The sequence below is a fragment of the Gossypium hirsutum genome, chromosome A12 (assembly GCF_007990345.1).
Source record: "Gossypium hirsutum isolate 1008001.06 chromosome A12, Gossypium_hirsutum_v2.1, whole genome shotgun sequence".
Lineage (NCBI taxonomy): Eukaryota > Viridiplantae > Streptophyta > Magnoliopsida > Malvales > Malvaceae > Gossypium > Gossypium hirsutum.
The window spans coordinates 24,812,229-24,884,317 of NC_053435.1; the positions used below are offsets into that span (position 1 = coordinate 24,812,229).

At 38.1% G+C, this 72,089-nt stretch overlaps 3 non-coding genes across 3 annotated transcripts; 2 read left to right on the top strand and 1 right to left on the bottom strand.

The window, feature by feature from the left end:
• Window positions 1-19,303: 19,303 nt before the first annotated feature.
• LOC121212025 (small nucleolar RNA R71) lies at window positions 19,304-19,410 on the top strand. The gene has a single exon (XR_005907237.1). It is a non-coding gene; the product is annotated as a small nucleolar RNA R71 (small nucleolar RNA).
• A 3,759-nt stretch (window positions 19,411-23,169) lies between these two features.
• LOC121212015 (small nucleolar RNA R71) lies at window positions 23,170-23,276 on the bottom strand. Its single transcript, XR_005907227.1, has one exon. It is a non-coding gene; the product is annotated as a small nucleolar RNA R71 (small nucleolar RNA).
• Window positions 23,277-32,975: 9,699 nt separating this feature from the next.
• Window positions 32,976-33,079, top strand: LOC121211542 (small nucleolar RNA R71). The gene has a single exon (XR_005906766.1). It is a non-coding gene; the product is annotated as a small nucleolar RNA R71 (small nucleolar RNA).
• The last annotated feature ends 39,010 nt before the right edge of the window (window positions 33,080-72,089 follow it).

Consider the following 72,089-nt stretch of genomic DNA (forward strand, 5'->3'; position numbering starts at 1 on the left):
TAGGTGATATTCTAATTTTTGTGAGATAGTGTCAGAATGAATTCGAGATCCCCTATTCTGACTTGGAAAAATCATTAAAAATTGTAGAAAAATAATTATTGGTTATAATTTATATTATTAGAATATTTTATGAGTATAATTTTAATAGAAACAAGTGAGAACAGTATCCGAGTCTCGTATTATGAGATAAATAAATTTTAGTGAAGAAAGGCGAAGCTATCAAATAGCAAAATAGGGGAGACTTTGAATAATAAAATTTACTTATTTGTTGGACCAAAAATTCTGAAAACTTTATAGTGGAAATATATATTAGTCTAGATTCTGGTAAAATTTACGGATCTTAATTTGGAGTTCCGTAACTCTAGATATAAATGATTTAGTGGCTATGACTCAAGAAAGCAGCTTAACCAGAACATGTGTAAATATACAACTGGGTTAGTTTTACTATGGAAAGCATGTTAGTAAATTGCTTATTCTTATTTCACGTGAGCTTACTAAGCCTAAAGCTTACTCGCTCCTTTCCATTTCTTTTAGTGTTGTCAGGCTAGCTTAGGGTTGGAGATCGTTGGAGGCAGCATCACACTATCAAGCCAACACCTTAACAGTATAAACACATATGCTAGAATTATCAAGTGAGTGGCATGTATAGGGACCTAGTTTTATAGCATGTGTTATTATAATTTGGCCAAATATATTGGTCTTTAGTGAGCTAATGATTCTGACTTATAAATCTAGCTATTTATGTTATGTTTGATATTGGTGATGTGCATATGCTTGTTTGCCATCCATGATTGGTAATATGTTATGTGTTGTTGCGAAAGTTTAAATCCGTTAACGCCTCGAACCCTATCCTGACGTTGGATACGGATGAGGGGCGTTACATGTCAACTTTCTTATGTTGAATAAACACCATGTTTTTCTCTATGATAAACCGTAATTTATACATATTTTTACCCCATGCCTCACGCATTTATGGATGGTTTCTCCTTAGATTTGGTGAATTCGATGCTCCTAATCCTTTAATTTCATGTTTTATACTTAAGAGAGCATAAGAGAGAAAAAAGAGCAAGAAACAGACCGAAAACGGAAAAAATAGGCCCATATAGGAAAACAACATGGCCTGGACTTCCTCACACGGGCGTGTCACACGACCGTGCCCATTTGGCAGGATCGAAGCACGACTTACACGGGTGGATCACTGATCACGTGATTTCTTGATAGGTTTTAAATATTTATAATTAATCATTCTTGAAACTAACTGTAATGCCCCAAATTTCCGGGAATTCTGTAAAAGTTGTAAAATTTAAAATTCTGTTTTTCTGTTTGTTATGTGTAGGATTAATTATGTTGGTGGGCCTCTAGAAGGCCCAAGCTTAGGATAAAACCCGGTAGTTTTAAGTAATTTTAAATCTGTAGGGGAAAGGGGTTCTGATAAATTAGGCTTTTTAGGAATTATTTGTGAAAAATGGATCACAAGGAAGCAAGTGGTAAAGTGGCATGTGACGCCACTGGGAAGGATGTTAGTGGCGTGTGGAAGCTTGGGGAGGACCCAGGTTCAAGTCACAATGACTGCAAATTAAGTGATTAATTTTTATGTACAGGAAAGGGAAGTAATGGAACTGAAATAAAAGTCTGTCAAGAAGAGTTTAAGAGGGTAAGGGGATTGAATAAGGAAAGAGATAGGGGAGGAAATCTAGGAGCTGATTGGGGTGAGCTGTGTTGGCTGAATTTTGGACTCTTGAGAAGCAAGAGGTGGCCGGCCAAGGGTTTCTTTAGGGGGTAAATTCGGCTAAGTTAAAGTGCCAGTATAAATTCGACAATAGGGAGGGAGTTGTGCCGTTTGTTGCTTTTCTCACCTTCTCCCTTTAGCCATTTTTGCTTTCTTCTTATTCTCTTTCTCCATAGCCAAACCTTTCAAACCTCTTGTCCATCTCCACCCTACTCTACATCACTTTCCTCCATTAATTTTCTTAGACTAAAGCCGAACCTTAAATCTCAAAATCCGGCAAGCTTTATTCTTGTGCCGTTTTTCCAAAGCCATATTCTTCAATATGTTTTCCTTTTTGACCAACATTCCTCTCCTCTAAACCCCTAGCATCTGTCGACAACATTACCCAGGGTTATAGCCTCAAATCATTATTTTCTATATCACCTAGAAAAGCTGAAAGTACTATAGAGTTAGGGACTTGTAGCCGAAACATCAAAGCTTCTAGATTCAAGTTTTACCGTCGTTTAAAGGTTGAAACTGCATCAGATCTACGTGGAAAGCAGGAAGGAATAAGTGGTAAGTGCTCATCACTCCAAATCTAATCTTATTTTTCAAGTTAGGAAAAAGCCGAAGTCCCTAAAATCTAGAGATGCTATCGATTTGGGCATAGGGCATAAAGGGTCTTTAACCGATGATTTATTTTGATGGTTAGTGTCTTCTCAAGAGTTGGATCGAAGGCTTGGATCTTTAGAGCGATCAGACTTGGATCTAGCCATCGGATTTCGGCAAGAAGGTAAAGTTTTAAAGGCTTTTAGGGACAGAGTCGAATATGGGTAAGTAAGTATGGAGATTAGTGTTGTGTTTTGCAATCTAAGAATTGTAGCAACGTAATTGTAGGCAGTTCGTGCGTGGATCTTGTCAGCAAGTCGTCACAAATCAGGTGTGTAACTGACACCCTCTCATAGGCTAGATCGGCAAAAGTTGAAAAGCCGAAATACCGAAAAGCCGGTATTTTGGGCACTTGCGAGTGTGCGAATGCTCGTAAGACGTATGGGTAATTATTACTGGTAATTGAAAGTGATAAAACTGCAGTACGCGCGATTTCGTGCGTTTTGATATTTTGGGCTTAATGGGCCAAAACTGGGTTAATGGGCCAACGGGCCCAATTCGGTAAGAACACTCGGTAAGTGTTTCTGGCTAAACATAATGGCTACGATATGCATGAGAACCTTAGAAATATTTAGATGTACTAGAATACCCCTATGTATGCAAAATTACCATTATACCCCTATGTATGCAAAATGACCTCTATACCCCTAGGGTTAATTTTGTCTCAAAAGCATGATGAATTAAATCTGTATGATGTATGCCATAAATGTATATCTGTTGCATGGGGACATGGGTTATATTATGGAGGAAGCGTCCTGGTGGCTATGCCACAAATTATCTGTTCTGGTGGCCCTACCACAAATTATCTGTTCTGGTGGCGCTGCCACAAAATATCTGTATCTGGTGACTCTGTCACATTTTCTGTATCTGGCAGCCATGCTGCATATTTCTGTGGCGTGTAACGGTTGGGTGGGTTGAGTAGTCTCCCCACATGGTGAAAGGATGGTACTGGGGTGTATGTGGTTGGATATGGTTGGGTTTCTGCATAAGCATGATATATCTGTTTTGGTCTGTTCTGGGCCTATGGGCTTTATTCTGAAATCTGTTCTTGGCTAAGGCCAACTTATTCTATATCTGTGGTTTGAACTGATTTAGGCCATGGTTTGGTTGAATTACACACTAAGTTTCCCAAAACTCACCCCTTATTTTCATCCTCACAAGTAATCCTCAACCATAGTGGGCTTGGAGCTGTGAGGGATTCGGACTGGCCACATGCTTCTACGAACCTGGTTTCTTTCTGGTGAACTAGACGTCCTTTTAATTTCATTTATGGTTTTGGGTTTTAAGTGTAATAAGGCCGCTTAATTATTTTTATGGTTTTGTTTTACTTTTATTATTTATTTTATTATGATGAAAAAGACTATGATAACTAAGGAAAATGGGTTAGCTTTAGGACGCGTTTCCAAAAACATTAAGTGATTTCAAAATAACTCGATTACAAGTAAGACTTCCGCTAAGCAAACGTTTTCAAACTTAATCACGTTATTAAGATGGACTTAACCAAATGGTTTTCTCACAATTACACGAGATGTTAGAGTGTGGCAATGGCGGTGTGCATGTCTAGGATTGGATCCGAAGGGAGCTTGGTACTTAAGCAGTCCGACAGACTCACCTGCTCTGTTTCTGGTTTCCTACCTGGTGCACAGCTCCCATTCACTTTAACCTATATTAAAAGTATCTTTTACATCACCAATAAGGTTTTCCAAACTTAGTAATACGGAATATTTTGTACACATGAATGTGGCGCACTGGATCCGGTCATAACGTCTAGGCCAGGTTTGGGGTGTTACATTTAGTGGTATCAGAGCCAAGTTGCAACAACTCAGATGTAGAATGGGTTTACAAAAACGAAGATTTTCAAAAAAAAAATTGATTTTTAAATTTGGACTTCTGAAGGTGGCATTCCGAATCTCTAGCCCAAGCCTGTAAATATTCTGAATTTTTCTAAATATATTCTTAATTATCTATCTGTACTGAAACTTTACTAGAATACTCTAGATAGGATGCTACTGAAACCCTAGAAAAGCTTGCTAAAATACTGAAACTGTAGCTAGACGTCGATTCTACGAAAACCATCTCTGAATTACTGTTTGAATCATAAAACATCTGTAATAATCACTGGAATGCTAAAATTAATGCATAAAATTCATAATCAGATAATACGATATGAGTACGCGAGCAGCTCGAGGTAGAGGCCGTGGACGAGGCCGAGGAAGAGCTCGAGCGGGATCTTCGTCTTCAGGACATATGCCAGTTGCAGAAGCACCGGTACCTTCGGCAACGGAAGTGGAATCTCATGATCATGGTGCCGGGGATGACGCCCTGTCGCAGGCAATGCTCCGTGTTTTGGAAAGGGTTGCCGGGGCAAGTTCGGGCAACGAAATTCGAGGGTCGATTTCGGAACGACTCTGGGCTAATGGATCGGAGATCTTTAGGGGCGTATCTAGTGTAGCCCCGAATGTGGCGAAATATTGGTTGGAGGCCACGGAACGAATTATGGATGACTTGGACTGTTCTGTGGAGCAGAAGCTGGAGGGGGTCGTATCGTTGCTACGAGATGAGGCTTATTAGTGGTGGCTCACTGTGAGGGATGGAACCCCAGCTGATAGGGTTACTTGGGAGCTGTTTAAGACAACCTTTAAAGGAAAGTACGTCGGGGCAAGTTATGTGGACGCCCGTAGGAAAGAATTCCTGAATCTGGTCCAATGAGGCAAAACTGTTGCTGAGTACGAGGCTGAATTCCTGAGGCTTAGTAGGTATGCTGTGGGAATAGTTGCTACGGAGTATGAGCGTAGCGTTCGCTTTGAGGATGGACTCAGAGATGACTTTAAGGTGCTGATTGCCCCACAGAGGGAGCGTGACTTCGCGGTTCTGGTGGAAAAAGCTAAGATCACTGAGGAGGTAAAGCATACTGAGAGGTAGAACCGTGAGAAAGATCAGAACCGTTTGCGGAGGGATTCTGGACCTTCGGGTGGAGCAAACAAGAATACCAAAAGGGTGAGAGTGGAGGAGCCAGTTCGAGCCGTTCCGATGAATGTTGTTAGACCGCCAATCTGTGGGGACTGTGGTAAGGTACACCTGGGTGAGTGTAGGAAATGCTCTGGTGCTTGTTTTCGATGCGTATCTATGGAGCATAGAGTGAAGGACTGTCCACAGAGAGCTGATCAGGCTCAGGTTGCTGTACAGAGGGTTGTTCAACCCATGAGAGGTGGACCACAACCACCGAGAGGACGTGGACAAGGTAGGGGCGGAAATGGGAATGGAAATGGTCGAGGTTGAGGAGCGCCTGGCAGGGGAGCCAGAAATGCTGAGGCTCGACAGCCAGCGTTGGTGTATGCAGCTCGTCGTCGAGAGGAGGGTGACGCACCTGATGTCATAATTGGTACATTCTTAGTTTCTAATATGTCGTATACTGCCTTGGTGGATATTGGATCTACTCATTCTTATGTTGCGTGTGCCATATCTGGGTCTTTGGGAGTGCATTCTGAGAAGATAGTGAGTGGGGTATCTGTACTAAGTCCCTTGGGTCACTCGGTTGGGGTAGACAAGCTGTATAAGGATGTACCCTTAGAAACTCAAGGTAGGATCTTTCCTGGCGATCTAATGGAGCTGCCGTTTGGAGAGTTTGATCTCATTCTGGGAATGGACTGGCTTGTTAAGCATAAGGCGACTCTGGACTGTGCTGCTAAGTGAATGGTGCTAAGGACCATGGAAGGGGATGAGGTTATGGTGATAGGTGAACGAAGGGACTATTTGTCTAATGTGATATCGGCATTGAGGGCTGAAAAGTGGATTCGGAAAGGTTGTGAGGCCTATTTGGCATTTGTAAGTCAAACAGATGTAGAGGGGTTGGCTGTGGATAAGGTTAGAACTGTAAAAGAATTCCAAGATGTCTTTCCGGAGGAGCTTCCGGGATTGCCTCCAAATCGGGAAGTCGAATTTGGAATCAACCTGTTGCCTGGGACCGCACCAGTGTCCATTGCACCATATAGGATGGCACCGAAGGAGTTAGTGGAGTTAAAGGCACAAATTCAAGAATTGTTGGATAGGGGCTTTATTAGGCCAAGTGTGTCTCCATGGGGAGCACCGGTGCTATTCGTGAAGAAGAAGGATGGGACGATGCGCATGTGCATTGATTATCGCGAGTTGAACAAACTGACGATTAAGAATAAGTACCCTCTGCCAAGGATTGACGATCTGTTCGACCAGCTTAAAGGAGCTTCTGTATTTTCCAAGCTCGATCTTCGATCTGGATATCATCAGCTAAGGGTCAAGGAGGCAGATATTCATAAGACAACATTCAGGACTCGTTATGGTCATTATGAGTTTCTGGTTATGCCATTTGGACTAACAAACGCTCCTGCAGCGTTTATGGATTTGATGAATCGTATGTTCCAACCATTTCTGGACCGGTTCGTGGTTGTCTTTATTGACGATATTCTGGTATATTCTGAGACCGAAGCAAAACATGATGTGCATCTCCGCACTGTGTTACAAGTGTTAAGGGAGAAGGAACTATATGCGAAGTTCAGCAAGTGTGAGTTCTGGTTGAGGGAGGTAACCTTTTTGGGGCATGTGGTCTCTGCAGAGGGATTAGAGTGGATCCTCGAAAGATTGAAGCAATTTTGGAATGGAAGCCACCTAGGTCGGTTTTAGAAATTTGAAGTTTCCTAGGATTGGCAGGTTACTACAGAAGGTTTGTGGAAGGTTTTTCTGTGATGGCAGCACCTCTCACAAAACTCATAAGGAAAGGAGTATCGTTTGTTTGGACGGAGAAGCAGCAAGAATCTTTTGAGAGGTTGAAGAAAGTTCTGACTGAAGCACCTGTGTTAATTCAACCAGAGTCTGGGAAAGATTTTACTGTGTACAGTGATGCATCACACGTAGGTTTGGGTTATGTGTTAATGCCAGAGGGTAAGGTGGTTGCTTATGCGTCTCGACAACTTAAGCCTCATGAAGGGAACTATCCTACTCATGATTTGGAGTTAGCAGCAGTGATCTTTGCGCTTAAAATCTGGAGACATTACTTGTATAGAGAAAGGTGTATTATATACACAAATCATAAGAGTCTCAAGTATTTTCTGACTCAGAAGGAACTGAACCTTAGGCAAAGGAGATGGATCGAGTTGCTTAAGGATTATGATTGTTCAATCGAATATCACCCAGGCAAGGCTAATGTGGTGGCCGATGCTCTAAGTCGTAGAGCTGTATCTGATCTGAGAGCAATGTTTGCTCGTCTAAGTCTGTTTGACGATGGAAGTCTGTTGGCTGAATTGCAAGTAAGGCCAACCTGGGTAGATCAGATTAAAGAGAAGCAGTTGAAAGATGAGTCTTTGGTCCCTCGTTTTCAACAAGTTAAGGAAGGGGAAACTTCTGAGTTTGGGTTAAATGATGATGGGGTTCTGTGTTTTCGAGGTAGAATTTGTGTTCCGAAGGACTCTGACTTGAGACAGTCAATTTTGAAGGAAGCTCATGGGGGACTTTGTGCCATGCATCCTAGAGGGAATAAGTTGTACCATGAATTGCGAGAACTGTATTGGTGGCCTGGACTTAAGCGAGAGGTAACTGAATTTGTTGGGAATTGTCTGACATGCCAGCAGGTGAAAGCTGAGCATCAGTTACCTTCTGGATTATTGCAGCCAGTAAAAATACCACTTTGGAAGTGGGAGAGGGTAACCATGGACTTTGTGAGTGGGCTACCCTTGTCACCATCGAAGAAAGACTCGATATGGGTGATTGTGGATAGGTTGACCAAGTCGGCTCATTTTATACCTGTTTGCACAGACTTTTCTCTTCAGAAGTTAGCCAAGTTGTATGTGGCGGAAATTGTGCGATTGCATGGAGTTCCGGTTTCGATTATCTTTGATCAGGATCCTAGATTCACATCTCGGTTTTGGCAAAAGTTGCATGAGGCGTTGGGAACATGATTGAACTTTAGTACGGCTTTCCATCCCCAAACTGATGGCCAGTCGGAAAGAGTTATTCAGATTCTGGAAGACATGTTGAGGGGATGTGTTATCGATTTCTGAGGTAGTTGGGAGGATTACTTGCATTTGGCAGAGTTTGCATACAACAATAGTTATCAGTCGAGTATTCGAATGGCACCTTATGAAGCACTGTATGGGCGAAGGTGTCGAACACCTAGTTGTTGGACTGAACTGGGGGAGCGACAAGTTCTTGGACCTGAGTTGGTGGCAGATACTGAGGATAAGGTCAAGTTAATTAGAGATCGGTTAAAGGAAGCGTCTGATAGGCAAAATTCGAATGCAGATCTGAAGCGCAAGGAGATTGAATACTCAGTGGGCGATATGGTCTTCTTGAAGGTTTCACCTTGGAAGAAGATACTAAGGTTTGGCAAGAAGGGCAAGTTGAGTCCGCGGTTCATTGAGCCTTATCGGGTTTTGAAGCGAGTAGGCCCAGTGGCTTATCAGTTGGAATTGCCTCCAGAGCTAGACAGGATTCACGATGTTTTTCACGTCTCCATGTTAAGGCGATATCATTCTGACCCTACTCATGTCGTGCCGGTTGCAGAAATTGAGGTGCGTACTGATTTGACCTTTGAGGAGCAGCCTGTACAAATATTGGATCGAGACGTTAAGGTTCTGAGGAGGAAATCTGTACCATTAGTGAAAGTGCTTTGGCGTAACCATGGCAAAGAAGAAGCTACTTGGGAGCCAGAGGAGACAATGCAACAACAATACCCTCATCTGTTCGGATCAGGTAAATTTTGAGGACGAAATTTCTTTAGGGAGGGTAGAGTTGTAACGCCCCAAATTTCTGGGAATTCTGTAAAAGTTGTAAAATTTAAAATTCTGTGTTCTGTTTGTTATGTGTAGGATTAATTGTGTTGGTGGGCCTCTAGAAGGCCCAAGCTTAGGATAAAACCCGGTAGTTTTAATTAATTTTAAATCTGTAGGGGAAAGGGGTTCTGATAAATTGGGCTTTTTAGGAATTATTTGTGAAAAATGGATCACAAGGAAGCAAGTGGTAAAGTGGCATGTGACGCCACTGGGAAGGATGTTAGTGGCATGTGGAAGCTTGGGGAGGACCCAGGTTCAAGTCACAATGACAGCAAATTAAGTGATTAATTTTTATGTACAGGAAAGGGAAGTAATGGAACTGAAATAAAAGTCTGTCAGGAAGAGTTTAAGAGGGTAAGGGGATTGAATAATGATAGAGATAAGGTAGGAAATCTAGGAGCTGATTGGGGTGAGCTGTGTTGGCCGAATTTTGGACTCTTGAGAAGTAAGAGGTGGCCGGCCAAGGGTTTCTTTAAGGGGTAAATTCGGCTAGGTTAAAGTGCCAGTATAAATTCGGCAATAGGGAGGGAGTTGTGCCGTTTGCTGCTTTTCTCACCTTCTCCCTTTAGCTATTTTTGCTTTCTTCTTATTCTCTTTCTCCATAGCCGAACCTTTCAAACCTCTTGTCCATCTCCACCCTACTTTACATCACTTTCTTCCATTAATTTTCTTAGACTAAAGCCGAACCTTAAATCTCAAAATCCCGCAAGTTATATTCTTGTGTCGTTTTTCCAAAGCCATATTCTTCAATATGTTTTTCTTTTTGACCAACATTCCTCTCCTCTAAACCCCTAGCATCTGTCGACAACATTACCTAGGGTTATAGCCTCAAATCATTAATTTCTATATCACCTAGAAAAGTCAAAACTACTATAGGGTTAGGGACTTGTAGCCGAAACATCAAAGCTTCTAGATTCAAGTTTTACCGTCATTTAAAGGTTGAATCTGCATCAGATCTACGTGGAAAGCAGGAAGGAATAAGTGGTAAGTGCTCATCACTCCAAATCTAATCTTATTTTTCAAGTTAGGAAAAAGCCGAAGTCCCTAAAATCTAGGGAGGCTATCGATTTGGGCATAGGGCATAAAGGGTCTTTAACCGATGATTTATTTTGATGGTTAGTGTCTTCTCAAGAGTTGGATCGAAGGCTTGGATCTTTGGAGAGATCAGACTTGGATCTAGCCATCGGATTTCGGCAAGAAGGTAAAGTTTTAAAGGCTTTTAGGGACAGAGTCGAATATGGGTAAGTAAGTATGGAGATTAGTGTTGTGTTTTGCAATCTAAGAATTGTAGCAACGTAATTGTAGGCAGTCGTGCGTGGATCTTGTCAGCAAGTCGTCACAAATCAGGTGTGTAACTGACACCCTCTCATAGGCTAGATCGGCAAAAGCCGAAAAGCTGAAATGCCGAAAAGCCGGTATTTTGGGCACTTGCGAGTGTGCGAATGCTCGTAAGACGTATGGGTAATTATTACTGGTAATCGAAAGTGATAAAATTGCAGTACGTGCGATTTCGTGCGTTTTGATATTTTGGGCTTAATGGGCCAAAACTAGGTTAATGGGCCAACAGGCCCAATTCGGTAAGAACACTCGGTAAGTGTTTTTGGCTAAATGTAATGGCTACGATATGCATGAAAACCTTAGAAATAGTTAGATGTACTAGAATACCCCTATGTATGCAAAATTACCATTATACCCCTATGTATGCAAAATGACCTCTATACCCCTAGGGTTAATTTTGTCTAAAAAGCATGATGAATTAAATCTGTATGATGTATTCCATGAATGTATATCTCTTGCATGGGGGCATGGGTTATATTATGGAGGAAGCGTCCTGGTGGCTATGCCACAAATTATCTGTTCTGGTGGCCCTGCTACAAATTATCTGTATCTGGTGACTCTGTCACATTTTCTGTAGCTGGCAGCCATGCTGCATATTTCTGTGGCGTGTAGCGGTTGGGTGGGTCGAGTAGTCTCCCCACATGGTGAAAGGATGGTACGGGGGTGTATGTGGTTGGATATGGTTGGGTTTCTGCATAAGCATGATATATCTGTTCTGGTCTGTTCTGGGCCTATGGGCTTTATTCTGAAATCTGTTCTGGGCTAAGGCCAACTTATTCTGTCTCTGTGGTTTGAACTGATTTAGGCTATGGTTGGGTTGAATTACACACTGAGTTTCCCAAAACTCACCCCTTATTTTCATCCTCGCAGGTAATCCTTAACCATAGTGGGCTTGGAGCTGTGAGGGATTCGGACTGGCCACAGGTTTCTACGAACCTGGTTTCTTTCTGGTGAACTGGACGTCTTTTTAATTTCATTTATGGTTTTGGGTTTTAAGTGTAATAAGGCCGCTTAATTATTTTTATGGTTTTGTTTTACTTTTATTATTTTATTTTATTATGATGAAAAAAACTATGATAACTAAGGAAATGGGTTAGCTTTAGGACGCGTTTCCAAAAACATTAAGTGATTTCAAAATAACTCGATTACAAGTAAGATTTCCGCTAAGCAAACGTTTTCAAACTTAATCACGTTATTAAGATGGACTTAACCAAATGGTTTTCTCACAATTACACGAGATGTTAGAGTGTAGCAATGGCGGTGTGCATGTCTAGGATTGGATCCGAAGGGAGCTTGGTACTTAAGCAGTCTGACAGACTCACCACCTCTTTTTCTGGTTTCCTACCTGGTGCACAGCTCCCATTCACTTTAACCTATATTAAAAGTATCTTTTACATCACCAATAAGGTTTTCCAAACTAAGTAATACGGAATGTTTTGTACGCATCAATGTGGCACACTGGATCCGGTCATAACGTCTAGGCCGGGTTTGGGGTGTTACACTAACTATTATCGCGATGTAGGAAAGTGTACCTATCGAACAGTAGTATAGTTTTAGCAAGACCGGATTGTCGAACCCAAAGGAACTAAAAGTACTAGTAATGACTTTCTTTTTATTATCTGGCCTAAGAATAAAGAGGTTTTGTTCTAACTAACTAATTATCTAAACTAAGAACTCACAGAAAGTAGAATTGGGGAATTGCTTTTGGGAAAATCGATTGAATTAAGACAATACCTAAGGAAAAATCCACCTAAACTGTACTTGTTATTCTGGCTCCGAATCCGACGATCGATTCATTTAACTTGTTCCATAGAGATCCCTAAGTTATGTTATTATCCCTATTCAAGACTAATAACATCTAATCCCTAGGTTGAATAATTGAGACCTTTCTTTAATTGACACCCTAGGGTTGCATTAACTCGATCTATGGATCCCCTTATTAGGTTTCACCCTAATCCGGCAAAATCTTGTCACCCTATGTCTAGGCGCGCAAACAGCTAGCTTAATTATGACAAATGTACTCTTAGACAGGGTCTATTCCTCCTCTAAATAAGATTTTATCTTGAATCAATATCCTGGGATATCCAAACAAGAATTAAGAACACATAATTAAAAGCAAGTTAAATATTTATCTTACAATTCAGAAAATAATAACAAGATTCGTCTTAGATTTCATTCCCCTTAGGTATTTAGGGGTTTTAGTTTATAACTAAATAAGAAAACATCTGAGAATAATAAAGAATAAAAAACATAAAGAAAACGCAAAACTCTTGAAGGGGAAATTAAGGAGAGATCTTCAGTCTTGATGATGAATCTGGCTTCTGAGATGGATCAATCGGCTTCCTTTGAGTAATTTCTTACTCCCTCCCTGTGTGCCTCTTTACTTTCCTCCTCTAGGGTGTATTTATAGGCTTTAGAGTGCCTAGAAACCCTCAAAATTGGCCTTTTCCGAATTGGACTCAACTTGGGCTCAGCAGGGACACGCCCGTGTGAGTCGTGCTTCAAATCTGCCAAATTGACACGGACGTGTGGTCTACCTGTGTGAGGACGTCCAGGCCGTGTTGATTTCGTACTTTGGCCCATTTTATCCGTTTTTGGCTCGTTTCTCGTTCCTTTTGCTCTCTTATCCTCTCCTAAGTATAAAACATGAAATTAAAGCATTAGGAGCATCGAATTCACCAATTCTAAGGGAAAATCATCCAATAAATGCATTAATCATGGGGTAAAAATATGTATGAATTATAGTTTATCAAATACCCCCGCACTTAAGCATTTGCTTGCCCTCAAGCAAAATTCTCAACTCATAATGAAAATAAATTCTTCTCAATTTATAATTTCTATCGATCATATCTCAAAATAATCCATAGGTAATCTTACATTGAGAATTCAACTAAAAGAACATAAAAGTTTCAAACATTCCAAGTTGAGTATTTAATCATGCAAACATAGGTGTCTCCCCTTATTTAAGTATTTACCTTTGATTCAAAATATCACAGAGTTTCACATCCTCACTAAAGATTCACTCAAATCACTCGAAGTGTTTAACGGCAATAAATGAAGCACTCAATAGTCAATAATGAAAAATTATTACCATAGGCTTGCATGAAAATCAAATCTCCACCACTATTAATTGAGATGAAACATCAATCAAAAGGTCTTTAGAGGGTTGTAACGAGGCTTGGTTTGGGGTGTGGTCTCAAGCTGAAAGAAAAGGTTAGAATCGAGATTGAATTGAAAAATTGCCTAACTAGAGAAATAGCTGGTCATCAATTGTGTACAGCAAAGCTTTTCTCAGAATATGGAATTTAACTTCTTTAGCTCGAAGATTACTACTACTATTATGTATACATGTTTTTTTTTAAGAACAAGTTAAATAACATAGACTAACTACTAAGAACAAGACATAGCTGAGCGACTATTTTAATTCAAATCTCGACAAAAATAGGGATCAAATTTAATTTAGGGGATTTCAACAATAATGGGTTAAGGGTTAATATTAAGGGTAATACAAAAAAAATGGGTTGTCAGGCTTAAAGGGGTTCACTAGGGGTTAATTTTGGAGGTTGGCTTTTCATGGCATGATTAGGTTAGTCCTAAGTGCCTTAATCATTTTGACATATCAAATAAAATGGTGTGGTCTTGACATGCATAATCAAGCAAATTCTAGAATAGCAGTTTAATACTGACGCACTCAAAGCAATAATAAAAGTGAGCATGAAAGAATTAATAGATGCTCAAAAGGCTTAAAAATCTCAAAAAAATTATGGCTTTTTGATGTTTTGAACTTGTGAATTCCAACTCAAAGTAATACCTAAACTTTGGGGAAACAACCTAAGGTTTTAAATTCTTAAAAATCAACTTATCATGCTTGATTGTATAATGTCTTAAATTTTAAACAATCAATGCATAAATGCCTATGTTTTAATTCAAGATATATCAATCAAAATCCTAAATCAATCAAAATTTATCCTAAATATGATATGAGAGCTTTGCAAGAGAACAAGGCAATCATTCAGGGATTTTTCTGATAATGAAATAAATACCCCCCACACTTAAAATGTACATTGCCCTCAATGTACAAAGATAGATAGGAAAAAATAATTTTGTAATCATAAGATGGGGGAGAAGTGAAACTTCTTGTATGATGAATTCCTCGAACTGGAGTTTCGGAGAGTAATCGGTGCGAGAGTGGAGGAGGATACTTCGACGGTGGTAGAGGTTCATTAGTCCATAAGTCCTATGCCAAAAGAATATTATATCTAGTGGTAGCTATGGTCGTGGGTGATCAGGACATGGCAGTCATGGAGAACCTTCCCCAGTGGAGTTTTTAGTTCCTATACGCTGATGAGCTTAGGAGCTCTATATAACTGTGATAAAATAAGGAACTTTTTTAGGGGATATTAAGAAGAATAACTACTCTTAAAGAAGTAACCGAAATTGATGATTAAAAAAATAAAATTCTAAAGTCTAATAAAATTTAAAAAGTAGTTTTAATAAAAATTAAAAACATAAAATAATAAATAAATATTTTTAAACATCTTCATCGCTGGATGGTTCGCGAGGTGGGACTGGCGATGAGATGTGGAGGTCCTGACAAATCTGCTGTAAAGTAGCATCAATGTTGTCAAATCTTTGAAAACACTGTTGCTCGAATTGAGTGAAGCGCTCAGAGATGTCAGCATATGAAGCTGCCGCATGAACTTGACGAAAGGGTGGTGGTGGCTGAGTCGGTGGGTCCTCGTGTTGTGAAGGGACATCATCAGGAATGTCCTCGTAGGCCTCCTCCTTCGCAGATTGGGCGAGACGATATTAAGGAGGGTAGGTTCTTCGGCGCTTTTCGATCATCCTCATGCAAAGCATGCTCGAGATGCCTTGTGGAGACATCTGGCCAATGAGGGTTAAGGATGATTCTTAGGTTGCGGTGCTGAGGAGCCCGAAGTGTCGAGCCAACCGAGTAATGTAGGGGCCAATGGAGATGACTCCCTTCCTATGTCGCTCCGTCTGGTGCTGAATCGCAAGGGCGATGAAATAGGAAAGGTCAATGATGTGCCCGTGTGACATACACCATAAAAGTAGGCATCGTGAGTGTTGACGACGCCAGTGTTTTCTCACCTTTCTGTAATCGTGTGAGCTAAAATGGCGTGTAGGTACCTCAGAGATGGAAGGAGAGCCGATGCCTTGGAGTGGCTAGGATTGTAGGTGGCCCCACCTGGTACTAGTGCGTCCCAGCACCGTGAAGGAGAACGATGGATGTGTCAGTTGAGAGCATGTAAGTCATTCTCCTCCATGAATTCCTCCGTATATAAACCAGCGCCATACCAAATTCTGAGACGCTGAGCTGGCAGACTAATCTGCCTAGGCAAAATTAGACCGTGCCGGAATCATCGTAGTTTATCATCACGGTCTGAAGATGAAATGTGGAGCATAATTCCATCGTAAGCTCGAGATATGTCGACTCGATGATCCCAAAGAAAACCTCCCAAGGGTCGGTTGTTATGAGGGCCCGAATCACTTCAGCCAACTGAACTTGATCTACTGCAGCCCAGTTGATGCAGCAGCTCGCAATTAAAGGTCGGCCCCGGAGTATTTGGAATAGTTCTTCTTGAGGCCCGATGGGGAACGTCAGGAAAGGGTGACGAACTTCCGCAGTAGGACCAGAGGAAGATGACACTCCCTTCCTTTTCTTTGAAGTAGGGACAATGACCTTTTTACCACGTGAAGATGACATGGTACCTACAAATAGAATCATTAAGTCGTCTTGATAAGTGGTCAAAGTAAAACGAATACAAATTTTATATAAAAATCATAATTTCATCCACAACTGTCAACACTTAACAATTTTAATTAAACTAATCCATACTTTTGTGGCATTACATAATAGTAGCATGAATACCTTAAAAAAAATTGCAAAGAATATTGTATGGATGAACAAAAATGTCAACACAAAAGGCATGAGAAATCATGAATATTTACATAAAACTAGTCAAATGGAGTGGAGAAATCACGTAATGAGTAAGAATTTTAACATGAGAAATATAATAACTATTCTAGATATAACATTTGTATGATAAAAATAAGAAAGGAACATGAAAAATTTCATATTATTATGATAAATAGCCTAGAAATCAATAAGAATAAACGAGAAAAGAGTGAACAAACGCTAGAAAGAGGAGAATGGGCATAAAAAATGGAGTTGGAGGCGGCGTACGGGCATAGAAGGGAGGTCGTGTGGAATTCCAGCGGCTAAGGTTAGGGTTTTTGAGTGGGGAAGACAATGAATAGTGCAGGGTATTTATAGATTTTGGGGCACACGGTCAGGTAAGACGCCCGTGTTCCCCAATTTCAGCCCGTGTGATTTGTGAATTTTGACTTTGGACGCGTCTGACATTTAGTACATGCCCGTGTTCCTTGGGCGTGTGGGTGTACAGGGTCGTGTCTGGCGTTGTTCGATTCTTCCACGCCCGTATATGAAGACCCACGCCCATGTCAATCTAGCAGGTTTGACCATGGGTGCTAGACACGGGCGTGTCCCACGCCCATGTTTTTTTGGAAGGTTCGACCAAGGCCATGCCACATGGCTGGGTCGTTTTATCGTAGCCGGTGTTTGAGGAAATCTTTGCCCTATTTTCACATGGCCCTAAGCACGCCTATGTGCTTGGCCGTGTCTCTGTGGAAAACCTGTATTCAAGAGCTTCGTTAGTAAGTTAAGTGTTAAGACTAAATTTTAAAGAAGTTAATACAGTTAGTGCTCAGGTTGCCTCCTGAGAAGTGCTTATCTATAGTCTAAGTCGACTTACCTCTCCATTTAATGATCATGGTGGTTTGAGGAGTTTAGATATACTCTTCATTCCTGCTATCATTCTCATCAAAATAAGGTTTTAAACAAGTGTTGTTTACCTTAAAAGTGCCGAACTTAGGATGACTCACCTCGACTGTACCAAATGGGAAAATACTGAGTACCGTAAGAGGGATTTCTTCATCCGGTGTGGTAGTGACAATGTGAGGATATGCGGCATCTAATATGACTTTATCTCCAACCTTAAGTTTATGTGGGAAGGTGTTGAGCTCATTCTGGCATAGTTTTGGTTTATCATGTGTTTTCGGTTTATGCGTCCACCATTCATCTAGTTCCTCGATTTGTAGCCTTTTATCTTTATGAATAGGTCCTCTGCTACTGCTTGAGAATGACTCATGTACTTCCTTCAGACTTATTTCCTATAAAGTAGGTTGTACCAGATTGTCTTTTTTAGTAGAATGGTTTAGACGATCACCTTCAATTTCTGATGTGTTGCCAGAATTACGAGCTTGAAGGGTGATTGTTTCGTCTCCCACACATAGTCTGAGTTCACCTGTGCCAACATCAATAATTGTTTTAGCAGTTGCTAAAAAGGGCTTTCCTAGAATTAAAGGAGTGTTGCTATCCTCCTCTATGTCGAGAACAATAAAGTCAACGGGAAATATAAATTTATTGATTTTAACTAGCACATCTTCAATAATACCCCTATGGAATCTTATAGTTTTATTTGCTAATTGAATGCTTATCCTAGTCTGTTTGGATTTCCCAAGGCCTAATTGTTTAAACATTTTGTAGGGCATGACGTTAATACTAGACTCTAAATTAGCTAATACATTATTAACATCTAAATTACCAATTAAGCAAGGAATCGTAAAACTCCCTGGATTTTTAAGTTTGTTGGGTAGTTTATTTTGGAGAATAACTGAGCAAACTGCGTTTAGCTCCACATGCGATGCCTCGTCCAATTTTCGCTTATTTGCTAAAAGCTCCTTTAAAAGTTTCATTGCGTTTGGCATCTGTGATAGAGCTTCAATAAACGGTAAGTTAATGTATAATTTTTTTAAGAGTTTAAGGAATTTACCAAATTGTTAATCTGAGCGGTCTTTCCTTGTCACGTTGGTGTATGGCACACGAGGTTTATATTTGACATTCACTAATTTGTTTTTATTATGACCTACCTCACCTTGGCCTCTGCTTACTATAGTTTCTTGTCTCGGTTCTGGCTCAAGCTCAACGACTCCTTCGTCATCTTAAATATTAACTGCGCTAAGTTGTTCCCTTGGGTTAGGTTCCGTATTACTTGGCAAGCTACCTCGTGGTAATTCGGAGATTAGTTTGGAAAGCTAGCCTATTTGAGTTTCGAGGCCTTGGATCGACGCTTGTTGATTTTTAAGTGCTGTCTCAGTGTTCTGGAAACGGGTTTCTAACACCGAGATAAACTTTGTGAGCATCTCTTCAAGGTTCAGTTTCTTTTCTTGTTGGTAGAGTGGCTGTTGGTAGCCTGGAGGTGGTCTCTGATTTCCTTGGCCTTTCCATGGGAAATTTGGGTGGTTCCTCCAACCTGCATTGTAAGTGTTACTATATGGGTTGTTTTGAGATCGAGAACTATTACCCATGTAATTTAACTGCTCGTTATCCATGTTGTGGCCATAAGGTTGGTATTCCGAAATGCTTGATCCACCTCCACTTGCTCCGCACTGCATTACTGGATGAACCTGTGAAGAACTAAGAAAACCATCAATTTTCGTATTCAAAAGTTCTACCTGATTAGAGAGGATGGTGACCGAATCGACGTTATAAACACTGGCTGCTTTCGTTGGTTTTGTCCTCATGACTTGCCACTGATAGTTATTCAGTGACATCTCCTCTATAAACTCATAAACATCTTCGGGTGTTTTATTGTTGATGGTTCCGCCAGCAGCAGCGTCAACCATTTGCCGAGTTGAAGGATTTAGGTCATTATGGAACGTTTGAACCTGAAGCCACAGTGGTAACCCTTTATGAGGGCACCTTCTCAGTAAGTCCTTGTATCTCTCCCATGCATCATAAAGAGTTTCTAAGTCCATCTGCACAATTGAAGAGATATCATTACGTAATTTGACCGTTTTAGCCGGTGAGAAATATTTTAATAGAAATTTTTCGATCATTTGTTCCAAAGTAGTGATTGACCCTCGTGGTAATGAGTTCAGTCATTGTTTAGCTTTGCTCCTCAATGAAAAAGTGAATAACCGAAGACGAATGGCATCATTAGAAACACCATTAATTTTAAATGTATCGCATAGTTCCAAAAAGTTTGCTAAGTGAGCGTTGGGATCCTCATCCTGCAAACGATCAAACTGAACAAATTGTTGTATCATTTGAATAGTGTTAGGTTTTAGTTCAAAAGTATGTGCAGCTACAGCAGGTCTAACTATGCTTGATTCAATTCCTTTTAAAGAAGGTTTAGCATAATCATACATAGTGCGTGGAGCAGGATTTCGATTAACTGCAATTGTAAGAGGTAGCTGATTGTCTTGGTTTTCAGCCATCTCTATGGCTGGGGGTTGAGTACCGTCCTCTTGCTCATTCTCTGTGTATCTTAAGCTTTGCCTTATTTCTCTTTGGTTTTTGCAAACTGTGCAATCGATTTCTTCGTCAAAAAGTAGTGGTCCTAACGGGTTTCTTATAGTCATAAACTATAAAAACCTGCCAAGAAAAAGAAAAAGAAAATTAATAAATAATAAAAAATTAAATTAAATTAAATTGCAAAAAAAATAAATGGCTAAAGTAATAAAAATTGAGCTTTCTTAATATATTAGTTCCCCGGTAATGATGCCAAAACTTGATCGCGTGATTTCATTATAGGTTTTAAATATTTATAATTAATCATTCTTCAAACTAACTATTATCGCGATGTAGGCAAGTGTACCTACTGAACAGTAGTATAGTTTTAGCAAGACCGGATTGTCGAACCCAAAGGAACTAAAAGTACTAGTAATGACTGTCTTTTTATTATCTAGCCTAAGAATAAAGAGGTTTTGTTTTAACAAACTAATTATCTAAACTAAGAACTCACCGAAAGTAGAATTGGGGAATTGCTTTTGGGAAAGTCGATTGAATTAAGACAATACCTAAGGAAAAATCCACCTAGACTGTACTTGTTATTCTGGCTCCGAATCGGACGATCTATTCATTTAACTTCTTCCGTTGAGATCCCTAAGTTATGTTATTATCCCTATTCAAGACTAATAACGTCTAATCCCTAGGTTGAATAATTGAGACCTTTCTCTAATTAGCACCCTAGGGTTGCATTAACTCGATCTATGGATCCCCTTATTAGGTTTCACCCTAACCCGGTAAAATCTTGTCACCCAATGTCTAGGCGCACAAACAACTCCGTTTAATTATGACAAATGTATTCTTAGACAGGGTCTATTCCTCCTCTGAATAAGAGCTTATCTTGAATTAGTATCCTGTGATATCAAACAAGAATGAAGAACAAATAATTAAGAACAAGTTAAATATTTATCATACAATTCAGAAAATAATAACAAGATTCGTCTTAGGTTTCATTCCCCTTAGGTATTTAGTGGTTTTAGTTCATAGCTAAATAAGAAAACATATGAGAATAATAAAGAATGCAAAACATAAAGAAAACTCAAAACTTCTGAAGGGAAAATTGAGGAGAGATCTTCAACCTTGATGATGAATCCAGCTTCTGAGATGGATCAATCGGCTTCCTTTGAGTAATTTCTTACTCCCTCCCTGTGTGCCCATTTACTTTCCTCTTCTAGGGTGTATTTATAGGCTTTAGAATGCCTAGAAACCCTCAAAATTGGCCTTTTCTGAATTGGACTCAACTTGGGCTCGGCAAGGACACGCCTGTGTGACATGCCCGTGTGAGTCTTGCTTTGAATCTGCCAAATTGACACGGCCGTGTGGTCTGCCCGTGTGAGGAGGTCCAGGCCGTGTTGATTTCGTACTTTGGCCCAATTTTTTCTGTTTTTGGCCCGTTTCTCGTTCCTTTCACTCTTTTATGCTCTCTTAAGTATAAAACATGAAATTAAAGCATTTGGAGCATCGAATTCACCAATTCTAAGGGAAAATCATCCAATAAATGTGTTAATCATGGGGTAAAAATATGTGTAAATTATCGTTTATCAATCACACGCCCGTGCCAATTTAATAGCCTTAACCACGGTCTTTAGTAATCGCACACGGGCGTGTCCCTGCCAAACCCAAGTTTAGTCGAATTCAGAAAATGCCAATTTTTAAGGCTCTTAGGCATTCTAAAGCCTATTTAAACACTTGAGGAGGCACTTAGGAAAGGGGATGCAGAGTAGGAAGCAAGGAATTACTCCAGGAAAGCCGATTGATCCATCTCAAGAGCTGGATTCATCATCAAGACTGATGATCTCCCTTCAAGTTCCTTCAGCAGTTTTGGGTTTTCTTATGTTTTGTTATCTTTATGCTTTTGAGATGTTTTCTTTCATAAGTATGAACTAAGCCCCTAAATACCTAAGGGGAATGAAACCTAAGACAAATCTTGTTATTATTATCTGAATTGTATGATAAATATTTGACTTGTTCTTAATTATATGTTCTTAATTCTTGTTTTGATATTCCAGGATATTGATTCAAGTTAAGCTCTTATTCAGAGGAGGAATAGACCCTATCTAAGAGTAAATTTGTCATAATTAAGCAGAGTTGATTGCGCGCCTAAAGATAGGGTGACAAGATTTTGCCGGTTTAGGGTGAAACCTAATAAAGGAATCCATAGATCGAGTTAATGCAATTCTAGGGTGTTAATTAGAAAGAGATTCCAATTATTCTACCTAGGGTTAGACGTTATTAGTCTCGAGAGAGATAATAATATAACTTAGGGATTTCTACGGATCAAGTCAAATGAATAAATCATCCAATTCAGAGTTAAATAATAAGTGAAGTCTAGGTGGATTTGTCCTTAGGTATTGTCTCAATCAATCGAATTTTCCCAAAAGTATTTTCCCAAGTTTTTCTTTCTATGCATTCTTAGTTAGTAATTAGTTTAGACAACCAAATCTCTTAAATTTTAGGCTAGATAATAAAAAGGAAGTAAATACTAGTACTCGTAGTTCCTTTGGGTTCGACAATCCAGCCTTGCTGAACTATCACGCATCAAGTTTTTGGTGCGTTTGTTGGGGAACTAGGATATTAGGAAAACTCAATTTTTATTACTTTAGCCACTTTAATTTTATTACAATTTAAATTTTTATTTTTCTTTTCTAATTTTTCTCTTATTTACTTTTGACAGGTTTTTCTAGTTTATGACCAGAAGAAACCCGTCAGGACCACTACTTTTTGACAGTGAGATCGACCACACACTTCGCAGAAATCAAAGAGAAATAAGGGGAAGCCTAAGATACACAGAGGACGAGCAAGAGGGTGATACTTCAACCACAACCGAGGAGATGACTGAAAACCAAGAAAATCCACTACGACCTGCGATTGTTGTTAATCAGAATCCTACTCTGCGCACTATGTATAATTATGTTAAACCTTCTTTAACAGGAACCGAATCGAGCATAGTTAGACCGGTTGTAACCGCAAATACTTTTGAACTGAAACCTAACATAATTCAAATGATACAACAGTATGTTCAGTTTGATGGTTTGCAAGACGAAGATCCCAACGCTCGCTTGGAAAATGTTTTGGAACTATGTGATACATTTAAAATTAATGGCATTTCTGATGACACCATTTGTCTTCGATTATTCCCTTTTTCAATTACAAACAAAGCTAAACAGTGATTGAAATCGTTGCCACAAGGGTCATTCACTACTTGGGAACAAATGACCGGAAAGTTTCTATTAAAATATTTTCCGCCGACTAAAATGGCTAAATTACGTAACGATATTTCTTCCTTTGTGCAGATGGATTTAGAAACACTCTACGATGCATGGGAGAGATACAAGGACCTCTTGAGAAGATGCCCTTACCATGGGTTACCACTTTGGCTATAGGTTCAAGCCTTTCATAATGGTCTGAATCCTTCGACTCGACAAATGGTTGACGTAGCTACTGGCGGAACCATCAATAATACGACACCTAAAGATGCCTATGAATTTATAGAGGAGATGTCACTGAATAACTATCAGTGGCAAGTCATGAGGACAAAGGCAACAAAAACAGCCGGCGTTTATAACGTCGATACAGTCACCATGCTCTCTAATCAGATAGAACTCTTGAATAAGAAAATTGACGGTTTCCTTAGTTCTTCACAGGTTCACCGAGTAATGCAATGCGAAGCAAGTGAAGGTGGATCAAGCAGTTTAGAATACCTACCTTATGGCCACAACATGAAGAACGAATAGTTAAATTACATGGGTAGCAATCCTCGATCTCAAAACAATCCCTATAGCAATACTTACAATGAAGGTTAGAAAACCACCCTAATTTTTCATGGGGAGGCCAAGGGAATCAGAGACCACCACCTCTAGGCTTCCAACAACCACCTTACCAACAAGAGAAAAAACCAAACCTTGAGGAGAAGCTAAAAAAATTCATCTCAGTGTCAGAAATTCGTTTTCAGAATACCGAGACTGCACTCAAAAATCAAAAAGCATCGATCCAGGGGCTTGAAACTCAGATTGGACAGCTTGCCAAGTTAATTTCCGAATGACCACAAGGTAGTCTGCCAAGCAACACTGAATCTAACCCAAGGGAGCAACTTAACGCGATTGCCATTCAAGATGAGGAAGGGCTAGTTGCAGAACCAAGACCAGAAACGGGGGTAAGCATAGGTAAGGATGAGGTCGGCCACAATGAGCCAAAGCTGGTGATTACAGAATATAAACCTACCGTGCCATACCCCAATGCGACAAGGAAAGACCGCTCAGACTAAGAATTTGGTAAATTCCTTAAACTTCAAAAGAAACTACATATTAACTTACCGTTTATTGAAGCCCTTTCGCAGATGCCAAACGAAGTCAAGTCTTTAAAGGAGCTTCTGGCAAATAAACGGAAGTTAGATGAAGCATCGTATGTGGAGCTGAACACGGTCTGCTCAGCCATTCTACAAAATAAGCTGCCTAACAAACAAAAATATCCAAGGAGTTTTACAATTCCTTGTTTAATTGGCAGTCTAGATTTTAATGATGTGTTGGCTGACTTAGGGGCTAGTATCAATGTTATGCCTTACAAATTATTTAAGCAACTAGGTCTAAGGAAACCCAAAGAAACTAGGATGAGCATTCAATTAGCAGATAAAACTATCAAATTTCCTAGGAGTATTATTAAAGATGTACTCGTTAAAATCGACAAATTTATATTCCCAGTTGATTTCGTTGTTCTAGACATAGAGGAGGATAGCAATGTCCCCTTGATTTTAGGAAGGCCCTTTTTAGAAACCGCCAGAACAATTATTGACGTTGGCACAGGTGAACTCAAACTTCATGTGGGACACGAAACAATCACTCTTCAAGACCATAATTCAAATAACACATCAAAAATCGAAGGTGATTGTACAAATCATTTGGCTAAAACTAGCCATATAGTGCAACCTTCTCTGCAGAAAACAGGTTCGAAGAACATACATAAGCCAATCAACATCAAAAAACCTATCCATCAAGAACGAAGGTTACAATTCGAGGAGCTAGATGAATGGCGGACACATAAATCGAGAAAACATGATAAACCAAAACCACGCCATGAGGAGCTTAATTCCTCCAAAAATCAACTTAAAGTTGGAGAAAAAGTACTACTCGATGCAGCAAATCCTCGAATCACCACTTCTGAACCAAATGAAGAAACCCCTCTTACGGTAATTAGTATTTTTCCATATGGTACGGTCGAGGTAAACCACTCCAAATTTGGCACGTTCATGGTAAATAGTACTCATCTTAAACCTTACGTTGATAAAATTGATAGTAGGGATGAGGAGTGTAAACTCTTCGATTCACCACGATCACGCACCAGAGAAGTCGAGCTTAGACTATAAATAAGCACTTCTCAGGAGGCAATCCGAGCACTGGCAGTATTAATTTCTTTAAATTTGAGTTTTTAACATCTAACATACTAACTAAATCACGGTACATAGACTCTCTAAATACCATACGGCCAGGCACACGGGCGTGCCTTAGGCCGTGCGAAAATAGCGCAAAATTTTTCCAGCACGGGAAGCTATAAAGTCACCACGGCCATGCGACATAGCCGTCGGCGAACCTGCCAAAACCCTCGTGCCTCGAAACTGTGGGCAAACTTGTCAAACTAGAACGAGCGTGCGACACGCCCGTGCCCATCATCTATGGGCAAACTTGTGATCGCGAGCTTTCGTGATAGTTTTTAAATATTTATAATTACTCGTTCTTTAACTAGCTATTATCACGATGTAGGCAAGTGTACCTATCAAACAGTAGTATAGTTTTAGCAAGACCGGATTGTCAACCAAAAGGAACTAAAAGTACTAGTAATGACTGTCTTTTTATTATCTAGCCTAAGAATAAAAGGGGTTTTTGTTTTAATTAACTAATTATCTAAACTAAGAACTCAGAGAAAAGAATTGAGGAATTGCTTTTGGGAAAATCAATTGACTTGAGACAATACCTAAGGAAAAATCCACCTAGACTTTACTTGTTATTTTGGCTCCAAATCGGACGATTTATTCATTCAACTTGCTCCATAGAGATCTCTAAGTTATGTTACTATCCCTATTCAAGACTAATAACGTCTAATCCCTAGATTGCATAACCGAGACTTTTCTCCCATTAACACTCTAGGGTTGCATTAACTCGATCTAAGGATCCCATTATTAGGTTTCACCCTAATCCGGTAAAATCTTGTCACCCTATTTCTGGGTGCGCAATCAACTCCACTTAATTATGACAAAAGTACTCTTAGACAGGGTCTATTCCTCCTCTGAATAAGAGCATGTCTGGAAACAGTATCCTGGGATATCAAAACAAGAATTAAGAATACATAATTAATAACAAGTTAAATATTTATCATACGATTCAAAAAATAATAACAAGATTCATCTTAGGTTTCATTCCCCTTAGGTATTTAAGGGTTTTAGTTCATAACTAAATAAGAAAACATCTCAGAAGAATAAAGAATACAAAACATAAAGAAAAGCCAAAACTCTTGAAGGGAAATTGAGGAGAGATCTTCAGTCTTGATGATGAATCTGGCTTCTGAGATGGATCAATCGGCTTCCTTGGAGTAATTCCTTACCCCTTATTCTCCGTCTCCTCTTTTCTCCTCTTTTAGGGTGTATTTATAGGCTTTGGAATGCCTAGAAGCCCTCAAAAGTGGCCTTTTCTGAATTGGACTTAACTTGGGCTCGGTAGGGACACGCCCGTGTGTGATTTCTTCAGGCCGTGTTCAAGCCTGTTAGAATGGCATGGGAGTGCGCTATACCCATGTGAGTCGTGCTCCAATTCTGTCAGATTGGCATGGCCGTGTGGTCTGCCCGTGTGAGGAGGTCCAGGCCGTGTTGATTTCATACTTTGGCCCATTTTCTCCCTTTTTGGCCCGTTTCTCGTTCCTTTCGCTCTTATGCTCTCCTAAGTATAAAACATGAAATTAAAGCATTAGGAGCATTGGATTCACCAATTCTAATGAGAAATCATCCATAAAATGCATTAAACATGGGGTAAAAATAAGTATAATTTACGGTTTATCAAATACCCCCATACTTAAGCATTTGCTTGTCCTCAAGCAAAATTCTCAACTCATAATCAAAATAAATTCTTCTCAAGTTATAATTTCTATCGATAATATCTCACATTAATCCATAAGTAATCATACATTGAGAATTCAATTAAAGGAACATAAAAGTTTCAAACAATCCAAGTTGAGTATTTAGTCATGCAAACTTAGGTGTTTCCCTTCATCTAAGTAATTACCTTTGATTCAGAATATCATAGAGTTTCACATCCTCACTAAAGGTTCACTCAAATCACTCGAGGTGTTTAAGGACAATAAATGAAGCACTCAATAGTCAATAATGAAAAGTCATTACCATAGGCTTGCATGAAAATCAAATCTCCACCACTATAATTTAAGATGATACATCAACCAAAAAGTCTTTAGAGGGTTGTAATGAGGCTTGGTTAAGGGGTGTGGTCATAAGCTGAAAGAAAGGGTTAGAATCGAGATTGAATTGAAAAATTGCCTAACTAGAAAAAGAGTTAATCTTCACTTGCGTACAACAAAGCTTCTCTCAGAATATGAAATTACAAATATGCATACATAGTTTTTTTTTAAGAACAAGTTGTATAACATTGACTAGCTATTAAGAATAAGACATAGCTAAACAATTTATTCAATTCAAATCTCGACAAAAATAGGGATTAATTTAGGGAATTTCAACAATAATAGGTTAAGGGTTAATATTAAGGTTAATACAAGAAATAACTTGTTAGGCTCAAGGGGGTTTACTAGGGGTTAATCGTGGAGGTAGGCTTTTCATGGTATGAGTGGGTTAATTCTAAGTGCCTTAATCATTTTGATATATTAAATCAAATGGTGTGGTCTCGACATGCATAATCAAGCAAGTTCTAGAATAACAGTTCAATACTGACGCACTCAAAGCAATAATAAAAGTGAGCATGAAAGGATGAATAGATGCTCAAAAGGCTCAAAAATCTCACAAAAATTATGGCTTTTTGATGTTTAGACTCGTGAATTCCAATTCAAAGTAATACCTAGACTTGGGGAAACAACCTATAATTTTAAATTCTTAAAAATCAACTTATCATGCTTGATTATTTAATGTCTTAAATTTTTAAACAATCAATGCATAAGGTCCTATGTTTTAATTCAAGATATATCAATCAAAATCATAAAGCAATTAAAATTTATCCTAAATATGATATGAGAGCTTTTCAAGAGAACAAGGTAATTATTCAGGGATTTTTCTAATAATGAAATAAATACCCCCCACACTTATGATGCACATTGCCCTCAATGTACAAAGATAATATTAGAGTATAAAAATAAGATAGGGAGAGAAGTGAAACTTCCTGTATGATGAATTCCTCGAACTAGAGTTTTAGAGAGTAATTGGTTCGAGAGTGGAGGAGTATACTCCGGCGGTCATAGAAGTTCATTAGTCTATAAGTCTTGCGCCAAAAGAATATTATATCTAGTGGTAGCTATGATCGTGGTCGAGGAGGACATGGCAGCCGTGGAGAACCTTTCCCAGTGGAGTTTTAGTTCCTATGTGATGATGAGCTTAAGAGCTCTATATAACTGTGATAAAATCAGGAACTTTTTAGGGAATATTAGGAAGAATTATTACTCGAAATGAAATAACCGAAATTAATAATTAAAAATAAAATTCTAAAATCTAACAAAAATAAAAAGTAGTTTCAATAAAAATTAAAAATATAAAACAATAAATAAATATTTCTAAACATCTTCATCGCTAGATGGTTCGCGAGCTGGGACTGGCGATGAGATGTAGAGGTGCTGACAAATTTGCTGTAGAGTAGAATCAATGTTGTCAAATCGTTGAAAACACTGCTGCTTGAATCGGGTGAGGCGCTCAGAGATGTCAGCATATGAAGTCGCCGCAGGAACTGAACGAGAGGGTGGTGGTGGCTGAGTCGGTGGGTCCTCGTGCTGTGGGGGGACATCATCAGGAATGTCCTCATAGGCCTACTCCTCGATAGATTGGGTGAGACGATACTGGGGAGGGTAGGTTCCTTGGTGCCTTTCGATCATCCTCATGCTAAGCATGCTTGAGATGCCTTGTGGAGACATCTGGCCGATGAGGGTGAGGGATGATTCTTGGGTCGCGGTGTTGAGGAGCCCGAAGTGTCGCGCCAGCCTAGTCATGTAGGGGCCAATTTAGATGACCCCCTTCCGATGCCGCTCTGTCTGGTGCTGAATCGCAAGGGAAATGAAATAGGAAAGGTCGATGACATGCCTTGCGACATGCACCATAAGAAGTAGACGTCGTGGGTGTTGACTACGCCAGTGCTCTCTCGCCTCCCTGTAATCGTGTGAGCTAAAATAGCGTGTAAGTATCTCAGGGATGGTGGGAGAACTGATGCCTTGGAGCAGCTAAGATTGTATGAGGCCGTGTTTGGGGCCAAAGTGTGCCAGCATTTCGAGGGAGAGAAATGTATGTGACGACTGAGAGCATGTAGTTCATTCTCCTCCCTGAACTCCTCCGAATATAGGCCTAGTGCAGCACCAAACTCTAGGGCGCTTAGCTGGCGAATTAATCCACCTAGGCGAAACTAGACCATGCCAGGATCATCATACCTTGTCATTACGGTCTAGAGATGGAACGTTGAGCAGAGTTCCATCGTGAGCTCAAGGTATGTCAGCTCGATAATCCCGAAGAACAGCTCACACGGGTCGGTTGTTAGGAGAGCCCGATTCCCTTCAGCCATCTTGCTTGTTCAACGGCAGCCTAGTCGATGCAGCAGCCCGCAATTAAGGGTCGGGCCTGAAGTATTTGGAACAGTTCTTCTTGGGGCCCTCAGTCAAATTGTGGGAGAGGGTGACTGATTTTTGCGGTTGGGCCCGCGGAAGAGGACACTCTCTTCCTCTTTTTCGAAGCAGGTACGGCGGTTTTCTTTCGTTTTGACAATGACATGGTACCTGCGATTAGAATCATCAAGTCATCTTGATGAGTGGTCAAAGTAAAAGCAATACAATTTCCAACTAAAAAGTAGACTTTCAGCAACAACTAAACATAACTAATATAATAATTTCGTGACTTTGTCATTGTATGTAGTAATGGCATGTGTAAAAGAATGAACCTTTCCTAACAACATGAAATGTATAAGAAATAATTGAACAATGCAAATTACATGAGAGATATTGGCATGGGAATGAGAATGAGCAGGGTAAAATCATAGGTATGAAGTTTCCTAATCACTTGATTTAACATGCAATGCATAATAGCTAAGTAAAAATGAAAACTAAATGATAAAGAAATGAACAGAAATGGAAGATAGTTCAAAAGAAATGGAAATTATTGTAATAATAAGCATTAGTAATAAGTAAAATAGAAGTGAAGAGAGTAAAGAAACGCTAAGGGAGAGAGATTGGGTGTCAAAAACGAAGTTGAAGGCGGCGCACGGGCGTGGCAGGGGGCCGTGTGGAGTTACAGCGGCTAGGGTTAGGGTTTTTGAATAGGGAAAAAAGTGAATAGTGCAGGGCATTTATAGATTTTGGGGCACACAGCCATTGCACATGCCCGTGTCCCCAAATTTTAGCCCGTGTGATTTGCGAATTTCAAATTTAGGCACATCTGACATTTAGTACACGCCCGTGTTCCACGAGCGTGTGGGTTCACACGACCGTGTCTAGCTTCATTCGCTTCTTCCATGCCCGTGTGTTCAAGCTTTACACTCATGTTAATTTAACAAGTTCGACCACAAGTGTTAGACAAGGGCGTGTCGCACGCCCATGCTAGTTTCTCAGTTTCAACCACGGGTCTTCCAACGGGCATGTCACATGCCCTTGTTGTTTTAGCAAGCTCGACCATAGCCGTATCACACGGCCGTGACATTTAATAGTAGCCCATGTTGGGGAAATCTTTTGCCCTGTTTTCACACGGCCTTAAGCACGCCTGTGTGCTTGGCTGTGTCTCTGTGGAAACACCTTATTCAAGATTTCAATTAGTAAGTTAGAAGTTAAATACCAAAATTCAAAGAAATTAATATTGTTAGTGCTCGGGTTGCCTCCCGAGAATCGGTTATTTATAGTTTAAGCTCGACTTACCTCTCCGTTGTATGGACTTGCTGGTTTGAGGAGTTTATACTCCTCATTCCTGCTATCAGTCTCATCAAAATAAGGTTTTAAATGGGTGTTGTTTACCTTAAAAGTACCGAACCTGGGATGACTTACCTCCACCATACCGAATGGAAAAATACTGAGTATCGTAAGAGGGATTTCTTCATTCAGTGTGGTAGTGACAATATGGGGATCTGTGACATCTAATAAGACCTTATCACCAATCTTAAGTAAATTTAGGGAGGTATCAAATTCATTCTGGCATAATTTCGGTTTATCGTGTGTTCTTGGTTTATGTGCTTGCCATTCGTCTGGCTTCTCTATCCATAGCCTTCGTTCTTCATGAATGTATCCTCTATCATTTCTGGAACATGGCTCGTGAGCTTCTTTAAAGCTCAATTTCTTCAAAGTCATATTGTCAGTTCTAGTAGATTGATGTGGACCATTACCTTAAATGTTCGATGTGATGCCAAAATTACGAGCTTGAAGGGTGATCGTTTCATCTCCCACATGAAGTGTAAGCTCACCTGTGCCAACATCAACAATTGTTTTAGCAGTTGCTAAAAAGGGTCTCCCTAAAATCAGAGGGGTGTTATTATCCTCCTCTATGTCTAGAACAACGAAATCAATGGGAAATATGAACTTATCTACTTTCACTAGTACATCTTCAATAATACCCCTAGGAAATCTTATAGTTTTATTTGCCAATTGAATACTCATCCTAGTTTGTTTAGGTTTCCCAAGACCTAGTTGCTTAAACATTTTGTAAAGCATGACGTTAATACTAGCCCCTAAATCAGCTAATGCATGACTTATATCTAAACTACCAATTAAGCAAGGAATTGTAAAACAACCTGGATCTTTCAATTTGTGGGGTAGCTTATTCTGTAGAATAGCTGAGTGGACTACGTTTAGCTCCACATGCGACGCTTCATCCAACTTCCACTTATTTACTAAAAGCTCTTTTAAATTTTTTTTTGCATTTGGCATCTGCGACAAAGCTTCAATAAACTGTAAGTTAATATGTAATTTTTTCAAAAGTTTGAGGAATTTACTGAATTGTTCGTCTGAGCGGTCTTTCCTTGCCGCGTTAGGGTATGGGACACGAGGTCTATATTCTTCATTCACCGTTTTGTTATGACTTACCTCACTTTTACCTTTGCTCACCACAGTTTCTTGCATCAATTCTGGCTCAGGCGCATTGAATCCTTCCTTATCTTGAGTACTAATTGCGTTGAAGTGTTCCCTTGGATTAGGTTCAATATTACTTGGTAAGCTACCTTGTGGTTGTTCGGAAATTAGTTTGGATAGCTGGCCTATTTGTGTTTCGAGCCCTTGGATCGATGCTTGTTTATTCTTAAATGTTGTCTCGGTATTTTGGAAACGGGTTTCTGATACCGAGATGAATTTAGAGAGCATCTCTTCAAGGTTTGGTTTCTTCTTTTGTTGCTAAGGTTGCTGTTGAAAACCCTGAGGATTTTGTGGCTTTTGATTCCCTTGACCACCCCAAGAGAAATTTGGGTGGTTCCTCCAACCTGCATTATAAGTATTACTGTATGGGTTATTTTGAGATCGAAAGTTATTGTTACCCATATAGTTGACTTGTTCCTCTTCGGTTGTAGGATTGAAGGATTGATATTCTGTATGCACACCTCCTCCACTTGAGTCACACCTCATTACTAGATGTACCTGTGTAGAACCAAGTAAACCATCAATCTTTTTATTGAGAAGCTCTACCAGATTTGACAGCACAGTAACTGAGTCGACGTTATAAACGCCAGCTATTTTTGTTGGCACAGTAACTGATATTTATTCAGTGACATTTCTTCAATGAATTCATAAGTCTCTTCAGGTGTTTTTTGTTGATGGTTCCTCCAGCAGCTGCATCAATCATCTATCTTGTTGAGGGATTCACACCATTGTAAAACGTTTGAACTTGCAGCCATAGAGGTAACCCTAGTGAGGGCACCTTCGCAATAGATCCTTGTATCTCTCCCATGCATCGTAAAGTGTTTCAAAGTCCATTTGCACAAAAGAAGAGATATCATTACGTAACTTATCCGTTTTAGCCGGCAAAAAATATTTTAGTAGAAATTTTTCGGTCATTTGTTCCTAAGTAGTGATAGACCCTCGTGGTAACAAATTCAACCACTGTTTAGCTTTGTTTCTCAATGAAAAAGGGAATAACCGAAGGTGAATAGCATAATCAGAAATGCCATTAATTTTGAAAGTGTCGCAAAACTCCAGAAAATTCGCCAAGTGAGTGTTAGGATCCTCATCTTGCAAACCATCAAACTGAACAAATTGCTGTATCATCTAAATTGTTTTAGGTTTCAATTCAAAATTATTTGCAGCAATAGTAGGTCTAACTATACTTGACTCAGTTCCTGTTAAAGAAGGTTTAGCATAGTCATACATAGTACATGGAGCTAGATTTTGATTAGCCGCAATTGCAGGAGGTAGCTGATTGCCTTGGTTTTCAGCCATCTCTTTGGTTGGGGGTTGAGTATTGTCTTCTTGCTCGTTCTCTGTGTATCTTAAGCTTCACATTATTTCTCTTTAGTTTCTATGAACTGTGAAATCGATTTCTTTGTCAAAAAGTAATGGTCCCGACGAGTTTCTTCTGGTCATAAACTATGAAAACCTGCCAAGAGAAGAAAAAAGAAAGTTAATTAGTAATGATAATAAAATTAAATTAAATTAAATTGCAAGAAAAATAAATTGCTAAAGTAATAAAAAATTAGTGTTCCTAATATTTTAGTTCCTCGGCAACGGCACCAAAAACTTGATCGCGAGGTTTTGTGATAGGTTTTAAATATTTATAATTACTCATTCTTGAACTAACTATTATCGCGATGTAGGCAAGTGTACCTATCGAACAGTAGTATAGTTTTCGAAAGACGAATTGTCGAACCCAAAGGAACTAAAAGTACTAGTAATAACTGCCTTTTTATTATCTAGCCTAAGAATAAAAGGGGTTTTTGTTTTAATTAACTAATTATCTAAACTAAGAACTCACAGAGAAAAGAATTAGGAAATTGCTTTTGGGAAAATTGATTGACTTGAGACAATACCTAAGGAAAATCCACCTAGACTTTACTTGTTATTCTGGCTCCGAATCGGACGATTTATTCATTCAACTTGTTCCGTAGAGATCCCTAACTTATGTTATTATCCCTATTCAAGACTAATAACGTCTAATCCCTAGATTGCATAACCGAGACTTTTCTCTAATTAACACTCTAGGGTTGCATTAACTCAATCTATGGATCCCCTTATTAGGTTTCACCCTAATACAGCAAAATCTTGTCACCCTATTTCTAGGCACGCAATTAACTCCACTTAATTATGACAAAAGTACTCTTAGACAAGGTCTATTCCTCCTCTAAATAAGAGCATGTCTTGAATCAGTATCCTGGGAAATCAAAACAATAATTAAGAACACATAATTAAGAACAAGTTTAAATATTTATCATACGATTTAGAAAATAGTAACAAGATTCATCTTAGGTTTCATTCCCCTTAGGTATTTAGAGGTTTTAGTTCATAACTAAATAAGAAAACATCTCAGAAGAATAAAGAATACAAAATATAAAGAAAACCTAAAACTCCTGAAGGGAAATTGAGGGGAGAAATCTTCAGTCTTGATGATGAATCCAGCTTCTGAGATGGATCAATCGGCTTACTTGGAGTAATTTCTTACCCCCTATTCTCCGTCTCCCCTTTTCTCCTCTTCTAGGGTGTATTTATAGGCTTTGGAATGCCTAGAAGCCCTCAAAAGTGGCCTTTTTCGAATTGGACTTAACTTGGGCACGGTAGGGACAAGCCTGTATGACACGCCCGTGTGCGATTACTTCAGGCCGTGTTTGAGCCTATTAGAATGGCACGGGCGTGTGCTATATCCGTGTGAGTGGTGCTCCAATTCTGCCAAATTGACACAGCCGTGTGGTCTGCCCGTGTGAGGAGGTCCAGGCCATGTTGATTTCGTACTTTGGCCTATTTTCTCCGTTTCTTGCCCGTTTCTCATTCATTTCACTCTCATATGCTCTCTTAAGTATAAAACATGAAATTAAAGCATTAGGAGCATTGAATTCACCAATTCTAATGAGAAATCATCCATAAAATGCATCAAAAATAGGGTAAAAATATGTATAATTTACTTTTTATGAACTTGTTAAGTTAACACAGGCATGGCCCTATGTACACGAGCGTGGGAGAAGCGAACGAAGCAATACACGGTCGTGCGACACAGCCGTGTGCACTCACACGCCTGAGCAACACGGGCCCAAATTCTCTCTTTTTGTGTTTGTTTACTCTTTTCTCTCTATCTCTTTTGAATATTTTGTTTATTTCATGATTTCTCTTCTCTATTTGCCTATTTCAAATGAATTTTCATAGTTAGAACAATAGAATACTTTTGCTTATTTATAAGAATTTTGTCATTTTAGTTACTCCATTATGCTCTACTTTTTCATTTTTCCTAGTTTCCTGAAATTTATGCTTCCCATATACATTCATTCATATTCCTGTTACATTATTCCAGTAATACTATAACTTGGTACATTTAGTAGTTTTGTTTTCTTCATCCACTACGTAAGTCTCCTGAAATCTTCATATTCAGTTTTGTGTTTCTGCGCTATTTTTCGGACGTATTGGTTGAGTTTTGATTTTTCAACGTAGGTACAATGTCATCATCACGTGGTAAGAAGACTGTTGTTCCTGTCTCGAAGAAACGAAAAGGAGCAGCGTCATCCTCGGGTCCCATCTCGGAAAACCAACACCCCTTCCTCTAGTTTCCACCAGGAAATTAGGAGGAACTTTTTCAAATATTTCGAGCCCAACCTTTATGTGTGGGCCACTACATTGACTGGACCGCGCTTGAATAAGTTCAATTGGCTGAAGATGTCCGAGCCCTCCTGACAACCGATCCATGGGAACTCTTCCTTGGGATCATTGAGCCGACGTACCTTGAGCTTACACTTGAACTTTGCTCGACCTTCTATGTTCAAGATGTCATGACCAACTTCGATGACCCTGGAACGGTCCAATTCCGTCTCGACGGTTTAGTCCTCCAGTTAAGTGTGCTTGAGTTCAGTATCGCTTTGGGCATTTATATGGAGGAGTTCATGGAAGACAACAAGCTCAACACCCTCCATCGCCACATCCACTACTCTCCTTTGAAGTGTTGGGATGATTTGGTCCCCAGCTCGACTTCCTATGATCCCAGCTGCTTTAAGGCATCGGCTCTCTCTCCCTCCTTGAAGTACCTACACACCGTCTTGGCACACACTTCGATAGGCCCGTGAGAGAGCACCGATGTCATCAACACTCACAACGCCTACATTCTATGGAGTATAGCGAATGGGCACATCTTTGACCTCACCTACTTTATTGCCCTTGCCATTCACCACCAGACAGAGCGACATCGGAGGGGGATCATCTCCATTGGCCCCTACGTAACTCGATTAGCTCGACACTACGGGCTCTTCAACACAGCGGCTCAACCGTCCTCCCTCACTCTCATCGGCCAGATGTCTCTACAGGGCATCTCGAGCATGTTACGTATGAGGATAATCGAGAAGCGCCAAGGAGCCCACCCTACTTAGTACCGCCTCGCCCAGTCCACCAAGGAGGAAGACCCCAAGGACATTACTGATGATGTCCCTCCAAGTCACAAGGACCCACCGTCTCAGCCACCACCTCCTCATCGTCGAATTTATGCAGTTGCTTCATACACTAACATCTCCGAGCGCCTTACTCAATTCGAGCGGCAGTGTTTTGGCGCTTCAATAACATTAATGCTACTCTACAGCAGATTTGTTAGCACTTCCACATCTCATTGCCACCCCCACCTCGCGAACCATCTGGCGATGAAGATGTTTAAAAACTTTTATTTATTATTTTATGTTGCTCCTTTTATTTTCATTTAAGACTACTTTTTATTTTTCTTTCACCTTATTTTTATTAGGTTTTATAATTATTATTTTACAATTTTTAATTTTGGCTAATTTATTACGAGTACTTATTCTTCCTTATATATTTCCTAAATGAGTTCCTGATTCTATCACAGTTATAAAGAGCTCCAAAGCTCACTATTACTCAGGAACTTGAAACTCCCCTGAGAAAGGTTCTCCACGACTACCGTGCCCTACTCGACCACGACCATAGCCAACTTGAGATATAATATTCTTTTGGCGCACCATTTGTGGAACCCAACCTCTACCACCACCGGAGTATCCTCTTTCACCCTCATCATTGCTTTGGCAGATTATTATCCATAACCCCAATTCAAGGAGTTCATTCATCATTTAGGAAGTTTCACTTCTCTCCCTATCTTATGATTATCAATTTATCTTTTTCAATATATCTATCTTTGTACATTGAGGGCAATGTACATCTTAAGTGTGAGGGGTCTTTCATATCGTCATTAGAAATCCCTGAATTGTGTCTTATTCTCATGTTATCTTCTCATGCTATGATTAGAATGAATTTTGATTAATTTATGATTTTTATTGATATGTCTTAAATTAAAACTTAGGCATTCATGCATTGATTGTTTAAACCTTAAGATATTAAAGAATCAAGCATGATAAGTTGACTTTTGAATTTAAAATTTTATAGGTCATTTCTCCTAAGTTTAAGTATTATCTTGAGTTGAAATTCATAGGTTTAAACATCAACAAGCCATAATTTTTGTGAGATTTTGAGCCTTTAGAGCACCTACTATTTCTTTCATGCTCACTTTTATTGTTGTTTTGAGTGCGTCAGTATTGAATTGTTATTCTAGAACTTCTTGACTATGCACGTCAAGACCACACCATTTGATTTGATATGTCAAAATGATAAAGGCACTTAGGTTTAACCCACTCATTCCAAAAAATTCTACCTTCATAATTAACCCTTAGTAAACCCCTTTGAGCCTAACAAGCCATTAATTGATTTACCCTCAATATTTACCCATAAACATTATTGTTGAAATCTGTTAATTTGATCCCTATTTTTGTCGAGATTTTATTTCACCTAATTGCTTAGCTATGCTTTGCCCTTCTATGTATTTGACTTGCTCTTAAAAAAAACATTTATACTTACTATTAGTAGTAATTCAGTTTTGTTGAGCCGCAGTTTCTAAATTCCATTTTCTGAAAAGAAGCTCACTTGTACTCAAATGATGTTTAATACTTTTTCTAGTTAGGCAATATTCCAATTCAATCTCGATTCTAACCTTTTCTTTCAGTTTGTGACCACACCCCTAACAAAAGCCACGTTACAACCCTTTAAAGAACTTTTGATTGATGTTCATTTGAATATATAGTGGTAGAGATTTGATTTTCATGCAAGCCTATGGTAATGACTTTTCATTATTGACTATTGAGTGCTTCATGTATTTTCCTTAAACACCTCGAGTGATTTGAGTGAATCTTTAGTGAGGATGCGAAACTCTGTGATATTTTGAGTCGAAGGTAATTACTTAGATGAGGGGAGACACCTATGCTTTCATGATAAAATACTCAACTTGGAATGTTTTGGAACTTTGATGTTCTTTCAGCCAAATTCTCAATGTATGATTACTGGATTATTTTGAGATATTATTAATAGGAATTATAATTTAAGAAAAATTTATTTTGATTGTGAGTTGAGGGTTTTGCTTGAGAACAAGAAATACTTAAATGTGGGGGTATTTGATAAACCGTAATTTATACATATTTTTACCCCAAGCCTAACAAATTTATGGATGGTTTCTCCTTAGATTTGATGAATTCGATGCTCCTAATCCTTTAATTTCATTTTTTATACTTAGGAGAGCATAAGAGAGTAAAAAGAGCGAGAAACGGGCCGAAAATGGAGAAAATAGACCCACATGGGAAAACAACATGGCCTAGACTCACGCCCGTGTCCATTTGGCAAGATCAAAGCATGACTTACATGGGTGGATCACACGCTCGTTCGTGCCCATTTCACATCCTTGACCACGGCCTTCAGTAATCGCACACGAGCGTGTCATAAGGGCGTGTCCCTGCTGAACCCAAGTTTAGTCCAATTCGAAAAAGGCCAATTTTGAGGGTTCTCAGGCATTCCAAATCCTATTTAAACACTCTAGGAGGCAATTAGGAAAGGGGAAGCAGAGTAGGAAGCAAGGAATTACTCAAGGAAAGCCGATTGATCCATCTCAAGAGCCAGATTTATCATCTAGTCTGGAGATCTCCCTTCAAGTTCCTTCAGGAGTTTTGGGTTTCCTTATGTTTTGTTATCTTTATGCTTTTGAGATGTTTTCTTTCATAAGTATGAACTAAACCCCTAAATACCTAAGGGGAATGAAACCTAAGACAAATCTTGTTATTATTATCTGAATTGTATGATAAATATTTGACTTGTTCTTAATTATGTGTTCTTAATTCTTGTTTTGATATTCCAGGATATTGATTCAAGTTAAGCTCTTATTCAGAGGAGGAATAGACCCTATCTAAGAGTAAATTTGTCATAATTAAGTGGAGTTGATTGCGCACCTAGAGATAGGGTGACAAGATTTTGCCGAGTTAGGGTGAAACCTAAAAAGGGAATCCATAGATCGAGTTAATGCAATTCTAGGGTGTTAATTAGAAAGAGATTTCAATTATTCAACCTAGGGTTAGACGTTATTAGTCTCGAGAGATATAATAATATAACTTAGGGATGTCTACAGATCAAGTCAAATGAATAAATCGTCTGATCCAGAGTCAAAAACAAGTGAAGTCTAGGTAGATTTGTCCTTAGGTATTGTCTCAATCAATTGAATTTTCCCAAAAGTATTTTCCCAAGTTTTTCTTTCTGTGCATTCTTAGTTAGTAATTAGTTTAGACAACCAAACCTCTTAAATTTTAGGCTAGATAATAAAAAGGAAGTAAATACTAGTACTTGTAGTTCTTTTGGGTTCAATAATCCGGTCTTGCTGAACTATACTACTGTTCGATAGGTACACTTGCCTTAATCGTGATAATAAGTTAGTCTCAAGAACGTTTCATTTATAAATCTTTAAAACCTGTTACAAATATCACACATCACTCTGTATATTTCAAATTAGAGTAAAACTCTAATATAATAAAGATAACAGTAGAGGCCTCCGGAATAAGGTAAAAATAGTACCACCCGCGGTAATGGACTAATTATCAAATCTCATTACAAAAAGAGGAGGCTAGGTTGAATCCACATTCAAATATGAATGTTCGTCCTTAAAGTTCTAAGAAAATTTTTTTGGCCTCCCTATTTTTAAATTTGTCCTTGACATATTCCGGAGATTAAGTGTAACATCTCGAATTAAGGCCTAGTCAGAATAGTGGTTTTTGGACCACAAATTTGACGTTAAAATGATTATTTTATGATAATTATGAGGTCTAGGATATGATACTAAGCATGTGTTAAAATTTCGTGAAGAAATTCTTTGTGCAAGGTGTCCAATTGGAAATTAGGGACCAATTTGAATAAATTGAAAAACTTGGGTTCTAGAAGCAATTTGTATGAAATTGCTTTGGAATATTAATTAGAGGTCCTTAAAGAGTAATTTACCCAATTTTTAAGTTTTTGGACAAAAATGGGCATGCATGGAAAATTTTGGAAGTTTGGTAAGGAAGGGCATTTTGGTCATTTCGTAATAAACTAAATAATAAGGGAAAATCAAGCTAAAATTAGCTCATTTTCTTCTCCATGCTACTGAAATTCTAAGGGTCTCCATAGCTAGGGTTTTCCAACATTTCAAGCTTGATAGTAAGTCAATCCTAACCCCATTTTTAATGTTCTTCATATTTTTGATATCCTCGTAACATGCTCTTTCTATTTCTGCCCATATCTCATGCTAAAGTTCATGTTTAGAAAATTAACCATGCATGAGATGTTTGTGTTTTGATGATTTATGAAGGAATATGGGAGTTTAAAGGATGGTAAACAACTTTTACTAAGTGGTTTTTTTATGGAAATGGCTTAAAGGACTAAATTGTAAAAAGTTTTGAAAATGGGTAGAAAAATATAGAATGAAGGAAAAACATGGGTTCTTATAAGTGCGAATAACATTCAGGTAGGCTTGGGTAGCCAAGGTATTACATACATTTCATTATACGAGCCTTAGGACTAAATTGTAAATATTGTGAAAGGTTAGGGGCAAAATGGTTATTTTTCTAGGGGTGAGTATTAATCCTAAAATGAAAAATGTGATGGATTAATAGTCTAATATTATTGATATAAACCCTGAGGAACCAATTCTGGAGGTCAACCGTGGAAAACGAAAGGTTTCGGAATAACCAAGACACGAATCCAAAACGACTACCAGGTAAGTTTGTATAACTCGAAGTAAACTCTTAATATACTTAAAAATGCATGTTCTTGAATGTACGATAATTAGATATTCATTGCATGATAATCCATAAGACATGCTAGTGCAAATGAAAAGAAGATAAATGTCCTGGTTAAAATAAAAAGGGAAATTTGATGGTTAAATTATGGCTTACATGACTTGAGAAATTCAACGGGATTAGCATGAGAAATAAAGAATGGAAACATTGAGTTGATGAGCTCATCTAAGACTAGTGTTATAATGTATTGATATGAGACTAACTTGATGATTGAGTACGTGTGATAGGGAAATTATACTATGCATGTTGGCATAAATAGGTATTATGGTGGTATGCTAAATAACCGGTAAGTTACGTTCTCGTTATCCGAACTTATTAAGCATGTTAATGCTTACCCCCTCTCTTCTCCCTTGTCTTACAAAGCTCACGGATGCATGAAGATTGGAAGACAGTTGGAGCATTGTCAACACTATCAACTTGTTTTGCTTGGGTATATAGAAACTTTTATTTTGTTAAATGGCATGTATAGGATTCCTGGTCATTTTATTATATATGTCTTTTGGTTAGCCAATGTAAGGGATTGAATGATATGCTTGTTCATTTTGTATATGGCCATGGGATATGGCTTATATCGGTATAGGCTGTAAACCTACTAATTTTGCATGTTTATGCTCGAATGTTTCACGAATTAGTAAATGTGATATACCATGAATGGATATGTGTAATGTAACCATATCACTTGAAGATGGCTTAGGTCATAATTGGTATGATGCATGAAATGAGCTAATTTTATAATATGAATTGTAAATTGGTAACCTTAACACAAAGAGGGTAAATTCAATGTAGGGTAAGAAGAGACATGAAGCAACATGCATGACCTTGGCTAAGAAGGTTTTAAGGGTATATTTATACCATGATAGGTGCTCAAGGACTATATTAGTGTGTATGGATGTTTGAGGGTGACCAAAGGCTTGGAATATAGCCTATAGAAGGATCACATGGGCATGTCCCTAGGCCCCTTTGGGTGTGTTGCTCAGCCATGTGTCCCCTACACCTTGAATTTTTAGGTTAGTATGCATGGTAGTAAACACACGGGCAGAGACACGGCTATGTGTCTCAACCGTGTGGAGGACACGGCCTAGCACACGGGCGTGTGCCTTGGCTGTGTGCCTCTAGATGAATGATGACGTCATAAATAAAATGTCTGGGTTTTTAAACACGGGCAATGACACGGACGTGTCTAGGCCATGTGAGGGACATGGGCATGTGCTCGGTCGTGTGAAAAACCCTGTAAGTTCAAATTGAAAAATAAAATTCCAATAATTCAACACGAGTAAGGGACACAGGTGTGTCCCAATGCACACAGGCGTGTGAGGCTTAAACCTAGAAATTCCCTAAAATTTTTTAAAGTTCTCGGTTTAGTCTCATATCGCTTTTATTGCATGTGTTGGACCTCGTAGGTCCGTAATTGGGTTAATACGATTCTGTTTGATCAATATTGAATTGAAACAAAATTTTATAGCCCGTATTCTCCGGTAATGCCCCGTACCTTGTCCTAGTCTCAAGTACGGGTAAGGGGTGTTACATTAAGGGAGTTTTGATCGAGATTCGGTCCTTTTGGTGCCTTTTGGGGGTTAAGCAAGCAAAAATTTCCCAAAATCTAAAAAGAATTCTAACCAACTAACATTCACAATCAACAATCCTAAATCTCTTAACGCAAAATCTTCAGATATTTAAATATACATGCAAATATAACTCTAATACCAATTAACAATAGGAATCCAAGAAATTATAAGCAGATTTCAAAAATATCCTAAACCAATTATGCGACCATGGTTTTTCCAAAAGTATATTAAGATAATAAAAAATCAAGACTTTGAAACCCTTAACCTCAATAGTTTTTGAAGATGAAGACAAGCATCGCTCACCATGTTGTTGCATTTTGGTTCCCATAAGAAGAAGAATGCTAAAATTTTGAGAAAGAAAGAAAAAGTAAAGTGTAGATTTTTTAATGCAAGTAAAAATTTCAGGGGAAGAAAAATAGAGTTCATGCCCTAAATGGAAGAAAACAAAAAAGGAAAGGTTTTTGAGGGGGTTTGAGAATTAAAAATCGAAAGAAAGATTAAAAGGCTTGAAATGACCATTAAAAGGTTTAAATGCATTAGGTCATGACTTTAAAATGGGTATTTCATGATACTCAATAGTGGTGTCGCGACATTAGAAACAGACTACTCTCAGTGTGGCGACTCTATCATGCTTTTAAACTCAGTTTGTTTATTTCGTTTGTTGAGTGTGTCACGATACTAATAGGTTAGTGTCACGAAAAGGAACATATTTTTAGCCCTCGACTTCATGACCGTTGTTGGTTTCGTGACTATCACCAAAATGTGTCATGACACTAACTTCATTTCACTCAAAATGAGTTTTCCTTCTCAAAATTCCCTACCACATACAATTTCTAAATGTAATGCTATAAGAATCCTACTCTTAAACATAAAAGAAACTTTAAAAATAAGCAAAAACAAAGTATCATCTCAAAACATCCAACTTATGTACAACAATAACCAAATGAAAATGGAGAGTTTAAAAAATTATTCTTGGGTGAACCATTAGGTCCCCAAAGTTGTGCATGAAAGAGGTCCTCAACACTCGAACCTGCCATTTATTTCGTGAATGAATTATGGTCTTGCAGGTTGTGAAGTGTTAGAGCATAACTAATATTTTTCTGATCTTAACTCCTTTTAGCTTCAAATATGTACTTGAAACTTTACATCATTTCCAAAACCTTTGATCAAAATGATTAGTAGCATGAGAGAATAACGAGCAAGTTGAATGACAAGTATAAACTGGAGAGATAGACACTTCAATCATGTTAGGACATCAATTAATACATTTAAATACTTCTACTTTACCATTTATTTTAATTTTTAATTCACCCTTTTCAACATCAATAGTGGCTAAGAATGATCTTTCCAATAAAATGGAGATCTAAAAATCTTCCTCAAAGTCTAAAACAATAAAATTGATTGAAAGAATAAACTATCTCAGTTTCACTAACAGTTGCTCTAGAACACCTTTGGGGTGCACCAAAGACCTATTGGCTAATTGTGACATTACCAAAGTGTCATGCAAGTCTCCTAAGCCTAAACATTATGGTCGAATCTCGAAAGTCACATTAAAATCATTGAAAACATTTACTTCTTGAAAACAACTAGGTTGCAGTTGTCTTTACAAAAATCTTTAAACTTAAACAAGGTTTCAATTATAAATAAATATATTTTATTTGGCAACAAATCTCATATATAATTTTTGTAGTAAGTTAACTCACACCTGATTGTAGATCCAAATCAATACACCACTCTACGAATGCTAACACTTGGGTCTAATTGATAAGTTACTCAATCGAAATATGATATCGTTCCCAACGTTAGTAACTCTCTGGGTTAGTATCAATCAACCTCTTTATTGGTTGAAATGAAAGGGTCAAAGGATCACCGTGATCTTGAATTGGATAAGGATGTGAAGCTAAAAAAAGATAACTTGAAAAGTGAGTCACTAAATACAAAATTTAGGAATAAACTAAAAACTAATTGAAATAGATGATATAGGACTTTTGGTTACTAAAGAGAATGATAGAGATCCAAAAATGGTGGTGAAAAGAGAAAGAATCACCAAAACCGGTGGAAGCACAGCCGCCTCTGGCAAGAATCCAATGGGGGTGGAGGAAAGATAAGGGGTGCGAAACTTGAGAGAATGAGGAGATTATAAAAGAAAAATAGTAGAAAAAGTGAAGAGAAAAAAAATGGTATTATCTACGGCATAGCAAGGTGGTGACCACAGTGGTTCAATGGTGGTGGATGGTGGTGGTCTCAAAAAAAATGAATCAAAAATAAAGTAAAAGATGGAGGAGAAAAACCAAATAAGAGGTGGCACAAGGTGGTTCAAAGGAGGAGAAAGAGGATTTTTGCAAAAATGAAAAAAAAATGTGTACATAGACTTCAAGTGTTAGACAATTACCTAGTCAACACTCTACTTTTTGGAAAGAGAATGAGACAAAGAGAGTAGAAAGGGAAATGGAAAGATGAAAGAAAAAAAAATGAATGTGGATGGTTTCATGTGCTAGGGGTGGCATACATTAGTTCCAAGGCAAGTAAGGAAACTTGGGAGAAGAAAAGAAAAGAGGGGAACACATGGAGTGAAAAAGGGAGTAAAAGATGGTAGGTTGACTAGTTAAAGTACGAAAGCAACCCTTGCCTATAAGGAAATCTTGTGGATGGTTTTGGGGGGTGTTGACCATGGTTTTATGAGCCAAAAATTAAATAAAAATCATGAGGATGTTGAAAATTGAACATGGGACATTTTGGAAATTAATTAAGCTTTTAAGCATTACACTAACTCGCTTACTTCTTAACACTCCTACAACATTTATTTTAAAAACATGGTGTGACCTTTGCTAAGGTTTGAAGCAAAATTGCACCACGTAGAAAATAATGTTAGGGAAGGGATTCAAGCACAGATCATCAAAGACATCTCCACCACTACTTGATCATTAGATTTGATACTTATTTATTATCAAATTAGTAAAAAATCATATAAAAAAGAAATGAAATTCGGGCGAGCACACTCTTGATTCATTAACCCAGTTTCTACTAACCCAGTTTTTAGATGTGACAACTCTCCCCCCTTAACAATAATTTTGTCCTCAAAATTCCTATTGTCAAGCCTATTAACTTATCCACAAAATCCATAACTCTTCTTTCTAAACTAACCTTAAAGCTTACGTTGTTCAACTCTGATTCTAGTGTAGTTCCAATAATTCACCTTAAATCTCCAATGGATTTCCTATTTACTTGCACAAATTGTCTCAAATGACTATCTATAGAAATATCACTAATGATTTCCTCATTCCCAAATTTTCAATTTCACAGATGCACTTTTAACAACAAACATTTTGGTAATACTAATTCTTAATCAGTGCAAGACATAATTAAAATGGATCGTAAAAGTATATTCATTTATACTAGATGTGTCTCGATACTCTCAAAGCCTAGTAGCATGAACAAATCTCTGATTCTATTTCTGACTCGAAGCTTGTATATAAATAGAATGACGTCATGGACAATTCATAACACAATGCTCCGCAGACCCACTTCTCAAACATGTTCTTAACTTTTTCCAACACTCACACGAATGACACTTATTACAATACTTACAAAAAAAAATTCTATAACGCCCCAAAAATCCTGAAACCCAAAAATCCCAAAATCCCGAACTTTCTTTGTTTTTGATTTTGATAAAAATTGTGTTTTATGTTCCTAGCCATGTGATAACTATAGTAGGTCTTAATTAAGGTTTGAGTTCGAACCTAGGAATAAATGAAATTATAGTTTAATTATTAAAAGAATCAGGGTTGCAGAGTAGATGGGCTTTTAAATAAAAATAGGGGAAAATAGCATCAAAAAGCCTTGTGGAAGAGTGGCTAAGTGACGCCACCTAGAGTGTAGGGAGGTGGCGTTAGTAGCTAGCAAGGAGGTCCAAGGTTTGAATCCTAGTTTTATGCTTTAGAAGTTTATTTTTGGCCTTCTAGAAGGATGGAAGTGGTGTGAATATGGACTCTAAGGGGAGTGTTCGAAAGAGAAAATTAAGGAAAGGATCAAGGGGTTATCAGGGAGAAAAACAAGGAGATGAGAAGGAAGAAGTGATGGAGCTAAATTGGGAAATAGGCATGGAAATTTCAGCTATAAGGGCTATAAATAGGGGCCGAATATAGGATTTTTAGGCTACTACAGAAATTCTTCTTCACCCTGTTACCAGAAACCCCTTTCTCCAAAAGCCAAAAACCCTTTTCTTTTCAAGATCCAAAAAGCCGAAAACCCTTTTATTTTTCTTTCTTTTCTTCCTGCCGATTTCTATTCTTCTCTACACAATTTTCTTTGTTTCATTTAGCCAATTTCTTCTTCTCTTCTTCTTATTTAATCTGTACCAATTAAACCTTATTCACCATACTAAGTTTGAAAAGCCGAAAAGCCAAATCTCCCAAGCGTTCAATACTCTTTGACCGAATCTAATGGAATTAGTATCAGATCCCGGATCTTAGCTCATTGTCGAATTGCCCCTTAGGTGTTACGGTTTTGGTAGTATTCCTCATCCAGCTAAGGTTGGCCGAATAGCCATAGTAAGGTAAAGGGACTTATGTCGGATACGAGTCACCTATTATTCTGGTTTTAATAGTTACGATTGGTGCAGATCTAGGACTTATCGTGGTTAGTGAAGGGGCTGTTATACTTATCGCGCAAGGTAAGGTTAAGGTGAGATTCTGGCTTTTGGTACAGTATTCGATAAGTATGTGAGATTAATCTTTGAGTGATATCGATTGTAGGTTGGTGACTAAGGGAAACGCGACACGCTTGCTTACCAGGTGTGTACATACACTGCACACACACAATGACTCGGCAAAAGTCAAAAAGCCAAAATGCTGAAAAGTCGAAAACCTAAAATGCCGAAAAGCTAAAAGTTGGGCTACGGTAGTCACACAAGTGCGCGAACACTCATGGAGAGGAAACCGATAGCTTGCCTAAAGGCCACGGGCGATTCTGCGGACTTCGGTTGAGAATTGGCCAAATGGGCCGAAATGGGCTAAATGGGCCTAATGGGCTATTGGGCCCATAATAGGCAAAAATTGATAAATTATGTTATGTGTTAGAAAATTTGTATGTGAGCATGAATATAATATGATTTGGGCCTAATTGGCCATATGAATGAGAATTGGGCCTAGTGGGCCATAAGAATAGGAACTGGGCCAAATGGGTCATTTGAATAAGATTGGGCCTAGTGGGCCATATGTATGGATGTAGGGGTATTGGGTCTAGTAAATGATGACTACATAAAACTTAATTAATTAATTGAGACCGTGGACAAGTCATAGGGTTAAGGTGCGGCAACGGGTATATGCATGTCTAAGATTGGATCTAGGGAGAGCATGGTACTTAAGCGGTCTTAATGACCCACCTCCTCTTCTCTAGAATCCTACCTGGTGCATAGTATTCGTTCACCTTAGCTCGTGGGGCTTGTTCATGGGCCAAGGTAAGTGAAAACTGTAATTAAGGGAAAATTACTGAAATGCCCTTAAGGGAGAAAATGACCAAAATACACTTAGGTGTTGAATGTAAGTTTTTTGGATGTGACATGTATACATATGATGTTCTGATTAGGTTGTATACGGGGTGGAAATTATGGTACGGAGGAAGTATATGAGGATCGCATGGTTGCCTGACAATCGTGGATCCACCGATGGCTTTTAAAGCCCAATATGTAAATGAAGGTAGTTCCGCAACCGGGCTACCATTGGTGTGTGGGCTGGGTGGGCCTATACTTATATCCCCACATGGTGTGACGGGGGACGGAGCTAGTGTGTAGCGGATGGATAATTTGGATGGGATTGCATTGCATGTTTGATGATTTCTCTTTGAATACTTGTTTTTCATCGAGCGTTGTACACACTGAGTTTGCGAAAACTCACTCCCTCTTTTATTTTATTTGCAGGTGATGCTCAGTAGTCGGTTCGATGTTTGGAGGGACTCTGGGTGGCCAGCTAGCAAGACAAATTTGTAATTACGAGACGTTGAACATGGGATTCCTAAATTGTAGTATGTTTTCTACGTTTTCGCAACTTAATTTTTAAATGAGAAAGTTTTCTTAAATCAAATGTTTTAAATAAGGCTTTCGCAACTGAAAGGTGTGTTTATTTTTAAGTTAATTAATGTTTCTCTTGTTTAAGAAAGGTTTTCAATGAAAACACGGTTTTCGCTAAAACACTTCAATGTAACACGCCGGATACGACCATAACGTCTGAGCCAGGTTTGGGGTGTTACATTTAGTGGTATCAGAGCCCAGGTTGCAAAACTCGGGCAGTGAATTGGGCCTTATTACTTGGTTTTTTTTTGTGTTTAAAAAATATTTGATTGGATCAAAATGTTTTGGAAAAAGGGAAGTCTTGCTGAGCAGGACACTAACTCTCCGACATCGAACCAAGTAAGTACTTTTACTCTTAAATTTGTTTAAATTATTATACAGTAAACAGTTAGAGGGCTACTCTAGATGATTTTGTTAGAATGGAACTAAAGCCCGCACGAACTTGAAACTGTAAAGGATTTTCAAAAACAATCTTCGCTTTAAGTACTTCCATAAAACATCGGGTTAATTATTGAAACTAACTAAGACTTCATAACCTTTCTAATCTAGATAATACGCGAATTGACAATGAGTGCTAGAAGAGGTACAAGGGGCCGTGGCCAAGGCCGCGAAAGTTTTAGGGCTGAATCCTTAGCATCGGACCATGTGCACAATATTGGAGTAGAAGAGGCTCCGGCCTCACCTGTGGCTAGGAATGGACCATATGATCGGGCTGCGGGAGAAGATACATTTTCGTAGGCAATGCTGAGAATTTTGGAAAGGGTCACTGGGTCCAATAATGGCAGCGAAAATTGGGGGTCCATTCCAGAGCGACTTCATTTGAACGGGGCTGAGATCTTTAAGGGCATGGCTGGCGTGGCTCCTAATGTGGTGGAATATTGGTTGGAGGCCACTGAAAGCATAATGGAGGACCTGGACTGCTCATCTAAGCAAAAGTTGAAAGGAGTAGTGTCACTGCTTAGAGAAGAAGCCTACTAGTGGTGGCTGACAGTGAAAGAGGGCACCCAACCGGAGCGGGTCACTTGGGAGTTTTTCAAAGTTGCATTCCAAGGGAAGTATGTGGGTGTAAGCTATGTGGATGCTAGAAGGAAGGAGTTCCTAAATTTGACCCAAGGGAACAAATCGGTGGCAGAGTATGAGGCGGAGTTTTTACGCCTTAGTAGGTATGCGAAAGTAATGGTGGCAACGGAGTATGAGCGTTGCGTTAGGTTTGAGGATGGACTTAGATATAGCTTCAGGGTACTGATAGCTCCACAAAGGGAGTGAGTTTTCTCAGAGTTGGTGGAGAAGGCAAAGATAGCGAAGGAGGTAAAGCGTACTGAGCGCTTAAATCAAGAAAAAGAAAGGGCTAAGAGTAAAAGGGAGGCTGAGACTTCTGGTGTTGGACAGATGCTTAGGGCTAAGGCCAGAGTTAATGGGCTAGATAGAGCAGGGCCCCTTGCTGTTAATCCAGGGGTGCCACTTTGTGCTGATTATGGGAAAGGTCATATAGGCGAGTGTTGGAAGACGACGGGAGCTTGTCTAGCTTGTGGATCTATGGAGCATAGGATCAGGAATTTCCCTAGAATGTCAGCTCAGGTGCCATTCGTGGATCGGGGTGGTGTACAGCCACAAAAGGGTGGTCAGCTATCGTCGAGAGGCCGTGATCAGGCCAAGGGTGGAAACAGTTTGGGTCTTGGAGCACCAGGCAGAGGTGTTGATCATGCTGAGGCGAGGCCGCCATCTTTGGTCTATGCAGCTCGTCGTCAAGAGGATGGAGAAGCTCCAGAGGTGAATAATGGTACGTACTTACCCATGGGGTGCCATTTACCTAAGTTGGAATTAGAGTGCGCAATGGAAGTGTGGTGTAGTAGTCTGTGTTAGTAGTTGGAAATTTCGAGGATGAAATTTCTTTTAGGGGGCAGAGTTGTAATGCCCCAAAAATAAAACCAAAAATCTCGAAATCCTGAACTTTTATTGTTTTCGGTTTTGATAAAAATTGTGTTTTATGTTCCTAGCCATGTGATAATTATAGTAGGTCTTAATTACGGTTTGAGTTCAAACCTAGGAATAAGTGAAATTATAATTTAATTATTAAAAGAATTAGGGTTGGCAAGTAGGTAGGCTTTTAAATAAAAATAGGGGAAAAATAGCATCAAAAAGCCTTGAGGAAGAGTGGCTAAGTGACGCTACTTAGAGTGCAGGAAGGTGGCGTTAGTAGCTAGCAAGGAGGTCCAAGATTCAAATCCTAGTTTTGTGTTTTAGAAGTTTAATTTTGGCCTTCTAGAAGGATGAAAGTGGCGTGAAGATGGACTCTAAGGGGAGTGTTCAGAAGAGAAAATTAAGGACAGGATCAAGGGGTTATCAGGGAGAAAAACGAGGAGATGAGAAGGGAGAAGTGATGGAGCCGAATTGGGAATCGGGCATGCAAATTTCAGCAATAAGGGCTATAAATATGGGCCAAATATAGGGTTTCCAGACTACTACCAAAATTCTTCTTCACCTTGTTGCCAGAAACCCCTTTCTCCAAAACCCAAAAACCCTTTTCTTTTCAAGATCCAAAAAGTGAAAAACCCTTTTGTTTTTCTTTCTTTTCTTCCAGCCAATTTCTACTCTTCTCTACACAATTTTCTTTGTTTCACTTAGCCGATTTCTTCTTCTACTCTTCTTCTTTAATCTGTACCAATTAAACCTTATTCAACATACTAAGTTTGAAAAGCCAAAAAGCCAAATCTCCCAAGGGCTGAATACTTTTTGACCGAACCTAGTGGAATTAGTATCGGATCTCGGATCTTAGCTCATTGTCGAATTGCCCCTTAGGTGTTGCGGTTTTGATAAGTAATCCTCATCCATTGGCTACGGTTGGCCGAATAGCCATAGTAAGGTAAAGGGACTGTGTTTGATACGAGTCACCTATTATTCTGGTTTTAATAGTTACGATTGGTGCATATCTAGGAGTTGATCGTGGTTAGTGAAGGGGCTGTTATACTTATCGCGCAAGGTAAGGTTAAGGTGAGATTCTGGCTTTTGGTAAAGTATTCGATAAGTATGAGAGATTAATCTTGGAGTGATATCGATTGTAGGTTGGTGACTAAGGGAATCGCAGCACGCTTGCTTACCAGGTGTGTACATACACTACACACACACAATGAACTGGCAAAAGTTTAAAGCCAAAATGCTGAAATGCCGAAAAGCTGAAAGTTGGAGTGCGCGAACACTCATGGAGAGGAAACCGATATGTTGCCTGAATCCCATGGGCAATTCTGTGGACTTGGGTTGAGAATTGGCCAAATGGGCCGGAATGGGCTAGATGGGCCGGATGGGCTATTGGGCCCATAATAGGCAAAGATTGATAAATGATGCTATGTGCCAGAAAATTTGTATGTGAGCATGAATATAATATGATTTGGGCCTAATTGGCCATATGAATGAGAATTGGGCCTAGTGGGCCATAAGAATATGAATTGGGCTAGATGGGTCATTTGAATAAGATTGGGCCTAGTGGGCCATATGCATGGATGTAGGGGTATTGGGCCTAGTAAATGATGACTACATAAAACTTAATTAATTAATTGAGACCGTGGACAAGTCATAGGGTTAAGGTGTGGCAACGGGTATATGCATGTCTAGGATTGGATTTAGGGAGAGCTTGGTACTTAAGCGATCTTAATGACCCACCTCCTCTTCTCTAGAATCCTACCTGGTGCATAGTATTCGTTCACCTTAGCTCGCTGGGCTTGTTCATGGGCCAAGGTAAGTGAAAACTGTAATTAAGGGAAATTTACTGAAATGCCCTTAAGGGAGAAAATGACCAAAATACCCCTAGGTGTCGAATGTAAGTTTTTTGGATGTGACATACATACATATGATGTTCTGATTAGGTTGTATATGGGGTGGGAATTATGGTACGGAGGAAGTATATGAGGATCGCATGGTTGCCTGACAATCGTGGATCCACCGACGGCTGAGTTTGTGAAAACTCACCCCCTCTTTTATTTTATTTTCAGGTGATGCTCAGTAGTCGGTTTGATGTTTGGAGGGACTCTGAGTGGCCAGCTAGCAAGACAAATATGGATTTTTTTTCTAAGCTTATAAGTTTTATTTTATTAAGTATGTTTCAGACTAGATTATAATAAGGTTTCCATTATGCTATTATTACTTGAATTATTATTATTTTTATTTGTAATTATGAGAAGTTGAACATGGGATTCTGAAATTATAGTATGTTTTCTATGTTTCCGCAACTTAATTTTTAAATGATAAAGTTTTCTTAAATCAAATGTTTTAAACAAGGCTTTCACAACTGAAAGGTGTGTTTATTTTTAAGTTAATTAAGGTTTCTCTTGTTTAAGAAGGGTTTTCAATGAAAACACAGTTTTCCCTAAAACAGTTCAATGTAACACGCCGGATACGGCCATAACGTCTGGGTCGGGTTTGGGGTGTTACAATTTCTCACTAATCCATTAGAACCTCTAATATTAGCTTTTACAACATTATGTTGTGGTTTTCCTCTTTGATATGCTTCAAAAGTCGCAAATTTGGGTCAATATAACTAGACTTCCTCTTATTTCTCTTTTCCTTTCTCTCGCATTCCAACCACGTACTCCCTTTTAATATATTTTCTTCTCAACCATAGTCTCGAAAACCCTTTCTAAAATCCCCAACATTGCTTGAGACAGTGTATCACCCCTAGTCTTATGATTTTCGTCTTCAGCAGCAGACGCATTAACAATGCCATTTGTCTTAGTGTCAGGCACAAGTTCTTGAAAAAGCTAACAAATAATCTTGAGCTCTCAACATTGCGCTCCTCAAAATCACATACCACAAGTTCACATACCTCAGGTTTTAATAACGCTTAACGATAAATTTTATGAGTTTTATCTGACAACTTTTTTTAGAAACAGGTCTTTATGTTATCACCTGAATATTTTCAATCAAAGTTTCACTATCTATAAGTATATCACCTCACAACCTAAGGTTTCATAATCTAAAGTTTCAATTATAGAGAGTACTTATTTCTTATCAGCTTCGGAGTCTTGGATTTTTAGAAATGTAATTTTTAAATATCAACATACTTTTCCCTTTTTTTATAAGAATACTATTTAAGATATGCATGCAGACCTATTTAAAATCCACAATCCAAATTTTAAACTCAACTTTGATAACACTAAATGTAACACCCCAAACCTAGCCTATACATTATAGTCAAATCTCGAAAAACACATTACAATCGTTGAAAACATTTACTTGTTGAAAGTAACTAGGTTGCAGTTGTCTTTATGAAAATCTCTAAATTTAAACATCGACTAACTTTATTTTTAGAAAACACTATTAAAATATGAATATTTGAGAAGTTTATTATCATATCAAAATATCACCTTAAATCATTTGAGTATTGGTTTTGTAATATTTTTAATAGTTTCTTTAATATGATATTGATAAAAACCTTTCGCAACGAACTTTTGAAAATATTTAAAAAAATCACAAATTTATAAGCTTGTTTAAAAGCAAGTCAAAATCATTAATAATTTAAAGGATTTCAATAATTCAAAATATTTGGGAAGTCACCAATCATGCATGCATAGTAGTTTAAAATGGTAAATAAAGAAACAACCCAATTATAAAGTCCAATGTCCCAAAGCCCAAAATAACATCCAAAAATAGTTCATAACTCATTATTAAATCATCCATCCGAGAGGCTCCTACAAATGTCAAGTCCAAGCCTTGAGCCCGTGTATTACCTGAAAGGTTATAAAACTAATGGGGTGAGCTTTTAAAACCAATGTGGGTCTTATAACAAGTTAAATAACAATAAGTTATATAACAATAAACAGATACTTATCATACAACATAATCAAATTTGATGCACATGATTATGGCAATGCAATTTCGTAAAACAATTATGCAAGTTTTTATAAATCATCCTACCCATCACTATTACACTCCATAAAGAGTTCCCTAGGACTCATCCATCCAAACACTCCAATGTGGATGAAGCCATCAATATTCGTAGACAAGTTTCCATGTAGGTTATGGATGAAGCCACAAATATTCGTAGACAAGCTGCCATGTAGGTTGTAGACAAAGCCACCATGTAGGTTGTGGACAAAGCCACCAATTCTTCCTTCTTACAGTATCCAACCCCATGCAAGTGATATGGCTATAATGAACATATATAAACATTTTGTTCATTTCAATATATCACTTATCACATTGGGCATGTTGAAACATGCAAATCAGATAATATCATGTAAGGCATGTTTAACATGAGACACAAATCTCAATTTCAATATCAGTGGCATGATTTATATATTATGCCTATCAAACAGAATTTTGTTTCAATTTAAAACCGATCAAACAAAATCGTATTGACCCAATTATAGACCTACGAGGTCTAACACATACAATACAAGCGATCTGGGACTAAACTGAGAACTTTAGAAAACATTAACGAATTTCTAGGTTTAAGCCACACACGCCCGTGTGGAGGTAATGCACACGCCCGTGTGCATTGGGACACACCTGTGTCCCTTACCCGTGTTTAATTATTGGAATTTATTTTTCAATTCGAACCTATAGGGGTTTCAAATCGGCCGAGCACACGCCCGTGTCCTCGGCCCGTGCCTCACACGGACCAAACACGCCCGTGTCATAGCCCGTGTTCAAAAACTCGAGCATTCTATTTATGACATCATCATTCATCTAGGGGCACATGGCCAAGGCACATGCCCGTGTGCTAGGCCATGTCCTCTACACGGTTGAGACACACGGTCGTTTCTCTGCCCGTGTGTTTACTACCATGCATTCTGACCTAAAAATTCAAGGTGCAGGGGACACATGGTTGAGCAACACACCCAGGGGGTAGGCCGTGTGTGACACACGGCCTAGACACATGCCCGTGTGTCTACCCATGTGGACCCTTCTATAAGCTATATTCCAAGCCTTTGGTCACCCCCAAACATCCATACACACTAATATAATCCTTGAGCACCTATCATGGTATAAATATACCCTTAAAACCTTCTTAGCCAAGGTCGTGCATGTTGCTTCATGTCTTTTCTTATCCTACATTGAATTACCCTCTTTGTGTTAGGGTTACCAATTTACAATTCATATTATAAACTTAGCTCATTTCATGTGTCATACCAATTATTACCTAAGCCATCTTCAAGTGATATGGTCACATTACACATATCCATTCATGGTATATCACATTTACCAACTCATAAAACATTCGAGCATAAACATTCAAAATTAGCAGGTTTACAACCTATACCAATATGAGCCGTATCCCATGGCCATATACAAAATGCATAAGTATATAATTCAAGCCCTTACATTGGCTAGCCAAAAGACACATATAATAAAATGACCAAGAATCCTATACATGCCATTATAAAAAAATAAAAGTTTCTATATACCCAAGCAAAACAAGTTGATAGTGTTGACAATGCTCCAACCGTCTTCCAATCTTCACGAGTCTACGAGCTCGGTAAGACAAGGTAGAAGTTAGGGGGTAAGCATTAACATGCTTAGTAAGTCCGGATAACGGGAAAGTAAACTTACCGGTTATTTAGCATACCACCATAATACATATTCATGCCAACATTCATAATATAATTTCCCTATCACATGTACTCAATCATCAGGTTAGTCTCATATCAATACATTATAACATTAGTCTTAGATGAGCTCATCAACTCAACGTTTCCATTCATTATTTCTCATGTCATTCCTGTTGAATTTCTCAGAAATCTCGATGGATAGCCCAATTATTGTGAAGTCATACATGTGATCATCTCAAGTACGCACTCCCGCGAACCTTACATTTTACAGCGGGATTACCAGTCCAGGCTAAATCCCCCGTAGTATTAACTCATAGAACATTGTCAGGATTACCAGTCCAGGCTACATTTCTTTCAACAACAATTGCTCTCGTAAACTTGGATTTGAATTGCCAGTCTAGGCTAAATTCAGTCCTCTATAAGATTACCCGTCTGAGCTAAATCCTTATTGCAGCCATATTCTTCGGGAGGCTTGATCACTCAAGGAACACCCGTCTGGGCTAGATTCTTTCTACATTAAGATCAGTGGATTACCCGTCCGGGCAGAATCCTTCTCTGCAACACATGCAGGATCTCAAGTCATGTAAGCCATAATTTAACAATTGGATTTCCCTTTTTATTTCACCCGGGACATTTATCATCTTTTCATTTACACTAGCATGTTTATGGATTATCATGCAATGAATATCTAATTATCATACAATCAAGAACATGAATTTTTAAGTATATTAAAAGTTTACTTCGGGTTATACAACTTACCTAGTAGTCGTTTCAGATTCGTGTCTCGGTTATTCCGAAACCTTTCGTTTTCCATGGTCGACCTCCGAAATTGGTTCCTCGGGGCTATATCAATAATATTAGACTATTAATACATCACATTTTTCATTTTAGGATTACAACTCACCCCCAGGCAAAATGACCGTTTTGCCTCTAACCGTTCACAATATTTACAATTTAGTCTTAAAGCTCGTATAAAGAAATGCATGTAATTCCTTGGCTACCCAAGCCTAGCCGAACGTTATTCACACTTATAGCAGCCCATGTTTTTCCTTTATTTTATAATTTTCCACCCATTTTCACAACTTTTACAATTTAGTCCTTTAAGTCATTTCCATGAAAAACCACTTAGTAAAAATTGTTTACCATCCTTTAAACTCTCATATTCCTTAATAAATCATCAAAACACAAACATCTCATGCATGGGTAATTTTCTAAACATGAACCCTAGCATGAGATATGGGTAGAAATAAAAAGAGCATGTTACAAGGATCTCAAAAATACGAAGAACATTAAAAACGAGGTTGGGATTGACTAAATATCAAGCTTGAAATGTAACACTTAAACCCGGCTTGGACATTATGGTCAAATCTGGTGATGTCACATTGAAGTGTTTTTCACAAAGTACAATATTGTAAAAACCCATTCTCAACTTATCCTATTTGTGTGTTCTTCTAGAGGTTCATTTAGTTTAAAACTCAAGTCATTTAGCAAAATGCTAATCATATTAAAAACTATTATTACTTTTTAAAACATTGTTTATTGCGGAAGCTTTTAAAATATGTCACATAAACGCAGTGTTTTGGGACAAATATTTATCTTTTTGTAAACACACGTCCTTTCCTACTACTAACAGTTATAAGCCCAATAAAAAAACTCAAATTTAAGTTAAAATCCATAGAGGCCTTATTACATAAACAAATACCCAAATCCAATTACTTATAAATCAAAAATCAAATAAGAAAGAAAGGGCAGTTGTGTGGCCACCATCGAGTCCCTCGCAGCACCGATCCGCCTAAGGCTGGGGATTACCGGTACAGTTAAACAAACAGGTGAGTTTACGAAAACTCATTGTGTAATCCCATATAAGCAAACAGTCAGAAAACAAGCACAGTCTAGGCCTAAGCCTTTTTTAGTAATAGTGACAATATCAGTTGGGCTTTAGCCCACTCAATACAGAAATAGTCATGTGTACGGGCCTTGGCCCATTGCAGTAACAGTAAACAGTATGCAAGTCCTACCCATCCAGCCTCTACACTCCATCTTCGTCCAACCCTACACTCCATGTAGGGATAAAATCAACCCACCCATCCTTACACTCCATATAGCACCGATTGCGGCACTAAATAGTATTTACAGCAAAGCTGCTAGTATAATAAGGTTAGAGCCATTAGGGATTTGCAGCAGAGCTGCTAGTACAATACACTTCCTACAATCATATAAAAACCCATCCCCATGCAATGTATCATGCAACATGTCATAATATTATACATGTATTCAATACAGTGACAATAGCATGCTAAAATATAAACATACATCACACAGGGGTAAAACAGTCTTTTTACCCCATAAGGGCAAAACGCTCATTTTACCTCATAAGGGCAAAACAGTCATTTTACTCCATAAGGGTAAAACAATCATTTTACCTCATAAGGGTAAAACAGTAATTTTACCTTATAAGGGCAAAACAGTCATTTTATCAATTAAGGGTCCAGGCACACTTACCGACCCAACAATAGTTCCATAGTCGTTTAGAGTAACCCGTGCAACCTTAACAGTCAAACAATGAAAATAGCCCACGACCCATATTGCGGGCCCATGAAGCCCAGAAATGACCTTGGTCGTCTGGATTACACACCTGGCCCAACGTTCTCCACACGTCCGTGTGGTTTGCCCTTGTGGGGCCCACACGGCCCATTTTGACCCACCATGGCCCAAAACGGCCTCAGGCCACGAAATCGCTCATGGCCGGCCCTAGCAATCTTACACCCACCTTTAGGCGTTCATTTTACCATACAAGTGAGCGCACGCTCGTATTGTGTCGACAGTCACTTATTTTGGCTTTTGCCGATCTATGATTAGGGGCAGTGTTTACACACCTTATTTGCAGAGAACGCAACCACGAATACCCTAACACCTAGAATGCACGATAATGATTCCCTTACTGCTTCAGCACCGCTCAAATCACTACAGTCTATTATCAATTACCTAAACACAATTCAGGCCTCTATTAGAAACAGATCATTAAACATAAAGAAAGTGTCCCCTCTAACCATCCTAGCCAAAACGCAAAACGAGGACACCATAAGCCAACATCCTAAAACATTACCCTCACTGCACCAACAAGTTTCGCACAACACGCACGACAATTAGAGATCACCAGTCCGTTGAAGAGAACATATCACCAACAAAAGAACTAACAGTCATTTTTACAACTGAGTGATTACAATCGAACTTAAAGAGCTGAAGAAGTCAACACGAAACAACATCAACCTACAATGGTACTTACGAACCCGTGATATCATATTAATAAAAATAATCCATAATGAATTCACATCAAGGTTAACCCAAAAGTGACTAACCTCCCACCTTCAAAATACGGACTGAATCTTGCACCAAATAAACCTCCTATTGATGCCCACGAGTGTTTGAAATTTTCTCCCTAATGTCATGTACAAGACACATCAAAGGGAAGTCATCAAAGAAATGAACTACTTACAAAGACTTACCAAAACTTGGAGATCAGAATTGGAAAGACTTGCTTTCGGAAAAACTTAGGCAATAGAACAATAAGAAGAAAAGAACAAAGACAAAAAAAGAGAACAAGAAGAAAGAACTCAATACAACTTTGGCAAAAGAAAGAAGCAAAATGATGAACAGCAGAGTAGAAGGCAGAAGAACTATCGTCAATTATTTTCCTGGAAGTAAGAGGAGCCGAATTTCTTTGAAGAGAGATAAGAAAAAGGAAAATTAAAAATAAAATCCCTCTAAATCTTCCTAAAAATTGGAAACTTCATCCCCCACTCTTCTCAACCACTCCAACCGCCCACTAGTATTAGAATTTCACTAACACACAACCACTTACACGACTACAAACAAAAATAAATCCTTCCTTCGCGTAGAGACTCGAATTCTTGACCTTTTGCAACAACAACACTCCACTTAACCACTAGACTAGTAGGCCCAATCTAACATATCTTTATCCATATTTATTTATAAGCCTACTGGCTAAAGGCAAGGGTTTACTACTTAAAAACACAACTTTTTGCACATGCCCAGGCTTGAACCTAGGACTTCTCAAACACTTCCCAGAACATTTAGCCACTGAAACAAATACACATTTGTGATACGAGCACGCCCCGCAAACTTCATCGAACAACTCTGTCAAGCTGAGCATTGACATGTTGGCAAGCTGATCCCAGCTCGTTTCCAGCTCCACGAGCTTCGTCCAGCTCAAATCCAGCTTATTTGAGCTCAATCCATCTTGCCTGAGCTAAACCGAGCTTACTCCTAGCTCATTTTCAATTCACGAGCTAAACCTTAGCTCAACTTCAGCTTAAGAGTATAATCTCAGCTCAACTTTAGCTTAAGGGCTAAAGCTTAGCTCATTTTAGCTCAAACCTGGTTTTAGACTTTAATGCATTAAATAAAATCTGAACATAATTATTTAAGCATCAAAATTGACTTATATTAATATTTGTTTTAATATGTCATAGTTATTACATATTTTAATTATGTTCACATTGTAGCCGATTTAATGCATGACATTAATGTGTTCACATGATGTCTCATAATTTGATATTGTTTTTTTGATATTATTTTTTTTTGTAGATAATGATCAAGGACGACACAATGTATGGATGAAGAAACATCTCTTTTGGGCATTTCACACTCATGAATGAAGAAGAATTAAATGCTGGTGCATGTACGGCTAGATGCAAGGTTTCTACAAATTCATGCATGTGTCGAATGCATGTATGGACATTAAAGGCTAGTCCATGAATGGATCAAATGTATGGGATGATAGAATGCATGAATGGCTTAAGTGCATGTATGGTGGTTGTCTCCTAACTTTCCAAGGCACTTATTCGACCAAGAAGTAGCTACTAAATAATTCTATGTTGACCATAGAGCTTCTTGAACATGTTCACACTTTGAATTGACCTATAAGCTACTGCACTTGCATTGATGGGTTCAAGAACATCCAAAGGAAGGAATTAACTCAATAATTCAACACATTGATTGAATTAAGTGCATGCACAAAGGGGAGAATGAATTTACTAGGTTCATGCTGCCATTTATGAACCTACATGCCATTAAAGTGTTTAATTATGAAGATACATGTTCCATACAAGTGCATGAACGTCCCAAGGAGATGAATGCAACCTTTGGTGCACATACAAGTCACTTGAAGCCTTTCTTTATGACTAAGCATTCATGCACAAACTTAGGGGGAAGAAAGTGTCCATTCAACTAGTGCATGAATCTACTAAATTTATGAACTATTTTAATACATTAGTGTGAACATTTTTATTATTGTGTGAACACCTAGATGCCGAATTTGACTGGTCATCTATGTGCCTATAAATATTTGTTTTCTTTCATTTGTAAAGAGGTTTTTTTGAACTTTATTTTATTGTTTCTTTGTTAATGAAACTATTTGGAGAGGATCTTTCTCCCATATTTCATTGAAGACTTGTTGGCCTATCTAGTTCTTAGTTGGTGTCAACCTTGTTCTTCTTTTGAACTTATCACTCAATCGAGTGTAGCGTTCACCCTTATACCGAGGTTCCTACTTTGCTAAGTAGTGGGTCGATCACTTTCATCCTCCACCTTGAAAGCCTATAAGCATTTGGGTCGATATTTTCTAATATTGGTTCGTGCTTGTTTTTAAGAACCCTTTCTTCCATATCCATCATTAAACCATTATACATAGCTTCCGTCCTATTTTCCTATCAACTTCATTCCAAAAGTGAATTGAACGATACTTTCTCGTAGACGATCGGGCAACTCAGCATACGACTTGACTCTCCCTAAGGCAGTTCACATCATTTGGTATTAGAGTTACCTAAAACGAGAAGCTTAGACGTTTGAAGCGGAGCATTCCCGAGGTAGATGCAAAAAAATATATATATATAAAAAAAACTACTTCATGAGACTCGAGTATTGTGTTGTAATTATCATTTTAAGTAGTTATAAAAAAAGTATATAAAAAAATTCGAAAAAAATTCAAAAAAAAAGGTGTTTTATGCAATTCAATTGTTGTTCGAATGTCAAAGCCCTTGATTTGATATCGTTCCCGATCCATCTTCTATTCTAACCTCATACACGCCACACTTTTTTTTACCCAATTCCCTATTCTTTCAGCCAACCCAAAACCTATACGCATCTCCCTTGTTACCCTATTAAAATCGACCCCTAAGCCTACGATAAGGCCTTGGCAAGTTCGACTACGAAGTTACGAGAGAAAAGATTGAGAGGTAAAACGCACGAGCGAGTGAGATCATTCGAGTGGAGGTAAAAGCCAAACGAGTGTAAACACGAGCAAGAGTGACACCTTTTCCTTCTTTTTTTGAGCAAAATTGTGAAGTTTGTGGTGAGGTACTTAATTTTTTTTATTTTGTTTTGTGATCTAACATTTTCTTTTCAGCAACAAAAATCATGTCACACAAAGAGTTCACCGAATCGGAATACCAATACTTGGTACAAGAAATGCAAAGAATGGTGAAGTCCAAATTCGATAAGTTGCATGAGAGATTAGATCAATTGGAACAAAGAGATCTACGAGAACGAGTTTCATCAAGGCGAAACATAGAGTCGAGAACCCCACGAAGAGATACACCCAATTATTACTTGAGAAAAGAGTCCCATTGTGATTCCTATTCGACATCGACTTCAAGACCAAGAGATTACTACGAGATTCTTTTTCGTCAAGGAATTTGAGAAGTCAAGAAGCCGACTATGATTTTTACTCCATTCAAGAAGACGTCCAAAATGAAATCTGAAGAGATAGATATACCTCTTCCCGAACTTCAAAAAAATCATTCAAGGAGTGTTCTACACGAAGTTTTTCACATGCAAATAGTTCTTGGCCTTACGAACATGATCTCTATTCTCATGACTCTTTTGTACATTCTTGTAAAGAGAAAATAAAGAAAAGAAAAGAAAAAGCAAAAGAAGAAAAAGAAAACAAAATAAAAAGAAAAGAGAGGCAAGAGGCATGTAAGAGAGAAAATGAGCAAATCTTGACAGAACTTGAAAAGGCCTTTGAAAAGCAAAATGAAAATGAAAAAAAATGACATTGAAAAAGAGAACGAAAAGAAATTTGAGAGTGAAAAAGAAGTTGAAAAAGAAATTGAAAAGGAGATTAAAGAGAAAGAAATTGAAACAAAAGAAATGAGTGATTCAGAAGAAAAAGAATCGAGTGAGAAAACAAGTGAGCAACTGAGGATTATTTCTACTAACCTTGTGAGTTAACTTTTCAGGTTCCTAGAAGTTTGTGCGACCAATTCCATCTATATTACCTTCCGAACGAGAGGTGTTTTAGGTTGTTCGAAAAAGTTCACGAATGACACCACCCACTTGCAATCGAAGGTAAGGAAGGTAAGGATTCTTTGTTTATCGAATCAAAGTCACTTGATTTGGCTAATTTTTGTTCACTTACTGTTGTTAACAATTTTGTTTTAAAAGGTTCCATATACATCTTTTCTTATGACGATTACTACATTGGAAAATTCGTTGAAAACATTGGATTAGTTTTCTCTAAGCGAATTTTGAATGTGTTTGATCAAATTCTGTCACTTAAAAATTCTGATGTGTTTGACCATGCAAACTTTTTGAATTCATGTGTTAAATCTTTATGTTTAAATATGCCTGCTCAATTGATTTGTGATAAATCTGCCTGTTTAAAAAGTTGCATGTTCTCTAAAAATTCTTTGTTTGGCATCCATGTTAAAAGATCTTCACATGATATGTGCAACTGTGTTCTTCATGAACAATATTTGAGTTTTTGTGCAAAATTTCCATGTAGTGATTTGCATTCCCGATTGATACTCTTGAAGCATGAACCTTTGCATATTGGTATGCTCGGTTTTGTCAATTCAACATGTGTGTTTAAACTAGTGAAATATAATTCGTGTGGTGAGTTGATTATATCTTCTTCTAATATGTTGCTTGTTGGAATTCCTAATCAAGTTCGTGTGTTCAAGCCTGGTATTTGCTACATGAATTCATTTTATGGAAGCATTAAGCACTTTGCATCATTTGCATTCAAAATATGTTTGCTTGATGTTTGAACTTTTGATGAGAAGGTGAAATTCAATGATTTGGGCTTCAATTTTGATTCGTTTACTAATCACCTTGCTTGGCAACATTTGGAATTTTCGTTTCATTTCGAGAAGGCAAGACCAACCTATGTTTTTGGAATTGAATCAAATTTCCATGGTAACTTTCCTTTTCCATTTAAGTCCATAGTTTTTGTTAATACTAATCATTCTCATTTTTTTGTGAATTCCACCCCTCGAGGAGCAAGACATGTCATGGTGCGTCACCACCTATTCAAATTTATCGGAGTAATAGGTTTGTCTTACGTTATCTATCCAAAGAGAGAAGATTCATTTTGACCAAGAAAGGTAAACCCAATCCTCAATTGTCTTCTCTTCATATTCGTCAAGGTAAGTCATCTGAAAATTTTCAAATATCTTTGGTCAATTCGATTGAAGCTGAAAATTACATTGATTTGTTGTTTGGAAATTATTTATACTTTGATGTGATGGATTTTTCCTTTTGGCATTGTAATGATGTGATTATTATGTTGGAATTTGGAGACACCCCTCATGTTGTTCAAAAATGAAAAGAAGAGTTAGCATACCTTTGGCCATGGCATACCTTGCATGAACAGGACAAGGGACCAAATGAGTTGATATATTCGATTAAAGAAATTAAAATGTTTTGGATGAGGAATAATGTGTTTAAGTGCTTGCCGCCATTTACAACCAATTATCCCTTGATCCAACTTAGTTTTCATGTTTGCAACGATGGTCTAACGAAACTCTTTGATAAATTTACGTATGCTTGCTTTGTCTAATTGAGATTTTTGGCATATGTTCGACTGAATGAATTTTTTATGAACTATAGAACACATTTGAATTTGATTCTTTTGAGTTTCTTTTTACTGACTGTGGTAAGAATTTTTCAGCTTTGTGTGACATCTACCATCCCATTTGATCGAGGAAAACCATGCACGAGTCAAAGTTCTCCCATGGACAAACGGCTTGACTCAAGGACAAGTCGCCTAAAAGGGGGGAATGGCTCGGTTTAGCCCCGCGAACTTCATCAAACAAGACTGTCAAGCCGAGCATTGACATGTTGGCAAGCTAATCCCAGCTTGTTTCCAGCTCCACGAGCTCTGTCCAGCTCAAATCCAGCTTATTCGAGCTTAATCCATCTTGCCTAAGCTAAACCGATCTCACTCCTAGCTCATTTTCAATTCACGAGCTAAACCTTAGCTCAACTTCAGCTTAGGAGTATAATCTCAGCTTAACTTTAGCTTAAGGGCTAAAGCTTAGCTCATTTTTGCTCAAGCCTGGTTTTAGACTTTAATGCATTAAATAAAATCTGAACATAATTATTTAGGCATCAAATTTGACTTATATTAATATTTGTTTTTAATATGTCATAGTTATTACATATTTTAATTATGTTCACATTGTACCCGATTTAATGCATGACATTAATGTGTTCACATGATGTCTCATAATTGATTTTTTTTTTTGTAGATAATGATCAAGGACAGCACAATGTATGGATGAAGAAACATCTCTTTTGGGCATTTCACACTCATGAATGAAGAAGTATTAAATGCTAGTGCATGTACGGCTAGATGCAAGGTTTCTACAAATTCATGCATGTGTCGAATGCATGTATGGACATTAAAGGCTAGTCCATGAATGGATCAAATGCATGGGATGATAGAATGCATGAATGGCTTAAATGCATGTATGGTGGTTGTCTCCTAACTTTCCAAGGCACTTATTCGGCCAAGAAGTAGCTACTAACTAATTTTATGTTGACCATAGAGCTTCTTGAACATGTTCACACTTTGAATTGACCTATAAGCTACTACACTTGCATGGATGGGTTCAAGAACGTCCAAAGGAAGGAATTAACTCAATAATTCAACACATTGATTGAATTAAGTGCATGCACAAAGGGGAGAATGAATTTACTAGGTTCATGCTGCCATTTATGAACCTACATGCCATTAAAGTGTTTAATTATGAAGATACATGTTCCATACAAGTGCATGAACGTCCCAAGGAGATGAATGCAACCTTTGGTGCACATACAAGTCACTTGAAGCCTTCCTTTATGACTAAGCATTCATGCACACACTTAGGGGGAAGAAAGTGTCCATTCAACTAGTGCATGAATCATATGAATTTATGAACTATTTTAATACATTAGTGTGAACGTTTTTATTATTGTGTGAACACGTAGATGCCGAATTTGAATGGTCATCTATGTGCCTATAAATATTTGTTTTCTTTCATTTGTAAAGAGGTTTTTTTGAACTTTGTTTTATTGTTTCTTTGTTAATGAAACTATTTCGAGAGGATCTTTCTTCCATATTTCGTTGAAGACTTGTTGGCCTATCTAGTTCTTAGTTGGTGTCAACCTTGTTCTTCTTTTGAACTTATTGCTCAACCGAGTGTGCCGTTCACCCTTATACCGAGGTTCCTACTTTGCTAAGTAGCGGGTCAAGGTTTATCACTTTCATCCTCCACCTTGAAAGCCTATAAGCATTTGGGTCGATATTTTCTAATATTGGCTCGTGCTTGTTTTTAAGAACCCTTTCTTCCATATCCATCGTTAAACCCTTATACATAGCTTCCGTCCTATTTTCCTATCAACTTCATTCCAAAAGCGAATTGAACGATACTTTCCCGTAGACGATCAGGCAACTCAGGATACGACTCAACTCTCTCCAAGGCGGTTCGTATCAATTTGTCTCACTTCCTTGCACAACTAAACATTTATGTGCAGTCTCCTAACTGTTCCCATGCTCAAAATCTAATACTACTAGGCCCAAATTCAGGGCGTTACATGAAATGTTGGAAAGCCCTAGCTATGGAGACCCTTAGAATTTTGGCAGCATGGAGAATAAAATGAGCTGATTATAGCTTGATTTTTCCCTTTTTATTTAGTTTATTACCAAATGACCAAAATGCCCTTCTTTACTAAACTTCCAAAATTTTCCATGCATGGCCATTTTTGTCCAAAAACTTAAAAATTGGGTAAATTACTCTTTAAGGACCTCTAATTAATATTCCAAAGCAATTTCATACAAATTGCTTCTAGAACCCACGTTTTGCAATTTATTCAAATTGGTCTCTAATTTCCAATTGGACACCTTGCACAAAGAATTTCTTCATGAAACTTTAATACATGCTTATTCTCATATCCTAGACCTCATAATGATCATAAAATAATCATTTTAACGTCAGATTTGTGGTCTCAAAACCACTATTCTGACTAGGCCTTAATTTGGGATGTTATATTTCTCCCCGTTAAGGACTTTCGTCCTCGAAAGTCTTACCAGTAAACAGGTTTAGATATTGACTTCTCATGGTTTCTTCAGGCTCCCATGTAGCCTCTTCCAGTCCGTTTCGATGCCATAAAACTTTCAGCAAGGCTATATTCTTATTCCTCAACTATTTGACTCCTCGAGCCAAAATCCTTACTGGTTCTTCACCATAAGTCATCCCCAGTCAAATTTCGACTTCCTAGGTGAAATCACATGGGAGGGGTCTAGTCGATATCGTCACAACATGGATGCATGGAATACATCATGAATATTTTCCAATTCGGGTGGCAATGGTAAACAATAAGTTAATGGTCCAAGTCTTTCAGTGATCTCATATGGTCCGATAAATCACAAACTCAGCTTGCCTTTCTGACCAAATCTCAATATCTTTTTCCATGGATACACTTTCAAAAGTACTTTATTTCCAATTTGAAACTCAGTCTCTTTCCTTTTCAAATCAGCATACGACTTTTGCCTATCAGATGCTGCTTTCAAGCAATCCCGTATCACTTTAACCTTTTCTTCAGTTTCCTTGATTAAATCAACTCCATGAATCTGACTTTCCATGAGTTCTGTCTAATACAGTAGAGTTCGAAACTTCCTGCCATACAAGGCCTCATAGGGTGCCATTTTCAAACTCCTCTGGAAACTATTGTTGTAGGCAAATTCCACCAATTGTAAGTATTTTTCCTAACTACCTTGAAATTCAAGGACGCAACATCGTAACATGCCCTCAAGAATCTAAATCATTCGCTCAGATTGACCATCAATCTGCAGGTGAAAAGCCGTACTAAAATTCAACTTTGTACCCAAGGCTTCTTATAGCTTCTTCTAAAATCTCGAAGTAAATCTCAGGTCCCTGACTGAGATAATCGATATTGGTACCCCATGTAATCACACAATTTCAAATACATACAAGTCGGCCAATTTGTTAAGAGAATAATCTGTCCGTACCGGTGAAGGGAGCCGACTTCGTCAGTCTATCAATCACAACCTAAACAGCATCTTTCTTTTTCGATGACAACAGTAATCCAGTCATGAAATCCATAGTAATCCCGTCCCACTTCCATTCAAGGACCATCACAGGCTGTAACATACCTGAAGGTACTTGGTGTTCAGCCTTGACTTGCAGGCATATCAAGCATTTCAATACGAATTCGGAGATGTCTATTTTCATGCCATTCCACGAGTACATTTTCTTCAAATCATTATACATCTTGGTACTTTCCGGATGATTAGACAAATGGCTATCATGTGCCTCTTGTAGAATTTTCTGAATAAGCTCATCGTCTCTCGGTACACAGATCCTATCTCTGAACATCAAGCAACCGTCGAAACCAATCTAAAAATCTGATTCAGTGCCTGACTTGTATTGAGTTCTATTGGCTTGCAAATCACTATCATTGACCTGGGCTACACAAATTTCTTGTAGAAATGTCGGTCTGGCTCTTAACTCTGCCAAGGCCGAACCATCATCTAATAAGGCCAACTGAATGTTCAAGGCTCTCAAAGCAAACAAGGATTTTCTGCTTTGTAACAGCCCAATTTAGAACCTAATCGAAACAGTGGTTTCGAGACTAGAATTTGAGTTAGAAAAATATTTTAAAATTATTTTTGTGTTTATTTTGTGTCAATTTATATCTGTGAAATTTTCATGATTTAATTTTGTCGTTTAGGTATCCGATTAAATAAAAGGACTTAATCGCGTAAAAGGGAAATTTGATGGTCATTTCTAAAAGAAACCTAATTGTTAATGGCTTTCTAAATTGGAGTGTTTATATTGTAAATATTCCATTAGTATATTGTTTGGACGGTAATAGGCATATGTTATAATAGTTTTATATTAATTTTAAAAGGTTAAATTTTTAAAATAGCTAATAACTTATATATGCTATAATAAAACATATAATTAAATATTAATGTTCATATTCTTGTTTCGTCCACCGAAATAAAAAATAATGAAAGAAAAGAAAAAGAAGCTAGGGTATTCGGCACTTTGGAAGCTCAATCAAAGTTCGTTTTTACTCAGTTTTTGATAATTTTTACGTTTTTGAGATCGTTGCTTCGAGTACTACAAAACCCATGCTTGAATTTTTTATATTGGTGAATATTTTGAGTTATGCCATTGTTGAGAGCTTGTGATTTTTTTTGTTTGATGATGAAATATGAAAGATAAGTTTTAGATTAACATATTTTGTATTCGAGTTTTTGATGATTTTGAGTAATTAGGACTAAATTGAAAAAATAATAATTTAAGGGACTAAAATATGAAATAAATGAATTATATGGGCTTGTATAGACATGGGTAATATCCGGCCTAGCTTGGGTATGGAAAAATTTGGTGTATTTTGTGTTTTGTTCAATAGGGACTAAATTGTAAAAATTGTAAATGTCAGGGGTAAAATGGTAATTTTCCATATATGTGTTTTTTGACTAAATTAAATGAAAATATGTTTGAATGAACTTAATTTGAATATGTTTAGATCAAGAACCAAAGAAATCAAATTTGGATCGGGGGAAAACGAAAGTCGTCGACTAGTTGTCCTATTCTATTTTATAACGTCTGAGGTAAGTTTATGAGTAAATAGACGTGTTTAATTGTAGTTAAATGCTATATATATGTTGTTATGAAAGGTATGAATTTATATTTATTATGGCAGAATATGAAAAGGCTTGACAACTACATTTCCGAATTCGTTTCGATCGAGTTACAAAGTCCGAAAGCCCCGTATGAACCTTAGGAATAGTTAGGATACATATGTTATGACATAGGATTCTGATATATGTGTGCGAGTAAGACCATGGCATCGATACATGATTCCGATATATGTGTACAAGTAAGACCCTATCTGCGATAGTGGCATCGATTTGTGATTACATGTAAGACCATGTCTGGGATGTTCGCATTGTAAGATATATATGTGATTATCCGAGTGTCCTATCCAATTCCGAGTGGTTCATCGGCCATAGATGAGTTGAAATCAAATGTGTAAAATGAGCTAAATAGCCAGATATGAATTAGCTTGTTGTTACCTAAAATGAGGTAAGTGTATTCAGTCTTGAAACTATTATTGAAATGAGCCTTAAAATTTTGCACGAGTGATTATGTGTATTCGATTACATAGTTTATATATGTATATGGAAATATATTGTGACTCATGAGTTTGTATGTTTGTGTGTATGTGAATTAGGTTGATAATAGTTTATTTGGCTTTGGAAATTAAATGGTAATATGATAATTTGGTGATATGAGCATTCGGTTAAGGTGACTTTTATGAATGAATATTTATATATATATTATGAACTTTATATGTTTGGATATAAATGTGTTATAATATTATAAGTTGTCTTGGTTTAATTCGATTGATAATGTTATAGAGTTGTTTATTTGCTTATGACTTACTAAGCTTTAAAAGCTTACCCTATGTTCTTATGTGTGTTCCTATCTTATAGATTTCTTGGATTTAAGTTACAAGCTCGGGGATTATCAGCAAAGTCTATCACACTATCCACAACTTCAGTATTTAAATAGTCAAACTTGAACTATGGCATGTATAGGCTGGAACATAGTTTTGAAATGTGGAATTTCGTTATGTATATAAAACCATACGAAAATGGCTTGCTAATTATGCTTAGACTTGGTTTTATGTGTGCTTAATTATAATGTTTAGTGAGCTTGGTTTTGATAATTCGATTATGCTTGATTATGGGTTAAATTTGTTTTAGTTAAAGTATTAAGTATTATGAATAGATGATGTTCTTGGTAGGTGTTTTGCACATTGAAATGGCATAATTATTATGCTTGAGTTTGGTTTTGGTTAAATTATGGGTTGAGCTTATTTTGATTATCATGTTGTGTGCTATGGATGAGAGGCATTTATGATATGTGTTTTGAGTATTAAAATTGATTAATGACGTTGGAAGTGGTATGAATGTATTGGCCTTAATAAGTATATATATATATGGAATATTTGGATAATGTGAATGTGGTTCAATCTAAGATTAGATACTTGTGTGAACTTGATTTTTTAATAATTAAGTTTAGTTGTTAGATATGTTCGGTTATATGCTGAAATTAAAATAAGGTAGTTACTTGACTGGTAATTTGGTTCTTGATTATATTAGTATGCTTTGGTTTATCATGTGGA